Source organism: Hemibagrus wyckioides, linkage group LG06 (assembly GCF_019097595.1).
Source record: "Hemibagrus wyckioides isolate EC202008001 linkage group LG06, SWU_Hwy_1.0, whole genome shotgun sequence".
NCBI classification, from domain to species: domain Eukaryota; kingdom Metazoa; phylum Chordata; class Actinopteri; order Siluriformes; family Bagridae; genus Hemibagrus; species Hemibagrus wyckioides.
Genome location: NC_080715.1, coordinates 41,305,706 through 41,377,794, shown reverse-complemented (window position 1 = coordinate 41,377,794; position 72,089 = coordinate 41,305,706). Strand labels below are relative to the sequence as shown.

General features: G+C 39.1%; 3 protein-coding genes across 3 annotated transcripts in view; all 3 read left to right on the top strand.

The window, feature by feature from the left end:
• Positions 1–13,982: 13,982 nt before the first annotated feature.
• Positions 13,983–19,289, top strand: LOC131354126 (tripartite motif-containing protein 16-like). The gene is made up of 7 exons (XM_058391425.1): positions 13,983–14,634; positions 15,321–15,416; positions 15,552–15,794; positions 15,980–16,169; positions 16,374–16,430; positions 16,717–16,773; positions 18,346–19,289. The coding sequence occupies exons 1-7, from the start codon at positions 14,044–14,046 to the stop codon at positions 18,894–18,896; spliced, it is 1,785 nt and encodes a 594-aa protein (XP_058247408.1). The 5' UTR covers positions 13,983–14,043; the 3' UTR covers positions 18,897–19,289.
• Positions 19,290–24,000: 4,711 nt separating this feature from the next.
• LOC131353869 (tripartite motif-containing protein 16-like) lies at positions 24,001–49,560 on the top strand. Its single transcript, XM_058390942.1, has 6 exons — positions 24,001–24,594; positions 25,147–25,242; positions 25,378–25,620; positions 25,799–25,985; positions 46,234–46,290; positions 49,073–49,560. The coding sequence occupies exons 1-6, from the start codon at positions 24,001–24,003 to the stop codon at positions 49,558–49,560; spliced, it is 1,665 nt and encodes a 554-aa protein (XP_058246925.1).
• Positions 49,561–70,559: 20,999 nt separating this feature from the next.
• LOC131354128 (tripartite motif-containing protein 16-like) overlaps positions 70,560–72,089 on the top strand; it is a 3,757-nt gene continuing 2,227 nt past the window's right edge. Inside the window, exons 1-2 of the mRNA XM_058391426.1 lie at positions 70,560–71,221; positions 71,689–71,784. Of these exons, the coding sequence (XP_058247409.1) occupies positions 70,628–71,221; positions 71,689–71,784 (690 nt within the window). The 5' untranslated portion in view covers positions 70,560–70,627. The remainder of the gene's footprint in view (positions 71,222–71,688; positions 71,785–72,089) is intronic.

The following is a 72,089-nucleotide window of genomic DNA, read 5'->3' as shown; positions in this document are numbered from 1 at the left end:
CTACATACATTTCTGATCTACATACATTTCTGATCTACATACATTTCTGATCTACATACACTTCTGATCTACATACATTTCTGATCTACATACATTTCTGATCTACATACATTTCTGATCAATACACACTTCTGATCTACATACATTTCTGATCTATACACACTTCTGATCTACATACATTTCTGATCTACATACACTTCTGATCTACATACATTTCTGATCTACATACATTTCTGATCTACATACATTTCTGATCTACATACACTTCTGATCTACATACATTTCTGATTTACATACATTTCTGATCTACATACATTTCTGATCAATACACACTTCTGATCTACATACATTTCTGATCAATACACACTTCTGATCTACATACATTTCTGATCAATACACACTTCTGATCTACATACATTTCTGATCAATACACACTTCTGATCTACATACATTTCTGATCTACATACACTTCTGATCTACATACATTTCTGATCAATACACACTTCTGATCTACATACATTTCTGATCAATACACACTTCTGATCTACATACATTTCTGATCAATACACACTTCTGATCTACATACATTTCTGATCTACATACACTTCTGATCTACATACATTTCTGATCAATACACACTTCTGATCTACATACATTTCTGATCTACATACATTTCTGATCTACATACATTTCTGATCTACATACATTTCTGATCAATACACACTTCTGATCTACATACATTTCTGATCTACATACACTTCTGATCTACATACATTTCTGATCTACATACACTTCTGATCTACATACACTTCTGATCTACATACATTTCTGATCTACATACATTTCTGATCTATACAAACTTCTGATCTACATACATTTCTGATCTACATACACTTCTGATCTACATACATTTCTGATCAATACACACTTCTGATCTACATACATTTCTGATCAATACACACTTCTGACATACACTTCTGATCTACATACACTTCTGATCTACATACATTTCTGATCTACATACACTTCTGATCTACTCACACTTCTGATCTACATACACTTCTGATCTACATACATTTCTGATCTACATACATTTCTGATCTATACACACTTCTGATCTACATACACTTCTGATCTACATACATTTCTGATCTACATACATTTCTGATCTACATACACTTCTGATCTACATACATTTCTGATCTACATACATTTCTGATCTACATACATTTCTGATCTACATACATTTCTGATCTATACACACTTCTGATCTACATACATTTCTGATCTACATACATTTCTGATCTACATACACTTCTGATCTACATACATTTCTGATCTACATACACTTCTGATCTACATACATTTCTGATTTACATACATTTCTGATCTACATACATTTCTGATCAATACACACTTCTGATCTACATACATTTCTGATCAATACACACTTCTGATCTACATACATTTCTGATCTACATACATTTCTGATCTATACACACTTCTGATCTACATACATTTCTGATCTACATACATTTCTGATCTACATACATTTCTGATCAATACACACTTCTGACATACACTTCTGATCTACATACATTTCTGATCTATACACACTTCTGATCTACATACATTTCTGATCTACATACACTTCTGATCTACATACATTTCTGATCAATACACACTTCTGATCTACATACATTTCTGATCTACATACATTTCTGATCTACATACATTTCTGATCTATACACACTTCTGATCTACATACATTTCTGATCTACATACATTTCTGATCAATACACACTTCTGATCTACATACATTTCTGATCTACATACATTTCTGATCTACATACATTTCTGATCTATACACACTTCTGATCTACATACATTTCTGATCTACATACATTTCTGATCAATACACACTTCTGATCTACATACATTTCTGATCTACATACATTTCTGATCTATACACACTTCTGATCTACATACATTTCTGATCTACATACATTTCTGATCTATACACACTTCTGACATACACTTCTGATCTACATACATTTCTGATCTATACACACTTCTGATCTACATACATTTCTGATCTATACACACTTCTGATCTACATACATTTCTGATCAATACACACTTCTGATCTACATACATTTCTGATCTACATACATTTCTGATCTATACACACTTCTGATCTACATACACTTCTGATCTACATACACTTCTGATCTACATACATTTCTGATCTACATACATTTCTGATCTATACACACTTCTGATCTACATACACTTCTGATCTACATACATTTCTGATCTACATACACTTCTGATCTACATACACTTCTGATCTACATACATTTCTGATCTACATACATTTCTGATCAATACACACTTCTGATCTACATACATTTCTGATCTACATACATTTCTGATCAATACACACTTCTGATCTACATACATTTCTGATCTACATACATTTCTGATCAATACACACTTCTGATCTACTCACACTTCTGATCTACATACACTTCTGATCTACATACATTTCTGATCTACATACATTTCTGATCAATACACACTTCTGATCTACATACATTTCTGATCTACATACATTTCTGATCAATACACACTTCTGATCTACATACATTTCTGATCTACATACATTTCTGATCTATACACACTTCTGATCTACATACACTTCTGATCTACATACATTTCTGATCTACATACATTTCTGATCTATACACACTTCTGATCTACATACATTTCTGATCTATACACACTTCTGATCTACTCACACTTCTGATCTACATACACTTCTGATCTACATACATTTCTGATCTACATACATTTCTGATCTACATACATTTCTGATCAATACACACTTCTGATCTACATACATTTCTGATCTATACACACTTCTGATCTACATACACTTCTGATCTATACACACTTCTGATCTACATACATTTCTGATCTATACACACTTCTGATCTACATACATTTCTGATCTACATACATTTCTGATCAATACACACTTCTGATCTACATACATTTCTGATCTATACACACTTCTGATCTACATACATTTCTGATCTATACACACTTCTGATCTACATACATTTCTGATCTACATACATTTCTGATCAATACACACTTCTGATCTACTCACACTTCTGATCTACATACATTTCTGATCAATACACATTTCTGATCTACATACATTTCTGATCAATACACACTTCTGATCTACATACATTTCTGATCTACATACATTTCTGATCTACATACACTTCTGATCTACATACATTTCTGATCTATACACACTTCTGATCTACATACATTTCTGATCTACATACATTTCTGATCTACATACACTTCTGATCTACATACACTTCTGATCTACATACATTTCTGATCTACATACATTTCTGATCTATACACACTTCTGATCTACATACATTTCTGATCTACATACATTTCTGATCTATACACATTTCTGATCTACATACATTTCTGATCTATACACACTTCTGATCTACATACATTTCTGATCTACATACATTTCTGATCTACATACACTTCTGATCTACATACATTTCTGATCTACATACATTTCTGATCTACATACATTTCTGATCAATACACACTTCTGATCTACTCACACTTCTGATCTACATACATTTCTGATCTACATACATTTCTGATCTATACACACTTCTGATCTACATACACTTCTGATCTACATACATTTCTGATCTATACACACTTCTGACATACACTTCTGATCTACATACACTTCTGACATACACTTCTGATCTACATACATTTCTGATCTACATACACTTCTGATCTACATACATTTCTGATCTACATACACTTCTGATCTACATACATTTCTGATCTACATACATTTCTGATCTACATACACTTCTGATCTACATACATTTCTGATCTACATACACTTCTGATCTACATACACTTCTGATCTACATACATTTCTGATCTACATACACTTCTGATCTACATACATTTCTGATCTACATACACTTCTGATCTACATACATTTCTGATCTACATACATTTCTGATCAATACACACTTCTGATCTACTCACACTTCTGATCTACATACACTTCTGATCTACATACATTTCTGATCTACATACATTTCTGATCTACATACATTTCTGATCTATACACACTTCTGATCTACTCACACTTCTGATCTACATACACTTCTGATCTACATACATTTCTGATCTACATACATTTCTGATCTATACACACTTCTGATCTACATACATTTCTGATCTACATACATTTCTGATCTATACACACTTCTGATCTACATACATTTCTGATCTACATACATTTCTGATCTACATACATTTCTGATCTACATACACTTCTGATCTACATACATTTCTGATCTACATACATTTCTGATCTATACACACTTCTGATCTACATACATTTCTGATCTACATACATTTCTGATCTACATACATTTCTGATCTATACACACTTCTGATCTACATACATTTCTGATCTACATACATTTCTGATCTACATACACTTCTGATCTACATACATTTCTGATCAATACACACTTCTGATCTACATACATTTCTGATCAATACACACTTCTGATCTACATACATTTCTGATCTACATACATTTCTGATCTACATACACTTCTGATCTACATACATTTCTGATCTATACACACTTCTGATCTACATACATTTCTGATCTACATACATTTCTGATCTACATACACTTCTGATCTACATACATTTCTGATCTATACACACTTCTGATCTACATACATTTCTGATCTACATACATTTCTGATCTACATACATTTCTGATCAATACACACTTCTGATCTACATACATTTCTGATCTACATACACTTCTGATCTACATACATTTCTGATCAATACACACTTCTGATCTACATACATTTCTGATCTACATACATTTCTGATCTACATACATTTCTGATCAATACACACTTCTGATCTACATACATTTCTGATCAATACACACTTCTGATCTACATACATTTCTGATCTACATACATTTCTGATCAATACACACTTCTGATCTACATACACTTCTGATCTACATACATTTCTGATCTACATACACTTCTGATCTACATACATTTCTGATCTACATACATTTCTGATCTACATACATTTCTGATCTACATACACTTCTGATCTACATACATTTCTGATCTACATACATTTCTGATCAATACACACTTCTGATCTACATACATTTCTGATCTACATACACTTCTGACATACACTTCTGATCTACATACATTTCTGATCTACATACACTTCTGATCTACATACATTTCTGATCAATACACACTTCTGATCTACATACATTTCTGATCAATACACACTTCTGACATACACTTCTGATCTACATACATTTCTGATCTACATACACTTCTGATCTACATACATTTCTGATCTATACACACTTCTGATCTACATACATTTCTGATCTACATACATTTCTGATCTACATACATTTCTGATCAATACACACTTCTGATCTACATACATTTCTGATCTACATACATTTCTGATCTACATACATTTCTGATCAATACACACTTCTGATCTACATACATTTCTGATCTACATACATTTCTGATCAATACACACTTCTGACATACACTTCTGATCTACATACATTTCTGATCTATACACACTTCTGATCTACATACATTTCTGATCTATACACACTTCTGATCTACATACATTTCTGATCTACATACATTTCTGATCTACATACATTTCTGATCAATACACACTTCTGATCTACATACATTTCTGATCTACATACATTTCTGATCTATACACACTTCTGATCTACATACATTTCTGATCTACATACATTTCTGATCTACATACATTTCTGATCTATACACACTTCTGATCTACATACATTTCTGATCTATACACACTTCTGATCTACATACATTTCTGATCTACATACATTTCTGATCTACATACATTTCTGATCAATACACACTTCTGATCTACATACATTTCTGATCTACATACATTTCTGATCAATACACACTTCTGACATACACTTCTGATCTACATACATTTCTGATCTATACACACTTCTGATCTACATACATTTCTGATCTATACACACTTCTGATCTACATACATTTCTGATCTACATACATTTCTGATCTACATACATTTCTGATCAATACACACTTCTGATCTACATACATTTCTGATCTACATACATTTCTGATCTACATACATTTCTGATCTATACACACTTCTGATCTACATACATTTCTGATCTATACACACTTCTGATCTACATACATTTCTGATCAATACACACTTCTGATCTACATACATTTCTGATCTACATACATTTCTGATCTATACACACTTCTGATCTACTCACACTTCTGATCTACATACACTTCTGATCTACATACATTTCTGATCTACATACATTTCTGATCTACATACATTTCTGATCAATACACACTTCTGATCTACATACATTTCTGATCTATACACACCTCTGATCTACATACATTTCTGATCTATACACACTTCTGATCTACATACATTTCTGATCTACATACATTTCTGATCTACATACATTTCTGATCTATACACACTTCTGATCTACATACATTTCTGATCTACATACACTTCTGATCTACATACACTTCTGATCTACATACATTTCTGATCTATACACACTTCTGATCTACATACATTTCTGATCTACATACATTTCTGATCTACATACATTTCTGATCTATACACACTTCTGATCTACATACATTTCTGATCTACATACATTTCTGATCTACATACATTTCTGATCTATACACACTTCTGATCTAGATACATTTCTGATCTACATACATTTCTGATCTACATACATTTCTGATCAATACACACTTCTGATCTACTCACACTTCTGATCTATACACACTTCTGATCTACATACATTTCTGATCTACATACATTTCTGATCTATACACACTTCTGATCTACATACACTTCTGATCTACATACACTTCTGATCTACATACATTTCTGATCTACATACATTTCTGATCTATACACACTTCTGATCTACATACATTTCTGATCTACATACATTTCTGATCTACATACATTTCTGATCTATACACACTTCTGATCTACATACATTTCTGATCTACATACATTTCTGATCTACATACATTTCTGATCAATACACACTTCTGATCTACTCACACTTCTGATCTACATACACTTCTGATCTATACACACCTCTGATCTACATACATTTCTGATCTACATACACTTCTGATCTACATACATTTCTGATCTACATACATTTCTGATCTACATACATTTCTGATCAATACACACTTCTGATCTACTCACACTTCTGATCTACATACACTTCTGATCTATACACACCTCTGATCTACATACATTTCTGATCTACATACATTTCTGATCTACATACATTTCTGATCAATACACACTTCTGATCTACTCACACTTCTGATCTACATACATTTCTGATCTATACACACCTCTGATCTACATACATTTCTGATCTACATACACTTCTGATCTACATACATTTCTGATCTACATACATTTCTGATCTATACACACTTCTGATCTACATACATTTCTGATCTACATACATTTCTGATCTACATACATTTCTGATCTACATACATTTCTGATCAATACACACTTCTGATCTACATACATTTCTGATCAATACACACTTCTGATCTACATACATTTCTGATCTACATACATTTCTGATCAATACACACTTCTGATCTACATACACTTCTGATCTACATACATTTCTGATCTACATACATTTCTGATCTACATACATTTCTGATCTACATACATTTCTGACATACACTTCTGATCTACATACATTTCTGATCTACATACACTTCTGATCTACATACATTTCTGATCTACATACATTTCTGATCTACATACATTTCTGACATACACTTCTGATCTACATACATTTCTGATCTACATACACTTCTGATCTACATACATTTCTGATCTACATACACTTCTGATCTACATACACTTCTGACATACACTTCTGATCTACATACACTTCTGATCTACATACATTTCTGATCTACATACACTTCTGATCTACATACATTTCTGATCTACATACATTTCTGATCTACATACACTTCTGATCTACATACACTTCTGATCTACATACACTTCTGATCTACATACACTTCTGATCTACATACACTTCTGACATACACTTCTGATCTACATACACTTCTGACATACACTTCTGATCTACATACATTTCTGATCTACATACACTTCTGATCTACATACACTTCTGATCTATACACACTTCTGATCTACATACATTTCTGATCTACATACATTTCTGATCAATACACACTTCTGATCTACATACATTTCTGATCAATACACACTTCTGACATACACTTCTGATCTACATACATTTCTGATCAATACACACTTCTGATCTACATACATTTCTGATCTATACACACTTCTGATCTACATACATTTCTGATCTACATACACTTCTGATCTACATACATTTCTGATCAATACACACTTCTGATCTACATACATTTCTGATCAATACACACTTCTGACATACATTTCTGATCTACATACACTTCTGATCTACATACATTTCTGATCTACATACATTTCTGATCTATACACACTTCTGATCTACATACACTTCTGATCTACATATATTTCTGATCTATACACACTTCTGATCTACATACATTTCTGATCTACATACATTTCTGATCTACATACATTTCTGATCTATACACACTTCTGATCTACATACATTTCTGATCTACATACATTTCTGATCTACATACATTTCTGATCAATACACACTTCTGATCTACATACACTTCTGATCTACATACATTTCTGATCTACATACATTTCTGATCTACTCACACTTCTGATCTACTCACACTTCTGATCTACATACATTTCTGATCTACATACATTTCTGATCTACATACATTTCTGATCTATACACACTTCTGATCTACATACATTTCTGATCTACATACATTTCTGATCTATACACACTTCTGATCTACATACATTTCTGATCTACATACATTTCTGATCTATACACACTTCTGATCTACATACATTTCTGATCTACATACATTTCTGATCTATACACACTTCTGATCTACATACATTTCTGATCTACATACATTTCTGATCTATACACACTTCTGATCTACATACATTTCTGATCTACATACATTTCTGATCTATACACACTTCTGATCTACATACATTTCTGATCTACATACATTTCTGATCTATACACACTTCTGATCTACATACATTTCTGATCTATACACACTTCTGATCTACATACATTTCTGATCTACATACATTTCTGATCTATACACACTTCTGATCTACATACATTTCTGATCTACATACATTTCTGATCAATACACACTTCTGATCTACATACACTTCTGATCTACATACATTTCTGATCTATACACACTTCTGATCTACATACATTTCTGATCTATACACACTTCTGATCTACATACATTTCTGATCTACATACATTTCTGATCTATACACACTTCTGATCTACATACATTTCTGATCTACATACATTTCTGATCAATACACACTTCTGATCTACATACACTTCTGATCTACATACATTTCTGATCTACATACACTTCTGATCTACATACATTTCTGATCTACATACATTTCTGATCTACATACACTTCTGATCTACATACATTTCTGATCTACATACATTTCTGATCAATACACACTTCTGATCTACATACATTTCTGATCTACATACACTTCTGACATACACTTCTGATCTACATACATTTCTGATCTACATACATTTCTGATCTACATACATTTCTGATCTACATACACTTCTGATCTACATACATTTCTGATTTACATACATTTCTGATCTACATACATTTCTGATCAATACACACTTCTGATCTACATACATTTCTGATCTACATACATTTCTGATCTACATACACTTCTGATCTACATACATTTCTGATCTACATACATTTCTGATCTACATACATTTCTGATCAATACACACTTCTGATCTACATACATTTCTGATATACATACATTTCTGATCAATACACACTTCTGATCTACATACATTTCTGATCAATACACACTTCTGATCTACATACATTTCTGATCTACATACACTTCTGATCTACATACATTTCTGATCTACATACATTTCTGATCTACATACATTTCTGATCAATACACACTTCTGACATACACTTCTGATCTACATACATTTCTGATCAATACACACTTCTGATCTACATACATTTCTGATCAATACACACTTCTGATCTACATACATTTCTGATCTACATACATTTCTGATCTACATACATTTCTGATCAATACACACTTCTGATCTACATACATTTCTGATCTACACACACTTCTGATCTACATACATTTCTGATCAATACACACTTCTGATCTACATACATTTCTGATCTACATACATTTCTGATCAATACACACTTCTGATCTACATACATTTCTGATCTACATACATTTCTGATCAATACACACTTCTGATCTACATACATTTCTGATCTACATACATTTCTGATCAATACACACTTCTGATCTACATACATTTCTGATCTACATACATTTCTGATCTACATACATTTCTGATCAATACACACTTCTGATCTACATACACTTCTGATCTACATACATTTCTGATCTACACACACTTCTGATCTACATACATTTCTGATCAATACACACTTCTGATCTACATACATTTCTGATCTACATACATTTCTGATCAATACACACTTCTGATCTACACACACTTCTGATCTACATACATTTCTGATCAATACACACTTCTGATCTACATACATTTCTGATCTACATACATTTCTGATCAATACACACTTCTGATCTACATACATTTCTGATCTACATACATTTCTGATCAATACACACTTCTGATCTACATACATTTCTGATCTACATACATTTCTGATCAATACACACTTCTGATCTACATACACTTCTGATCTACATACATTTCTGATCTACATACATTTCTGATCAATACACACTTCTGATCTACATACATTTCTGATCTACATACATTTCTGATCAATACACATTTCTGATCTACATACATTTCTGATCAATACACATTTCTGATCTACATACACTTCTGATCTACATACATTTCTGATCTACATACATTTCTGATCAATACACATTTCTGATCTACATACATTTCTGATCTATACACACTTCTGACATACACTTCTGATCTACATACATTTCTGATCTACATACATTTCTGATCTACATACATTTCTGATCTACATACATATCTGATCAATACACACTTCTGATCTACATACATTTCTGATCTACATACATTTCTGATCTACATACATTTCTGATCTACATACACTTCTGATCTACATACATTTCTGATCTACATACATTTCTGATCTATACACACTTCTGATCTACATACATTTCTGATCTACATACATTTCTGATCTACATACACTTCTGATCTACATACATTTCTGATCTACATACATTTCTGATCAATACACACTTCTGATCTACATACATTTCTGATCTATACACACTTCTGATCTACATACACTTCTGATCTACATACATTTCTGATCTACATACATTTCTGATTTACAGACATGACGATTTTCACAATTGTTTCATTTTATGGGTTCTAACATCAGACGATTTTCTTTCTGTCTCCATAGTAAAAGAAGTTCAGATTTTACTCTCAGAGCCAAAGAGCAGAGAAGAGTTTCTGAAATGTTCTGAAATCTACAACACACACACAATCACTCTGGGACACCAACTTTACCCCATGTCAAACCCTTAGTTCCTACCAAAACACATATTTTTTGTGTTTAGGGAACTGGTATGAGCAGCTGCACACAACCACACCTGGCAGCGTCTCAATGTGAGGCAAAAACACATCTGAAAATTCTGACCTCACAGTCAACTTCTCTGACTCCCTCTGTACCCTCAAAGGGTTCTTGGAAATTTGTGAAAGGTACATGGGAAGTAAGCCAAGTATTTTATCTCCTGGTGCAAATGCATGTAGTCAAGAGGAATAAAAATAAATTAAAACTTTAATCTTTGAATTTTATTCTGAATTTGTATATTCCTGCAAAGCTGCTTTATGACAATGTACATTGTTAAACGCACTATACAAATAAAAAACTGAATTTAATGGAATAATCGAGCATCCAGCCAGGAATGTTGTTGCACCTATAGGAAATGCTCCTGTGCTTATTGCCTCAATGTTTTGAATTTTTCCATCAGGTCAGGAACATACTGAGTTTTATTTCTGCTGGTAAGTGGTCCCTGCTCCAAATTTTTGCTTCAAACAGGGCATGGGGCTTGCTTACTTACAATAATTCAAGTGGAGAAAACCCTGTGGAGGATTGCGATTTGATCAAATCCTCACTCACTGGACAATATCCATGCCAATTTTTTTTTAAAGGTGACATTAATTAATGGTAATGAGTGCAATGGCACATTTGGTATGGCCTATGGATTCCCCAGCTGACTTTCGTGACATGCCACCCACCACCTGTGTATATTGCTTACACACACACATTCACATCCAATTTCTCCAGGAAATAAAGGTATACAACATCTACTTTTCCAGACATAGAAAATAATGACATTTAAAGGTTTAGTGTTTTATCCTGCCCCAAATAAGTATGGGATTATGACAAGCTGCAATGAACAAGAGTTCTTTGTGGTTATCCTGTTCTAACAAACGCATCATCTCTTCGTGAGTTAAGTGTACTGATTGGCAGTTTAGTGCAAAATTAGACTGAATTTGCTGACCATCAGTTACTTCCACTTGGTCGAAGGTTTGCCTCTGGGTCTCTCCTAAGGGAAATTCCATATAGGAATTGCTGCCAAGGATGGATGGGGAACACATGGCACCACCTCTATAGCCAGTGGTGAGCAGATTTGACACCACATCTCGATGGTGCAGGACCCATCCACAAACCTTTTCCTAAATAATGCCTTAAGCCCTTGCCAGTTCATACCAAGATGGGTGAGGCAAGGACTAACTGTCGCTACTCTTTACGTTTTAGCTTTCGTAATGTAAATGTCACTGGCATCAGCAAATATTTGTGAACATCCCCATGTACACATTTCACCTTCATTGATTCTACATTTCCTAATGCCCCACATTGAATCAGACTATTGGACAGTGGTCTGGTTACACCCAAAGTCTAACAATGTCTGATTTGTACACCCTAGTTTACTCACCGACATGCAGTAATATTCTGCTCATTTGTGGGAGGCCTGCTGTACATCAGCTTCATTTCTGCTGCAGATGTTAGAGTGATGATGTAGCATCAACAGGTAGAGTCCATGGACCCAAACTGCCTTGTGTCAACATTTAAGGCTGTAAACATTTTATGGCACATGTGGGACACACTTTCAATACCAACTGAGCATTTTAATGCTACAGAACATCTGTGTATTATTGTTCTCTCTCATCTCTTATTATTAAAATCGATTGTTTTGTGGTAAGGTGAGTGTTAAATTCATGTTTATCATAAAACTCTTCAGACCAGTCATTGAACATGTTTGTACCCATCTATGACAGGGTGAAATGACACTTAGTGTGCATGAGAGAGAGAGAGAGAGAGAGAGAGAGAGAGAGAGAGAGAGAGAGAGAGAGTGAGAGAGAGAATGCACTTTGCCCTTTTATTGTCCCTCCCTTTCTCTCACTGTCTGTTTAACACACAGAAACAGGAAGCTACTCCTCATTTCAGAGAATACAAAACTGAGAGCCTGCCTCTCTCTCTCTCTCTCTCTCTCTCTCTCTCATTGTGTAAGTTTAGTTAAATGGCTGAGGCCAGTATTTCAGTAGCTCAGGATCAGTTCATCTGTTCAGTGTGTCTGTATCTCCTGAAGGATCCGGTGACTATCCCCTGTGGTCACAGTTTCTGTAAGGTGTGTATTAATGGCTGCTGGGATCAGGAGGATCAGAGTGGAGTTTATAGCTGTCCTCAGTGCAGAGACACTTTCATTCCAAGGCCTGTTCTACGCAGAAACAACATGCTGGCTGAAGTGGTGGAGAAACTGAAGAAGACTGAAGTTCAAGCTGCTTCTCCTGCTCACTGTTACACTGGACCTGGAGATGTGGAGTGTGATTTCTGCACTGGGAGAAAACACAAAGCCATCAAGTCCTGTCTGATGTGTCTGGCCTCCTTTTGTGAAACTCACCTGAAACCTCACTATGAAGTTCCTGGATTGAAAAAACACAAGTTAGTCGAAGCCTCTGGAAATCTACAAGAGAAGATCTGCTCTGAACATGAGAAAGTGCTGGAGATCTACTGTCGTACTGACCAAAGCTTCATCTGTTATCTGTGTATGACGGATGAACACAAAAGCCACGACACCGTCTCATTGAAAACAGAAAGAACTGAAAAAGAGGTGATAAATTCAAGTCTCTATCAAGAATCATTTCATACAATTTATATTTCTAATGTAAAGTGGCTGAAGGTTTTCACTCCAAGCAGGAGCCACACCTTATTCCAGTTCTTTAATCATTTGATCTCTGTCTTTAAAAAAGTAATCAGTTTTATAAGTACTGACTCCTGATTTGGTGGAATCATATAAAAGGAGTCAATGAACATTTCTTTTTTTTTTTTTTTTATCTTTCATTAATTTAAACCCTTAGTTCACAGCCTCTAACAATTTATCTCTGATAAGAACCACTGGTCCATAAGCAGAGCATATCACTACATGTAGTAATATAATGAATTTTAAAATAAGATATCAGCTTTATGATTAAAAGTTTAGCCTTTAAGTGTAAAATAAGTGCAGAATTATTTTATGAACAATATTTAAAATGTGAAGGGTTATTGAGTTATTGTGGTTTGGATTAAACCATAGCTTTGGATATATAGAGAATAATAGAAATGATTGCTGTTATTTGTGATGTACCTCAGTGGTCCCCTATGAACTTTGGAACACCCAACATCCAGTCTTTTACACTATAATAAAGTGCTCCGTAGAACCAGAGTGAACTTTATCCCTTTATCTGCAGTTAATGTTCACCAACTGAGCTCATAAACTCATAATGGATAAACAGTGAGATGTATTTTATTTGTCCTCAGAGTGAGTTAAAGGAGGATCAGATGAAATTCCAGCAGAGAATCCAGGAGAAGCAGAAGAAGGTGCAGGAGCTGAAACAGACTGTGAACACTATAAAGGTGAGCAGTGAGCAGAGACAGAGCTGCTCCTAGAAACACACACAACATGGACAACCAGTCATTTAGAGTCCCAGTAAGAGAGGGAATGATAGATGAGATTTAAATGTAACTTCATTTTTTAATGTCTCCTAACAGCTCAGTGCACAGACAGCAGTAGATGACAGTGAGACGATCTTTACTGAGATGATCAGCTCCGTGGAGAAAAAGCGCTCGGAGGTGACGGAGCTGATCAGAGCTCAGGAGAAGGCTGAACTGAGTCGAGCTGAACGACTCCTGGAGCAACTGGAGCAGGAGATTGCTGATCTTCAGAAGAGAGACACTGAGATGGAGCAGCTTTCACACATACATGATCACATCCAGTTTCTCCAGGAAATAAAGGTACACTACATTTACATTTCCAGGTGGAATATGCAGGTTACTGTTTAAAAAATAGGTGGGGTGTCAAACCTTTTTTGATATGGAAGCAATCTGTTATAAAATTCTATCTGAAATCTTTAAAGTAATATTAACGTTAAATAATATTAATTTGTTCTCCTAAGTTTATGTGTAATTGCTGTATGCAGGCTTTAGTCTCTGGCCGTCACTCTCCGTCATTTGAAAGACCAAATTTTCAGTCTGATCTCTGTGAGGACTCATCCAGCATCACTGTCCATCAACATCTCTCATTTGATGGAGTGAGGAAATCTCTCTCGGATCTGAAAAAGAGACTGGAGGAAATCTTCCATGAGGAATTCATCAAAATCCCTGGACATGGTAAGAGGAACTGTTCTTCCTGGAGATGAAGAACAGCTCATGTCAATGAGTTTGTGTCAGAGCTGAGAAACTCTGCACTTTTCATGACTGAAGTGTGACACCTGATCTATAAACACATTTGATATACATACAGTTCAGATCTATACCAGATCAGTCTGGTTTTATGGGTTTTAACATCAGAACATTTTGTTTCTGTCTCCACAGTTGAAGACGTTCATATTTTACTCTCAGAGCGAAAGAGCAGAGAAGAGTTTCTAAAATGTACGTACACAACACACACACACACATTATCAAAGGTATCAGACTTCCTTCCTGATCACCAAAACACTGTACAGTTTTAAAATTTAAAGCTCATCTGATTTGAGTCTTGATGATGAACTGATGATGTGAATGGGTTTGTGTTAGAGCTGAGAAACTCTGCACTCTGGAGCTTCAGCACTGAAATGTGACACCTGATCCACACAACCTTTCTGATCTACACACGTGTGCTTTACACAAATGTTTGATTTTCATGGGTTTTTACAATTTTTTCCACCTGTCTCAACAGTTGAGGACATTCAGATGTTACTTTTAGAGCCAAACAGCAGAGAAGAGTTTCTAAATTGTATGTCTACAACACACACATGCACACACACATACAGAGGATAAAATAAGTTTTGAAGACGTCATCATGTTTCTCAGTAAATATATTTCTAAATGTGCTACTGACATGAAGTTTTCACCAGATGTTGGTAACATCCCATGCAATCCACACATGCAAAGAAATCAAATAGATGTAGGTGTTCATAAATTAAGTTATGTGTAATAACGTGAAATGACACAGGGAAAAAGTATTGAACACATGAAGAAAGGGAGGTGCAAAGAGGTATGGAAATCCAAGACACAAATCAATCAGTAATTAGAAAGCAATCCTACCCCTTGTCAGAGCAAATTAATATTACCTGGATCAGTCCCAACTGATGGCTTATAAAAAGGTTTCAATAACAAGATGTCACACAAGTAACATCTCATGATGGGTAAAGAGCTCTCTGAAGACCTTTGCAACTTTATTGTTACTGATTGCAGAAGGATTTCAAAACATTTGAAGGTTCCAGTAAGCACTATTGGGGCCATAATTCGGAAGTGGAAAGGACATCGTTTCAAGATTTCTGAGTAGTGAAAGAATTATCAGAAGAGTTGTCCAAGAGCCAAGGACCACTTGTGGCGAGCTTCAGGAACACCTGGAATTAGCAGGTGTTTCAAAGAACACAATAAGTAATGCACTCAACCGCCATGTTCTGTATGCATGCTCACCATACAAGGCTTCAATGCTGACGAAAAAGGATGCTGAATCTCATTTGAAGTTTGCTGCACAACATTTGGACAAGCTTGGGAGAATATAGTCTGGTCAGATCAGACTAAAATTGAACTCTTTGGATGCTATCATACACACCATATTTGGTTGACAAATGGCACTGCAAATCACCCTAAAAACACCATTCTAACAATGAAGTTTGGAGGTGGGAACATCATGGATGTTTCTGAGCATACGGTTCTGGCAAACTTCATATAATTGAAGGAAGGATGAATGGAAAAATGTAATGAGACATTGCTGATACAAATCTGCTGCCATCTAACAGGATGATGAACATGAAATGAAGGTGGACATTTCAGCAAGACAATGATCCCAAACACATAGCCAAGAAAACTCTCAGTTGATTTCAGAGAAAGAAAATAAAGCTGCTAGAATGGCCCAGCCAATCTCCTGACTTGAATCCAATTGAAAATCTATGGAAAGAACTAAAGATTCATAGAAGAGGCCCACGGAAACATCAAGATTTGAAGAGCCATGCATGCAACTAGTTTCTTCATACAGGAGGCATCTTAAAGTTGTCATTACCAACAAAGGCTTTTGTACGAAGTATTAAATACATTTCATTAAGCGTGTTTAATACTTTTTTCCTGTGTCATTTCACATTATTACAAATAACAATATTACAAATTTATGATCATCTATGGTTTGATTGCTTTGCATGTGTGGATTGCATAGGATGTTACCAACATCTGGTGAAAATCTAATGTCAATAGCACATTTAGAAATATATTTACTGAGAAAAATGATATGCTCAATACTTATTTTACCCGATATATCTCCTGTGATTGAAATGTAACATGTTCACATTTTTCATGTGTTTAGATTTCTGTGATCTGACTCTGGATCCCAACACAGTACATTATAACCTCATTCTGTCTGAGAAGAACAGAGCGGTGAAGAGCAGTGAGAGAAAGCAGCGATACTCTGATTGTCCAGAGAGATTTGACTACTACAGTCAGGTGTTGAGTAAGGAGAGTGTGTGTGGACGCTGTTACTGGGAGGTGGAGTGGAGCAGTCAGAGATGTGTGCTAATATCAGTCACATATAAAGACATCAGCAGGAAAGGTCGGGGTATTGAGTGCTGGTTTGGAGGCAACAATCAGTCCTGGAGTCTGCGATGTTCTTCTTCTTCTCTTACTTTCTATCACAACAACATTAAGACTGATCTCAGAGTTCCATCATCCTCCAGAATAGGAGTTTATGTGGATCACAGTGCAGGAACTCTGTCCTTCTACAGCGTCTCTGCCACCATGAAGCTCCTCCACAGAGTCCACACCACATTCACTCAGCCTCTATACGCTGGATTCTGGCTCTACTGGGATGTTTTCTGTAAATCAAAATCATCTGTGAGGTTGTGTAAGTCTAAAAAATAAAGGGTTTATGGTGTTAAATGGTCAGTAATTTGTCTCTAAATAAACTCCATGCACTCTTCCTCTTTTGTGAAAAAATGTTAACATTAAATAATTAAAAACACTGAATACTAAAACATTGCATTTCGTCGAATTCTAGGATCATCATTTACATGTAAAGGAAATTCTATATTAAAATCTGAATGTATAGTGTGATTATATATACAGCTCTGGATAAAAAATGAGACCACTGCAAAATATTTTTTATATACTGCAAAAGATTTTTTTTTTTTTTGTAACAGGTGCATGTATTGGTGAGATGAAGAGTTTTGTTTCATTTTTTGTGAACTGCTGACAATATTTCTCCTAAATTCAAAATATAACTATTGTTATTTAGAGAGTATATTTAAAGGAAATGACATCACATCAAAATCACCCAAGATCATGCAGTATTTGCAGCGCTTTAATAACTCAAATAAAATAAAATGCAGATAATTTGTAAACAAATTGTGTTAATGCTTTGGCTAAATAACATCAAGAAATCAGTATTTGGTGGAATAATCCCGATTTGCATGCGTTTTGGCTCCATGCTCTCCACCAGTTTCTCACATTGCTTTTGGGTAACTTTATACCACTCTTTTTGCATAAAAGCAAACAGCTCAGCTTGATGGTTTGTGACCAACCATCTTCCTCTTGATGACATACTGTAAATCTGGAGATTGGGCAATGGTCTCTTATTTTTATTTTATATATACATACACTACTCACAAGTAGAAGCATGCAGTGGTGATTTCCTCATCTCAAACAATGAAACAAAAGCCAACAACAGTGGTGGGTATACCACAACAAAAAATGTCAATGTCATGTGACAAATTATTGACAACGACGTCTCATGCTGTTCACGAGTCGACTTATTGTCTGCTGAGGCATGGCATTCCACTCTTCTTGAAGGGCGGCCCTCAGATCATTGAGGTTCTGGGATGCAGGGTTATGAGCCTCTACACGGCGACTCGGCTGATCCCACAGGATTTCTACAGGATTCAGGTCTGGAGAAAGTGCAGGCCACTCCATTTGAGGTACCCCAGCCTCCAGCAGCCGTTCCATAATGATGTGACCTCGATGAGCTGGAGCATTGTCGTCCATGAAGATGAAATTAGGCCTGTGTTGTTCATGCAGGGGCACAATGACTGGATTAATGATGTTATTCAGGTAGTATTGGCTTGTCACTGTACCATTCACAAGATGTAGGGCAGTTCTGTATTGAGTAGACACGCCTGCCCAGACTGTAACACCACCACCACCAATGGCTTGTCTGGTGACAACAGCAGCTGATGCATAGTGCTCTCCTTGACGTCTCCAACATCGTTGGCGGGCATCATTTCAGCGTGAATGGACTTTCATCAGAGAACAGCACTGAGGCCCACTGGTCCCTCGTCCAGTGTAAATACTCCCTGGCCTGGTGGTGTGGTCAGGTACCCTTGCAGGTTGTCTAGCACGCAGACCGCACTGATGTAAATGGTTTCGAATGGTCTGACGTGACACTTGGGTGCCTCTCACCTCCCTTAAATGTGCTTGGAGTTGAGTGGCATTCATCATCCGGGTCCACAGGGCACTGTTCACAATGAAGCGGTCATCAACATGGGATGTGGCCAAAGGACATCCACTTTGATGCCTGTATCTCTGTCGCAACCTGCTGATGACACTCTGTGACACTCTAAGCTCAGTGGCCACTTCCCTCTCAGAACATCCTGTTTGAAGCAAGGTACTGTTGATCAATTGTTAGGTGTGGTCTTGGTCTCATGATGTCAAAATGTGAACAGCATGATGAAGAGGACTGTTTAAACACCAATTCTAACTGAACCAGAAAATTTATTGGTCGATTCATGGATCAAACACCAGTTGTGAATTTTGCACCTTGTTAGAGAACAGCAAGTTCTGCAAAAAGTACTGAAACACTGAACAGTTGGACATGTGCATTCAGAAGTGTAGAGAAGGTCAAATTAAGTTCACCTGTAAAGGTACATTTTAGGTGCATCCTGAAATTTCACCCGAAAGCCCAATATCCTTAACTTTTTGTGAGTAGTGTATATATATACATACATATATGTATATGTATATGAACTCTCTACTAATTTCTGAAATTAGTGTAGCAGAATGTCTAAAGGTTCTATAAAGCTTGTATCCTGTATTTACTTAAAAGGGCATCTATTTCACATTAGTCCAGCTTCTACTTGTCTAAAGGAAAAGTTAGTGGATGCCTGGAGTGTGGCAAGTTATGCAGTGTCTCGTTCCCTTCAGGGAACCAGGTTACATATGTAGCCTGGTGTAGCTCCCTTTCGAAGGAACTTGCCACTGCATCAGGGCTGATGCTATGGGGATACCAATGCCACCACACACTACAAGGTTGTGACAAGGCATGAATAAGACAGGAACAGAGCACCATTAGCCCTGTAAGACCCAGGATCCAGGAGTCAGGTCCAGATACATGTTATAGAACTTGATATGGGTGTGCGGAGAGGACCAACCTGCCACAGCACAAATTATTCTGGAGGGGAATGCCCCTAGCCAAAGAGCTGGACAAGGCAATACACCTAGTGGAGTGAGCCTTAATTCCTAGATGTAAAGCCACACAGCATGCCACAAAGGCCTAGGAGATGCCCAACACAGTGCCACTGCCTGCTTGGTGACTGGATTGCTTTAGTTGTGGCTGCCAAAGCAGATGCAAAGGGAAAACTTAGGGAGACTTAGAGCAGCCCCTCCAGACCATGGAGAGGGCCCAAGGGGGTGGAAGTGGTCTGCAGGAAAGTCTCAGCCAACTAGCACCACACAGAAAGCGAGAGGCCAGAGAATAGGCACATGACTCGAAACAATGGCTGCCACGTATATCTCAATGTAAAGGGTGATAGGACCTCAAAGAGCTGTGTCTGCAGGAACTCTAGCACTGTAACAGGGCAGTGGATTAGATCCTAACAATGCCCATTATGCCAGAGGTGAAAGTTGGTTGGGAGACCAGTGTCTAGGAGCTGATTCTCTTTAGGAGCAAGCTGAAGAGGTTCCAAATCTCAGAGAGGGGGTGCCTGAGAGAGGAGGTTCCTTCTGACAGGAATCTCCCAAGGAGTGCAGTCCAGAAGGAATAAGCACACACTTCCCTGGGTTGAGTCTACGGCCCTAATGTGAGCAAGCATGGCATCTCAATGCCATGCTGCCACGTCCCTTGACTGAGCCAAGATGACCCAATATGGATAACTGAGTACATGGATGCCCTTGGGTGCACTGTTATTTTATTTTCGGATATGTTATATTGTTTTGAACTTGTTTTATCACACTAGTGTGGTAATTAAAAAGTTGCTTAATGCTTTAAGCTTTATCCATATGATGGAAAATACAAATTTGACACAGCAAAGATACTTGTTTACAGTGGATTCTAATCAAGTGATTAGATTAATTATTTGAATCCATACTGTTATTTGTTTTTATGCTATGCCACGGTGTCCTTTATGACAAATCTTTTTATACAAATGTTAGACCAATATGTCCAGTCTGCATAGGAAAATCAATTATACCAGCAAAATCAAAACTGGGGTCAAAATTATAAAGCAATAGATACTTTGTGTTTGTAGGCTCAGTTTATTTTATTAAGTAATATTTGTTTACAGACAGTAACAGGCAGAGAAAGGTCAAATTAATTAGCTGACTGTAAGATCCAGGAAATGGTCACATGATGAGCGGACAGACAACTCGTGGCCCAAAGACTCGGGAGATGAAGTAATCATTTCTGTTTCTGCCGCAGACTGCATAGCCGAAGCCTACGAGACTGACACGTGATGAACAAATGACTAGGGAGATGAACTAATGAAGTTCCCTGTACAGAACAGATAGGATGTTGAGCATGCCCGGTCAATACAAAATGAATGAACTGCTCTCTGAGCAGCAACTGACCTCCTGAGAGTGAAGAGAAAGCCACTGAAACACAAAACGTCTGAAAGAAGCTGTGCTAAAACCGTGGAAAAGCATCAAAAAAAGAAAAATATAACAGTTGTCAGTGACTTGCAGGTGTGATGCCGTTATTGTAAAACAAGGGATACACAAAATATTAAGTGTCAGTTATCTGTTCCTATACTTTCGCTTCCAAAACATTGGCTGTTCTAATACCAAAAGAGCCACGTTCTAAGTTGTTTAACACATGTAAATGTAAATGAAATCAGGAAATGAAAGCTGAAGTTCTGATCTATCGTCTCTTTTGATCCCAAATGTCGTCAATGCAGAGCAAAAATAAAAGACTATGCTGTTTTAGGACTTTCAGAGGGCTCTTTAAGCTCCTTTGAATCCCTGTGTATTGGATCCTCTACTTTTTCTTGTGAACCTGTGGCTTTATTTCTTTAAATCTTTATTTCTTTATAATATAATCAGGATAAATGCATGCAATTTCACATCCTTAAATGTTTTTTATAATTATGTGATGCCCTACGTCAAAAAAGACTTTTATTTTGCAACATGAACATAATTCTTAGTCTCCCTGTCTTTTTTTATTTTATCATTTTATTCTGAAATGTATTTCACCTACTAATGATGATAAGCATATATCCATTAACAGTGTGTGAAAATTAGTATAAATCATTGACCTAAAATCCCTCTTTGAATGATGTGACTTGTAGGAATAAAAAGAATTCCTCCAGTAAGAACTAGCTTTTTTTTTTAAAGATTTTCTGCTGGACGTTCATATACCTAACATTTACAAACTCTTGATCATGACTGTATCATTTTTATTGTAATTTTTTTTTAAAGTAACGTGATTTTCATTGATATTTGGCTGTCATTTCATTTCCTTCTGATTCTCCCAAACCTGGTTTCATAAGCAAATGCATCATTCTGTGGAAAGTATCATCAGCATTAGACTAATTTAAACTTTTCCTTTTGCTCATCAAAATCTCTATAAACACTGCGCTAGTCAAAAACCAATTCTTTTTCATTTTAACTTCCATTACCGTCATGTGCACTGCATGCTCCTCCTCTTTCTCTCTCTAGTTCTTTCCCCTCACACACACACACACACACACACACACACACACAGAAGCAGAAAGCCACTCCTCTTTCCAGAGAAAACAAAACTCTGGGTGTATACAAGAAAATGGCTGAGGCCAGTATTTCAGTAGATCAGGATCAGTTCATCTGTCCAGTGTGTCTGGATCTCTTGAAGGATCCGGTGACTATCCCCTGTGGTCACAGTTTCTGTAAGGTGTGTATTAATGGCTGCTGGGATCAGGAGGATCAGAGTGGAGTTTATAGCTGTCCTCAGTGCAGAGACACTTTCACTCCAAGGCCTGTTCTACGCAGAAACAACATGCTGGCTGAAGTGGTGGAGAAACTGAAGAAGAAGACTGAAGTCCAAGCTGCTTCTCCTGCTCACTGTTACACTGGACCTGGAGATGTGGAGTGTGATTTCTGCACCGGGAGAAAACACAAAGCCGTCAAGTCCTGTCTGATGTGTCTGGCCTCCTTTTGTGAAACTCATCTGAAACCTCACTATGAAGTTCCTGCTTTAAAAAAGCACAAGTTAGGCAAAGCTTGTGGAAATCCACAAGAGCAGATCTGCTCTGAACATGATAAAGTGCTGGAGATCTACTGTCGTACTGACCAAAGCTTCATCTGTTATCTGTGTACGATGGATAAACACAAAAGCCACAACACCGTCTCAGTTAAAGCTTACAGAACTGAGAAAGAGGTGAAAAAGTCTAATCTAACCAAGTCTAATCTATTCAGAGTCATGTAGTGGTGTTATGAATTTTAAAATAAGATGTTAGCTTTAGAATTAAATATTAGCCTTGAAGTGTAAAATAAATTACACAGTACAGAATTATTTTGTAAACAATGTGTTCAGGTTCCAGTGACCATCATCAGGATTCAGGCAGTATTATATTCTGACAATAAAGCCAGTGACATTGTTTTTCAAATGATAATATGTGTAAAAAAAGATTGTTTTTACTGTTGTATGGGATGTAACCCAATGGTTCCAAAACCTACTCCTGGAATACTAAAATAATATTAAATCACATATAATAAAATATGAACTTTAAAGCACCCAGTTGTTATTTGTGATGTACCTCAGTGGTCCCCTAAGAACTTTGGAACACCCAACATCCAGTGTTATACACTTTAATTAAGTGCTTCATAGAACCAGAGTGAATTTTAACCCTCTATCTGCTGTTACTGTTCATCCACTGAGATCATAAACTCATAATGGATAAACAGTGAGATGTATTTCATTTGTCCTCAGAGTGAGTTAAAGGAGGAGCAGATGAAATTCCAGCAGAGAATCCAGGAGAAGCAGAAGAAGGTGCAGGAGCTGAAACAGACTGTGAACACTATAAAGGTGAGCAGTGAGCAGAGACAGAGCTGCTCCTAGAAACACACACAACATGGACAACCAGGCATTTAGAGTCCCAGTAAGAGAGGGAATGATAGATGAGATTTAAATGTAACTTCATTTTTTAATGTCTCCTAACAGATCAGTGCACAGACAGCAGTAGATGACAGTGAGACGATCTTTACTGAGATGATCAGCTCCATGGAGAAAAAGCGCTCGGAGGTGACGGAGCTGATCAGAGCTCAGGAGAAGGCTGAACTGAGTCGAGCTGAACGACTCCTGGAGCAACTGGAGCAGGAGATTGCTGATCTTCAGAGGAGAGTCACTGAGATGGAGCAGCCTTCACACACACATGATCACATCCACTTCCTCCAGGAAATAAAGGTACACTACATTTACATTTCCAGGTGAAATGCACAGGTCATGGGTTATCTACTAGATGAATAATGACACTTAGATTGCTAAAATTCCACTTTTCTGATATGGAATCTGTTGTAAGATTCTACCTAAAAATGTTACAGTCAATTGTTCTCTTAACTTTATGTGTAATTGATGTACGCAGACTTTTGTCTCTGGTTGTCGCTCTCCACCAACCGATAGACCAAATTTTCAGTCAGATCTCTGTGACGACTCATCCTGCATCACTGTCAATCATCTCTCATTTGATGGAATGAGGAAATCTCTGTCTAGTCTGAAAAAGAGACTGATGGACATCTTCCAGGAGGAATTCATCAAAATCCCTGAACATGGTAAGAGGAGCTGTTACTGCTGGAGTGAGAAGGCCTTTACTCTTTCAGTGACAGAGTGATGTTGAGCTGTCAGTCTTCATTCCTGATCACCAAAACACTGTACAGTTTAGAGTTTTAACACTCGCCTGACTCCAACAAAGTGGAGATTGTTTGCATCTCTTGTATGCATCACTTCTATTTGGAAATATATTAGCTAGTTTAGCATTAGTGAAGCGAGCTCTGTAAAACACTACATTGTATTAAAGCATGTCTACCACTGATAGATAAAGAATGGATTAAACTAAGAATGTTTTTCCACTGGTCATCAGATATGTCAATATCCAAATCCTGCTTCCAGGTTTGCTTGAAGGAGTCAACTGAAGATGAGGTTGATAAGACAATTTTACCATAGTTGATGGATATAAGCCATCTCTGACCAGGGTAAAGGGTGAAAATTAAATTCTGATTCACGGGGCTGATTTGGAAAATGGGGAAATAACTTTTGAATAAAGTTAAAGGAAATGATACAAATGGCTGTTAGGAAGATTGAAATTAACTGATAAAAAAGAGAAAGAGGAGAAGATTTCTTTTTCATCCAAGTTGTTCAAAGTAGAAAGACACTTTCTTGCCCAAATATTGAAGACACTGTCTGAAAGGGACGGAGGAAATAAGAGATTATCTGATATTGGCATGGAAATCGAGGTGCAAACCAAATTGCTTTCCGAATTGAAGCCAAATCTTAAAGGTGTTGATAACTACTGGATTATGTAACCTCAAGAGGAAGCTAAGAACAAATGGGGAAGTGGAAGAAGATATCAATAGGTATAACCAGGGTGGGCTAGAGGCCCAACATCTGAGGCCAACCCAGTAAAGTAATTTGGTAATGTTACAGGCCCAGAAGTAATATCAAAAGTTTGGTAGCACATTTAATTGCTTGTCTAGATTAGTAAAATAGGATTTATTAATACAGAATGGACATGCTGAAAAAGATACAAGACTTTTTGCAGGATAACCATCTAAATAAGATTTGCAAGGCCTATTAAAGATGGGGAGAGGGAGCTCCATCTGGCAAAATCTAATTTACTTTTGTCCAAAAGTTCTTAATAAACCTGTCTTTAAATGAGTTGCCTATAAATATGCCTAGATATTGGAACCCATCCAGAGCTAACAAAGGGGAATGAGGAGAGAGATAGAGATTTAGCCAGTTGATTTATGTAAAACAACTCGCTTTTTTGAAAGTTTAACTTACCATGATAGGCAACAAACTGGTCCAGAATGCATAGCATTGGGTGAGGGGCATACAATAACAGATGGCCAGATGGCCAAAGGTTCAACAGCTATATTAAATAACAAGAGAGAGTGGACACCCTTGACATGTCCCCTGTTGTGGCAAAAAGTTTGCTGAATGAACACCGTTAGTGTGCACTGAGGCAGACAGGAGAGTTAACAGCATAGAGGAGTTGAATCCAAGAACTGAATATGGGGTTGTACCCAAATTTACCTGTGGCAAAGAACAGATATTCCCACTCCACCCTACTGAACGTTTTCTCCACATCCAATAAAATTGCAAGTTTGGGGGTAGAAAATAATGTTGGGTAATAATCTTCTACTGTTAAAGAAAGAGTACCTCCCAAATGTAAAGCGTGTTTGATCCAGGGAAATGATGGATGTTATGATATCTTGGAGGCAAAGAGAGAGGACTTTGGCTAGAATCTTACAATCTACATTTAACTTGCCTACCAAGTTTCACAGCTACTAAGATCCAGCCCTGAAAATCTGCATTGAAACTTACAAAGCACTGAATATATTTCAATATGAATAAAAAAAAATAAATACCACGAATTCAGTATAAAATCAAAAGAAAATTAAGAGTAAGAGCAGTGTTCAAGCTAAATTGTTATACAAAATGGATTAAAATGCCACAATGCCTTCAAATGCTGATCGACTTTTTGCTGTGGAGCTTGCAGTCATTGATAGACATACATGAAGCCCAGCTAGTCCAACTTCCTCCACACCTGGCTCTGATGTAAGTCCCAGAAGCTGTGCAAAAGGATCCAGCTGTTATAATGGCTCATTCAACTTGGGCCCACACCTTCCACTGCTTCAACACCCACCTATCACCACACAGCCCCCTCATGGTAGAGCCCCAGATGAGCCTAGAGCTAAACTTGATACATATGATGGAAAAGATGACTGGGACTCCTTTACCATTCAATTTGAGAGCAGAGCTGCCAATCTTTAGAAGATTACTGTCTACTGAAAGAACAGCTATGTTTTCAATTTGGCCAAAAAGAGCCTCCCCACCACAGTGTGGAAGAGAGTCTAAAGAAACTGTTTCAGAGTTTGCTGAGGAAGGTCACAGGCTGGTCATTTTAGCTTATCCTGGAGTTAACATCAGGCTGAAAATTGCTGCTGGTGCTTTTCTTAAAGGGCTGCACAACCAGAATGTGGCATATGAGGTTATGAACTGTGACCCTGTATTACTGAATAAGGCACAGCGGCTGGTTTCATCCTATGAACACAACCTCAAAACCATACTTGGACAAGACATTGTTCAGAGGAGAAGGACATGCCGAGTACCCTGGGCTGATCAAGACATGGACTCTTACAAGGAGCCACAGGCCTTGCAATCATGTAGAGTTGCAAGCATTCATTGATAAAGTTGATAAGTTTCAACTGGCCATAGACCATTTACCTCCTCCCTCTTCTGTTGCTCTCCCTTTTACAGTAAGACCCACCCAACAGGCAAATTCCAGCTTGGCAGTACACTCAGAAAGAGGACCTGCAGCTAAGGCTTCTTTTAAGTCAAAATCAAACAGCAAAATACTGTGACCAAAATAGAGCCCCAAGTCAAAATTGCCCGTAACATGCAGCTACCACCCTCGCTGGGCCACTTGCAGTTTGCGCATAATCCTAACTGCTCCATGGAGGATGCCATCACCACAACCCTCCACCTGGCCCTCACCCACCTGTACAATAAGGACTCATATGTACAAATGCTGTTCATAGACTTCAGTTCAGCATTCAACACAATCATCCCTCAGCACCTGATTGAGAAACTGATCCTGCTGGGCTTAAACACCTCTCTCTGCAATTGGATCCTGTACTTCCTGACTGGGAGACCTCAGTCAGCCTGTATCAAGGACAGCATCTCCAACACCACCACACTGAGCACTGGGGCCCCTCAGGGCTGTGTGCTCAGCCCACTGCTGTTCACTCTGCTGACTCATGACTGTGCAGCAATGCACAGCTCCAACCACATCATTAAGTTTGCCGATGACAGGCTGTGTCATCAGCAAGAATGACGAGTCAGCATACAGGGAGGTGGTGCAACAATTAACAGCCAACAACCTGTCAGTGAACTTTGACAAGACCAAAGAGATGGTTTTTGACTTTAGGGGAGCATGGAGTAACCATTCTCTAGTGAACATCGCCTGATCCTCTGTGGAGATCGTCAAGAGCACCAAATTCCTTGGTGTACATCTGGCAGAGAACTTCACCTGGCCACTCAACACCAGCTCCATCAGCAAGAAAGCCCAGCAGTGTCTCTACTTCCTGCAGAGGCTGAGGAAAACCCATCTCCCTCCCCCCATCTTGACCATGTTCTACAAAGGGACCATTGAGAGTGTCCTGAGCATCTGCATCACTGCCTGGTTTAGGAATTTCACCATCTCGGATCACAAGAGCCTGCAGCAGATAGTGAGGACACCTGAAAAGATCTCTTTCACCTCTATCATGAACATTTACAACACATGCTGCATCCGCAAAGCCACCAGCATTGTGGACAAGCCCACACACCCCTCACAGACACTCTTCTCCCTCCTGCAGTCTGGAAAGAGGTACCAAAGCATTCAGGCCTACACAAAGCATACACACACACACACACACACAGACAAAGGCACATAAAGAAAAACATAATAATAATAATAATAATAATAATAATAATAATAATAATAATAATAATAATAATACCTTTCTAGACACTCAAGGTCAACATACAAATTCAAACAAGTAAAAAACATTCTGAGAACTTGGTTACCTGCTGTAATTAATGAACACGGAAAACAAAATAAAGCTTTCAATTCAATTCAATGTATTTGTATAGCTCTTTTAACAATGGACATTGTCTCAAAGCAGCTTTACAGAAGTATATAAACATAAAAAAATATATAGAAAGTTTGAAGTTAAGTTACTATTTTATCCCTATTTTATCCTTAATGAGCAAGCCTGAGGCAAAAGTGGCAAGGAAAAACTCCCTGAGATGAAATGAGGAAGACTTGGACAGTAAATAATGTAAATGTAATAATGATGGTGTGATAATCTCCAAGTGGTTCTATCCACAACAGTCCCCTGTCTCACAAGCTGCCCATGCAGATCTATCCACAGAATCATTGAGCACCATCAAGACTCCAACCAGGGGTAAAGTGTCAGGATGGATCAGGCAGGTCCGGAAAGAAGAAATGGTCATGCTCGGAATTCAGAACAGTGATAGCTTGGGAGTGGGACGGAGGGATTGACAGAGAAAGAGAGAGTAAGAGAGAGCGAGAGATTAGGTATGCTTTTGATCATGTAATGTTTATAGACAATGTAGATTATGTGTAAAGTGCAGGCAAGACTACCTATGACAGCATAACTAAAAGGTGGAGCCAGAAGGTGACAGACATGAAGGCTTCCCGGGACATAAAGCGTCCAACCACTTCACAGTCAGCAAACCTGAGCAACTTGTGAGTGTGGTAAGGTGACATCATCCAAACATCCCAGTACACCAAACACTCTATGCCCATTAACCTTCCAGATCTGCTCCTTTACCTAAGATAAACTATACATTGAAAGCTTGACTAGACAAATGTGTCTTTAGTCTGGACTTAAACATTGAGACTGTGTCTGAAACCCAAAAACTAATTGGAAAGCTGTTTCATAACTGTGGGGTTTTGTAAGAAAAAGCACTGCCCCCTGCTGTAGCCTTTGTTACTTAAGATACTACCAAATAGCCTGTATCTATTGATCGAAGTAGGTGAGGTGGATCATAAATAACCAAAAGATCGCTCAGGTACTGTGGCGCGAGACCCTTTAGTGCTTTATAGGTCAGTAACAGTATTTTATAATCAATGTGAAATTTGACTGGGAGCCAATGTAGAGTGGCTAAGATAGGAGTGATGTGTTCATATCTTCTGGTTCTAGTTAGGACTCTAGCTGCTGCATTCTGGACTAACTAGAGGTTGTTTATGCACCTAGTGGAACATCCAGACAGTAAGGCATTACAATAATCCAAATGAGAGGTAACAAAAGCATGAACTAGATTTTAGATTTTAGATCATGTAGTGACATCATATTTCTTATCTTGGCAATATTTCTAAGATGAAAGAAGGCTACACGAGTGATATTATCTACATGAACTTTAAATGAAAGACCAGAGTCAATAATCACACCAAGGTCTTTTACTGCTGGACAGGATGAAATAGAAAGACCATCTAGAGTTACTCTTTAATCAGAAAACTTACTTCTGGCTGCATGTGGTCCTAGTACAAGTAACTCTGTCTTGTCAGAGTTAAGCAGGAGGAACTTAGTAAGCATCCACTATCTAATGTCCTTTACACATTCTTTAATCTTAATAAGCCATTGTCTCTCATCTGACTTAGCTGAAACATATAGCTGTGTGTCATCGGCATGACAGTGGAAGCTAATGCCATGTTTATGATGGAACCTTGTGGAACACTGAATATAACCTAGCATAGAGATGTTATGGACTGCAAGTTCCCTGCCTGAACACCAGAGGGTGGTCTGACAGGGTTTGTTTATACCTGTACCATGTGTCTTTGTTTATGTTTTGTGTTCTCACGTGTTTGCCCCACCCAATCCTTAGCCCATTCCTGCCTCTGCACACCTGTCCCTCGTGTTTCAATGATTATTATTTATACGGGTTCTGTTGTGTGTGTTTTTTGCTGAGTCCTTGTCATTAATGTGTGCCTCTTCTGTTCTCTGGATTTTATTTTGTGTTGAGTTTTCCCCAGTGTTTCCGTTAGTGATGGTGAAATGAAGCTTTGTGAAGCACCGGGGCTTTCCCCTCAACTGTATCGTAAAATGGTTTATTACTCGAAGCTTTTCAACACAGTGCACAGTAGTGACATCTTGTGGTCAAAACATTTAATAGCTGCCCTTGGGCCCCTGAAGAACATAATCTGTTGTGGTCCCTGTGTGTCCCCAGTGTTCAAAGTGGGTTTACTCTAATAACTGTTTGAGACAGCAAAACAGAAAGCTTCTCCCCCCAAAAAAGAACAATTAACTGTGATAGGCAAGTAAAAAATTTAAATTAAAATGCTGACACAGGCAAGAAACACACAGTAAGCGTTTTAAACATTAGATTACAGCACAGTGAAATTCTTTCTTCACATATCCCATCCTTGGGTGGTTGGGGGCAGTGCACAGGGTCAGCCATGATATAGCATCCCTGGAGCAGTGAGGGTCAAGGGCCCTCAAGAGCCCAGCAGTCACAACTTGGCGGTGCTTGAACCCCCAACTCTTCCACTCAACAACCCAGAGCCTTAACCACTTAACATTTGCAGGATTTTGCAAGCCCAGTCCCATGTTTCCGTGTCTTTTTTTGTATATTTTCAGGGTATTGAAAACTAAAACTAAAGATAATGATAAATAATAGGACATTTATCCTTAATAATAATTTAAGGAACAATAGTTACCTGATGTGGCCACTGTGGGGCAGTGAAACAACATGATAAATTGAAATGGTCACTGTGCCAATTATGGGTTTGGGAAGTGTGGACAGCTGGTGTAATTTGGGAACTTGGGAAAACACACACAATCGCTAACTATGTCCTTGGGAGCCCAAAGTATCAGAACACAATAGCTCAGCTGTTGCACACACCAATGAAATGCTAGGGAGAGAGATGAGGCTTACAGACCTCTATAATATTAAAGATAGTGGTGCTTCCTGAGCAGTGGAGATTGGTAAGGAACTGAATAGCAAGGTGGGTTCAAGGATTATGGGGTGTTGGCAGCAGGAGTAGCTTCCTGGCTCACAGGGCTCTGGGGACCTTGGCTTTGGTGTGGGCCGTGCTGAAGATTACCACACAGTGAAAGTAATTGAACATACAAGGCCACCAGTATTTAGCCTGTAGAATGTGGTAAGTTCTCCAGGAGTCTGGATGGCCAATGGTGACTGAGGTGCAGACCTAGGAGATTAGAATGGTTTACAGGTGGTTATGTACAAAATGCTTGTTGGGAGGACAGGAGGGAGGGAATAAGTCTCAGAGGGTGTGTGCCATGTCTTGGTCAAGTTGCCACTGGATGAGCCCTACAAGACTTCCTTTGAATTAATGGGTAAAAAAGAATTGGGATCAACAAGTCTGTATGGGGTTCAGGCATTTGGCAAGTATCAAGTACTCAAGGTTTTTGCTGTTTGAATATAGCAACTGGGTGTTACACCCCCTCAAGTTAGTGTCATCATTCGTCCCGCAACATTTTGACCACCCGCAGCTTTCAGGTTGCTGGCATCGTAGTTGTGCTCAGCCTGAAACAGTTTCTTAAAAAGAAGGCAACTGAATGCAGACTGGGCTGTTCTCCAGAATGCCGGGAAAGGACGCCCCCTACATATCCACCTCTATGATAAAGGGCTTGTATCTGTCTGTGTTCTTAAGTATGAGAGCTATTGTGAAAGCTTTTTATGCTGAGCTGTGGCTTGGTCGACTGCTTGTTCCAGGGCTGCTTGTTTTGGGCTGTTGTGCAGTAAATTGTGATGGAAAGTGCAGTGGTACTGGGGGCCCAGATGAAGAGTTAATATATGTTAAGATGGTATGATGGCCTTTATGGTCTGTGGGAAGGGTATAGACATAGGAATAGACATACAAATTAATAACATCAGAAGGTTTTTTTTAAATCCTGCCCCAAATGAGCATGGGATTATGATAAGCTGCACTAAACAAGAGTTCCTTCTTATGAAGCAGTTGTTAGAACAGGTTATCCTGTTCTAACAACTGCTTCATCTCTTCCTGAGTTAAGTGTCCTGCTTCACTCAATATTAACAATCCTTAAAAATTGACTGGGGGTTTAGTGCAAAATTAGACATAATTTTGCAACTATCAGTTACTCCCATTTGGTTGACAGTTTGCCTCAGGGTCTCTCCAAAGGGAAATCCAACATTCGATGCTAAGTGTGGTGGAGGAAGACATGGCACTATCAACCCAACCAATGCTATGCACATTTGACACGACATCTCAATAGTGCAGGACACATCCACAATGATTGTACATTTCCCAATGTTGAGCTGTTCCTGTTGGAGTGAGTAAGTCTTTACTCTTTCAGTGACAGAGTGATGTTGAGGTGTCAGACTTTGTTCCTGATCACCAAAACACTGTAGAGTCTAGAGTTTTAACACTCACCTGACTTGAGTCTTAAGGGTAAACTGATGATGTGAATGAGTTTGTGTGACATTTCTGATCTACATACATTTCTGATAATTGTCACAATTGTTTGATTTTATGGGTTTTAACATCAGACGATTTTATTTCTGTGTCCACAGTTGAAGAAGTTTGTATTTTACTCTCAGAGCCAAAGAGAAGAAAAGAGTTTCTGAAATATATGTCTATAACACACACACACACACACACTTAACCAAAGACACAGACACAAAGAAACACACAAATAAATGCATATATTCATAGACAAATATACACACAAACATCCAAAAACACACACACACATTCCACCTCAATATATCCTGTGATTAATATCTAACATGTTCACATTTTTCATGTGTTTAGATTTCAGTAATCTGACTCTGGATCCCAACACAGTACATTATAACCTCATTCTGTCTGAGAAGAACAGAGCGGTGAAGAGCAGTGAGACAAAGCAGAGATACTCTGATCATCCAGAGAGATTTGACTCCTACAGTCAGGTGTTGAGTAAGGAGAGTGTGTGTGGACGCTGTTACTGGGAGGTGGAGTGGAGCAGTGAGGGATTTGTGTACATATCAGTTTCATATAAAGACATCAGAAGGAAAGGACTGGGTAATGAGTGTTGGTTTGGATACAACAATAAGTCCTGGAGTCTGCAATGTTCTTCTTCTTCTCTTATTTTCTGGCACAACAACATAAAGACTGATCTCAGAGTTCCATCATCCTCCAGAATAGGAGTGTATGTGGATCACAGTGCAGGAACTCTGTCCCTCTACATTGTCTCTAACACAATGACGCTCCACACCACATTCACTCAGCCTCTATACGCTGGATTCTGACTCTCCTGAGATATTCTGTATAAATCAGCACCAGCTGTGAGGTTGTGTTATCTAAAAAATAATGTGGTGTTTTATGGTCAGTAATGTGTTGCTAAATAAACTCCATAAACTTTTTCTCATTGAGCCTCAATTGTGGGAAAATGTTAACATTAAATAAATAAAAAACTGAACATAAAAACATTATAGTTAAATCTTTTACAGACTTTAATAAACCTCTAAAATGTGTAAGTATAGCTTAGATATATTTAATTATTAATAACCTGTTTTATTGCTAAGAGACATATGGGCTGTTTGTACATTGTATTATAGCAGGGTAGGAAGTAACCATCTGTAATCATTACTTCTGTAATCCAATAGGATGGGGGAATTGATAACACAGTAGATACACTACTTATTTGGTACACAGGATGCAAGATTGTCAAGAATCTCTCCATGTATCCTAACTGTCCACCTTATCTGTCCTCTGATATGAAAATGAAAATTAAACTAGCATCCAAAGTCTTGTCGTACATTGCTGAGAGGAAATGCGCGGTTTAAAGTCAACTTGTTTTCATGCTACACAGAATGGTCATGAAAATACGATTATCCTGACCTGAGCTAATTTACTGAATCAACCAACTCAAATCTCCATTCTTTCTTTTCATCCATGATGACATTAAAGTCATCTGTTGCTGCTACTGGCGTTTTATCACTGACTGTACCGCAACTGCGATACCTTTTCATTACACCTTTCAGTGAGATAGTGTTAGAGTGTGCACACGATGTTCCTGGATGCAGACGCGCATCGACACGAGCAGACTCTCTGTGTCCTGCTCGGTCCTGCTCCTCCGTGGCGATGAAATGTTACTGTACACAGTAACATTTCCTGACTGTACACATTCTGAGGACTTGGTTATCTGCTATAATTAATGAACACGGAAACCAAAATAAAGCTTTCCAGGATTTTTCAGGCACATTCCCATGTTTTCATGTTTTCAAGTCTTCAGGGCATTGCCTCTCCATGAATACAATCACAAGAACATTTTTTTTCACAAAACTTCAACCACATATAGCTGACGCAGTACATAGTGAAATGAAACCCCACTTCTCCAGGACCCTGGTGCTACATAAACAACATACAACATATAATTACAAACAGAAACAACACCACAGAGCTAGGACAGAAGTTTGTCCTAGCTACATGAAGTGCAATGTGTGCAACTAGGTGCAAACAGAGCAAAGACAAGACAGTGCAAAAACAGGAAGTACAAAAAAAACAACAACACAAGACAGGACATATAGCGCCGAAGAAGAACGTGCAATGGAACAAAATGAAATGATGTGCAATATTAAGAACTGTGTATACCAGGTGTCTGATGACATATATGATTGTAACATACATATAGTGGCATGACAAAGTGGTTTGTGCCAAAAATGCAGTAGCAGCGGTTAAAGTAGCGTTACTAAGAAATAAACATTATAGCAGCAGGTGAAATATTTTAACATATGATGTTATGGACTGTTATACTTTTAACAGTGATGCAGCTGCTCCTCTGTAGAACACAGTCACTATGAGGTCAAGGGAAATGGGCTTTCCTCAGTCTCCGCAGGAAGTAGAGGTGCTGCTGGGCTTTCTCGCTGATGGAGCTGGTGTTGAGTAACCAGGTAAAGTTCTCTGCCAGATGAACATGGGAGTTTGGTGCTCTTGACAATCTCCACAGAGGATTCGTCGATGAACAGCGAAAAATGGCCTCTCTGTAATTTCCTAAAGTCAACAACCATCTCCTTAGTCTTGTTGACATTCAGAGACAGGTTGTTGGCTTTACACCAGGCTGTTAGTTGTTGCACCTGATGTACGCTGACTCCTCGTTCTTGCTGATGAGACCCATCACGGTCTTGTCATCGGCGAATGTGATGATGTGGTTGGAGCTGTGCATTGCAGCACAGTTGTGAGTCAGCAGAGTGAAGTGAAGAGCAGTGGACTGAGCACACATCCCTGAGGGGCCCCAGTGCTCAGTGTGACGTGTCCAGATCCGGACTGACTGAGTTCTCCCAGTCAGGATGTCCAGGATCCAGTTGCAAAAGGAGGTGTTCAGGCCCAGCAGGCTCAGCTTCTCAATTAGGTGCTGAGGAATGATTGTATTGAATGCTGAACTGAAGTCTATGAACAGCATTCATACATATAAGTCCTTATTGTCCAGGTGAGTGAGGGCCAGATGGAGGGTTGTGGTGATGGCATCGTCTGTGGAGCGGTTAGGATGATATGCAAACTGCAAGGGGTCCAGTGAGGGTGGTAGCTGGCTCTTGATGTGCTTCATGACGAGCCTCTCAAAGCATTTCATCATGATTGGTGTGAATGCGACGGGGTGGTAGTCATTGAGGCAAGAAACCATAGACTTCTTTGGCACAGGAACAATGGTCATTATCTTGAGGCATGTAGGAACAACGGCACTGCTCAGGGAAATGTTGAAGATGTCTGGGAAGAAATCCGTTAGCTGTTTTGCACATTCCCTGTGCACTCTGCCAGGAATGTTGTCTGGTCCAGCAGACCTCTGTGGGTAGACTCTGCACAGAGCACCAGGTTGTTAGGAGGAGGAATGGTCTTCCTTGTCGCTACATTGTTTTGTGCCTCGAACCGAGTGTAGAAGTCATTCAGAGCATCTGGGAAGGAGGCATCACTGTCACAGACAGGTGATGTGACGTCATCGATGCACTTGCCGATGTAGCTGGTTACTGATGCTGTGTACTCCTCCAAGTTGATAGAGTCACTGTTGGTTGCAGCCTCCCTGAACATATTCCAGTCAGTGCACTCAAAACAGTCCTGAAGAGCAGAGGTGGCTCCTGCTGGCCAGGTTGTAACCTGTTTCAGAACCGGTTTAGAGCATCTGTTGATTGGTCTGCATGCTGGAATTAGCATAACAGAGTAGCCAAGGTCTGCCAAGGTGGGGGCGGGGCTCCGCACAATAGGTGTCGGGAATGTTTGTGTAAACAAGATCCAACGTGTTCGCCCCTCTTGTCGCAAAGTCCACATGCCGATGTAATTTAGGGGGCACTGTTTTGAGATTTGCATGATTGAAATTTCCGGTGATAATAAACAGCCCATCAGGGTGAGCATTCAGCATAGAGCCTCCTTAGCATTAGCGCTGGGGGGATTGTATCCATGTGGTAAATAAAATGGCCTGTATTTAACTGTCACAAACTCCACTAGCAATGAACAGTAACTAGAAACAAGCACAGAGTTCTTGCACCATTCTCTGTTGATGTAAACACACACACCACCACCTCGAGTCTTACTGCACAGAGCTGCATTTCTCTCTGCACGAAGCGCATTGAGCCTGGCTAGCTGAATGGCAGCATCCGGAACTCTGCCACTGAGCCATGTCTCCATGAAAACAAAGATGCAGCAGTCTCTGAACTCTCACTGTGTGGTTTGCTGCAGTCAGATATAGTCCAGCAAGCAAACGTTGGACAGAATAATGGACGGGAGAGCCAGCTGGCTAGGGTTTGTTTTTAGCCTAGCATGGACACCCACCTGTTTTCCGTGCTTCCGCTTCCTAGAGCACCACTTGCGACGTCCTCTTTCCCGGCCACCAGCATCAGGTGATGCTGAGGACTGAAGGCCTGGTCTTTGCAACAAGCCAAGGTTGCGAAGTTTTCCAAGTACTCCATTAAGCAGGTTAGTAATTGCATGATTTCTGCACTGTAGTATCGTCTGGTGGTTGTATGCATGAACACCACTGGTTTTCGTGTCCATGCACCTTGAGATTCGGGCTAAAAAAACAAATAGCACCATTTTGGATCTGGAGTGGCTACTGCATGCTACTGCGTGCTACATCTTGAAACCACATATTTTTGAATATAAAGGTGATGTTTGTCTTTGATAATAATTTGATAAAAGAACCCACCATATGTCACTGCAAGAGACTTTGGCATTGGAGTGGGCTGCTTAGGAGGTTACCACAAGGTGAAAGTTATTGAACATGCAAGGCCACCAGCGTTTAGCATGTAGAACGTGGTAGGTTCTTCACAGGGCTGGGTGGCCAATGGTGACTGAGGTATAGATTCAAGAGATTAGCATGATTCTCAGGTGGCTGTGAACAAAATCTTGTTGGGTGGACAGGAGGGAGGCACTAAGTGTCTGGGGTGTGTGTACTATGTCTTGGTCAAGTTGCCACTAGATGCCCCCTATAAGTCTGGTGTTTGACTGAATGGATACAACAGAATAGAAAACCAAAGCCCTGTCTGGGATTCATGTATTTGGCAACTTTCAGGTACTGAAGGTTTTTGTTGTCAGTTCCTTAAAAGAAGGCAACTGGATGTATACTGGGCTGTTCTCCAAAATGCTGGGAGAGGATGGCCCCTACACATCCACCTCCATGATGAAGGGCTTGGATCTGTCCGGGTTCTTAAGTATGGGAGCTTTTGTGAAAGCCTTCTTAAGATGGGCTTTGGCATGGTGGCTGCTTATCCCAGGTGAAATGGTTTGGGCTGTTGTGCAAGAAAAATGTGATGGAAAGTGCAGTGGTGCTGAGGGCCCAGATAAAGTGCTGATATAACCCCAGAAATCAATGCAAATCCTTGATGGTCTGTGGGTAGGGGTAGTCCACTGTGGCCATTACTTTAGACTGGTCAGTGGCCACTCTATCAAGGCTGATGATGCACCTCAGAAGCAAAATTCTTCTCCACCTTCTCCACAAATACACATTGATGGATGGCTGTTATCTACCCCCATTGGTACCCTGTGGTTGGTGGTAACCATGTTCTTTATTGCATGTGGGCAGTTACTCTGAGCCATATAAGATGAACAGCTGCTCCATTCTGACATCATCTTCTGATATTTCATGCAGTAGCAATTATTTGTGAAAGTAAAATGATAGTGAGCTGGCCAATTTTAATTAATAGTCTCAATACTCTCTCCATTTACAAGGATTTGAGGACATTTGGCATGAAAAAGTTTGCGATATACACAAAATTATGTATGGAAAGGGCACAAAGTCTTGTGTAAGTCATCAAAACATATGCAACGGCTAGGTTTTTCTTTAACCAAACTTTGTTTCAGTAACAAAAGGGAGGAAAAAATCTTTTATTTACTTTGGTTTAACTTTGTGATTCTGGTCTGTGAAACCTGGAATTGTTCACTGACTGTGAAATGCAACTCTTTGTGCTATCCTACATACACACCCATGAAGCCACTAGTCATGTCATTTACATTACATTTACATTCATGGCATTTGGCAGACGCCCTTATCCAGAGCAACTTACAGAAGTGATTTCAGAGAAAACAAAACTCTGAGTGCAGTGAGCTCTTGTTAAATGCGCGACACTGTTAGAGTGTGAGTTAAAGGAAATGGCCAAAGCTAATATTTCAGTAGATCAGGATCAGTTTATCTGTCCAGTTTGTCTTGATCTCCTGAAGGATCCAGTGGCTATCCCTCTTGGTCATAGTTTCTGTAAGGTGTGTATTAATGGCTGCTGGGATTAGGAGTTTATAGCTCTTTAGGAACTAGTTTAGCTTTATAGAGTTTATAATCCCCAATAATTACACAAGATCCATGACATTTTTTTTAAATGGGACATGTAACAATGGTAATGGGTGCAATGGCACATTTGGTATGGCCTATGGATTGACCAGCTGACTGCTGACTTTCATGACATGCCACCCACCTCCCCAGCCAGTGATGTGCACATTTGACACCACATCTCAATAGTGCAAGACCCATCCACAAACCTTTACCTCAATTATGCCTTAAGCCCTTGCTAGGTCATCCCAAGAATTAATGGATGGGTGAGGTGAGGACTAACCATCGCGTACCTTTATGGTTTATCCTTCAGAACGTAATTAACAGTAGCACGAGCAAATATTTGTAAACATTCCCATGCACACATCTAACATATACTGACTGTACAAATTCCCAATGCCCCATATTAAATCAGATGTTTTTAGATAGTGGTCTGATTTGTACACCCTTGTAAACTCACTGATATGCAGTACTATCCTACTCATTTGTGGGAGGACTGATGTACACCAGGGATCTGGATTGTTTTTTCTGCAACTATGAAGATTCTGGAATTACCAGGCTTCACTGCCAGGCCAACAGTGCTGCCAAGATTTTGCCCTGGTCCTTGTGGGTGCTGAAAATTACACTTGTGTAGAGATAGGGAGAGAAGGTGTTAGAGGCAACATCAGAGGTGAAAAAGAAACAACAGGGTGAAAATTGAGTTTGGGGGGCTGGCATTGGGGTCCTCACTGCACCTTGTTCTGTGGAGCTGGAACCAGGGGAGTAGGAAGGGGGAGAGGAGGAGAAAGAAAGATGTAAGAATGGACCAGGAACTATCACCAAGTTCTCCCCTGCAATCTCTAAGGATCAGTAAAGGGATGCTGACCAGTGACCCTGTATCTAGATTGCCATTCCTGTCAGAAGTCAAGAAAAAATATTGAGCTAATACACCCCACTCGATGGTCCTTTCTTTGTCCCACTCCTCTGCCATCATCCACCAGTAACAGGAGTCCCTCAGATGCTGCATGTAGATCAATCCAACCTCACAGAGCCACAGAGACTAAAAGCACGAGCAGCACTACTCAGAGGTTCAGCTCATACTCTACAAGATGCTCTTTGAGTATTTTTGTTGGAATGGTCAAGGTGTGGCCATGGCAGCAGCTGCTGGACTTCCCCAGATAGCAAGGGGATGAGTCACAACACATGTCCTTCTCCTGAATGACGGCTTAAAAGTGTCACTGCTGCTTGTGGTGCAGGTTAAGAAACCTTGGTGAAAGGTGGCAAGGGACCTGATTATTGTGACTAATTGTATAGTTTCCATGGTTGCATCTAAGTCTTCCTCAATCCAGAGTACCTTTACACTGTAGAAAACCTAAGTATAATGGTATGGAGACTCAAGAGGGCTGCAAAATTATAACTGAGCTCCTGGCTCCCTTTTGATGAGGCTGCACTAAAACTCGCCAAAATCGAAGGTTTCAATCTGTCACACGTCTTCCTGTGTGTGTGTGTCGCAAGCTCTGCCAAGCTGTCTCACTCTAACTAGCAAGTTACAGGAGTCTCTGAAAGAACACAAGAGAATAGAGACACAAATGAATAGATGTACAATAATAAGATACAGATGACAATCTTTGTGGATGCCATACCTTCCACTGCACTATAAAAGTGTTGCACAAGATGGACCAAGGAATTACACCAAGGAATTACAATTTCATTAACCACCACCACATTTGGCCAACTGAAATAACACTGCATTATATTTTCTTTAATAGCTGTGCATACCACATATACACATCGAAGGATGGCTATTACTAACCCCCTTTAAGTTTCCCACTGCTCTGTTCTTGGCATAGGTTGCCAGCTTGAAAGAGATGGCAATCAATGTTCAGGTTGGAACCTTGGTTCATGGTAACCATAGGCTTCGCTGAATATGAGCAGTAACTCTGAGCCCTCTCAGATGAACAACTGCTCCATTCTGACATCCTCTTCTGATATTTCATACAATATCTATTATTTGTGAAAATAAAATGACAGTGAGCTGGCAAATTTAAATTGTCATTTACAAAGACCTGAGGACATGTGGCATGGAAAGGTTTGCAATATACACAAAATTATGTATGGAAAGGGCTCATGGCCAGATTCTTGTGTGATACACCAAAACATATGCAACAATTAACTTTTTCTTTAAGTATGACTTCATCATGCAAAAGACCAACTGCATGGAAACTGGCAGGAGACAGCAAACTTTGTTTCAGTATCATGAAGAAGGAAAAAAGCTTCTTTTTTTTTTTACTTTGGTTGAACTTTGTGATTCCAGTTTGTGAAATTTAGAATTCTTCACTGACAGTGAAACTCAACTATTTGCGCTTTCCTACATACACACCCATGAAGCCACTAGTCATATCATTTACATTACATTTACATTCATGGCATTTGGCAGACGCCCTTATCCAGAGCAACTTACAGAAGTGATTTCAAGAAAACGAAAAGCTGAGTGTTGTGATCTCTTTGTAAGTGTGTGACGCTGTTAGTGTGTAAGTTCAAGAAAATGGCCAAAGCCAGTATTTCAGTAGATCAATTTCAGTTCAGCTGTCCAGTGTGTCTGGATCTCCTGAAGGATCCGGTGACTACCCCCTGTGGTCACAGTTTCTGTAAGGTGTGTATTAATGGCTGCTGGGATCAGGAGGATCAGAGTGGAGTTTATAGCTGTCCTCAGTGCAGAGACACTTTCATTCCAAGGCCTGTTCTACTCAGAAACAACATGATGGCTGAAGTGGTGGAGAAACTGAAGAAGAAGACTGAAGTCCAAGCTGCTTCTCCTGCTCACTGTTACACTGGACCTGGAGATGTGGAGTGTGATTTCTGCACTGGGAGAAAATGCAAAGCCATCAAGTCCAGAGAACCACCTTCTTGGGGGTGATTTGGAATTTCACCACAATGTGGGCATGTCTATCTCCTGCTCGGGTGGCTTCCATACTGTCAGCAGTAAATGCTATTTGGCTAGACCGAAGCCTCTCTGTCGCTGTGGTGCAGAGAGTCCTCGGCCTCATGGCGGCAGCAGCCAATGTGATCCCTATGGGTCTGCTTCACTTGAGGCCGTTCCAGTTCTGGCTCAAGGGTGCAGGCTTTCATCCCCACAGGCATCCCCTTGATGCTGTCAGGATTGAGTGCCGTGGGCTTCGTACCCTACTTATGTGGAGAAGATCCCAGTTTCTGGCCTTGGGTCCCAACAAGGGTAATCTGGTCTCCAAGCAGCGCTTGGCACACTGGGTGGTAGAGGATTACCTTGGCCTATGTGCGCATGGTATTGCTTCGCCTCTGTGGGTAAGGCTCACTCCAGTAGAGGTGTCACCTTATCCAGTGCCCTGGCTAGGGGTGTGCCCCTCCAGGAGATTTGTGCTGTGGCAGGCTGGACTTCTCTGCACACCTTTGTAAGGTTTTATATCCTGGACCTGGACCCCACTCCTGGGTCTCGGGTCTTTCAGGGCTAATGGGTATTCTGTTTCTGTTCTGCTCGTGCTCTCTCTATGCCCCTGGGATAGATATTGACCGGTGTGTGGCGGTGTGGGTATTGACGTTCCCATAGTGTCAGTCATGACACAGCGTTAAGTTCCCTACAACAGGTTTCGTATGTAGCTCAGATCCCTGAGAAGGGAACGAGACACTGTGGTGCTGGCCACACCCCAAGTATCCTTTCGTGCTTCCTTCAGACAAAACATAAGCTGAATGGATGTGATGTATATGCCCTTATATGGACATGCTGACTTGTATTTCTCTGTCACGTGTCCTATCCGAACCAGTGAATTGGCGTGTGTGCACATGGAGGTTCAGACACACTTCCTCAACAAAGTGTTCCCATAGTGTCAGTCATGACGCAGCGTCTCATTCTCTTCTCAGTGAACCTGTTGTAGTTTTGCTTTATTAATAATAGAAATGAGATAAAGGAATAAATTCTTTTTGCGGTTATTTGTGTTTCATCCAGTGGTTCCCAAACACAGTCCTGGAATATTAAAATATATTTCTATGTTTAACTTCTGTGAACTTTAAAAAAACCAACATCCTGTCTTTTACACTATAAGAAAGTGCTCCATAGAACCAGAATGAATTTTAACCCTTTATCTGATATTAATGTTCACCCACTGTTGAACTCATGAACTCATAATGAATAAACAGTGAGATGTATTTTATTTGTCCTCAGAGTGAGTTAAAGGAGGATCAGATGAAATTCCAGCAGAGAATCCAGGAGAAGCAGAAGAAGGTGCAGGAGCTGAAACAGACTGTGAACACTATAAAGGTGAGCAGTGAGCAGAGACAGAGCTGCTCCTAGAAACACACACAACATGGACAACCAGTCATTTAGAGTCCCAGTAAGAGAGGGAATGATAGATGAGATTTAAATCATCTGTGTGTGTGTGTGTGTGTGTGTGTGTGTGTGTGTGTGTGTGTCCTAACAGCTCAGTGCACAGACAGCAGTAGATGACAGTGAGATGATCTTTACTGAGAGGATCAGCTCCATGGAGAAAAAGCGCTCGGAGGTGACGGAGCTGATCAGAGCTCAGGAGAAGGCTGAACTGAGTCGAGCTAAACGACGACTAAAGCAAATAGAGCAGGAGATTGCTGATCTTCAGAGGAGAGTCAATGCACTGGAGCAGCTTTCACACACACATGATCACATCCAGTTTCTCCAGGAAATGAAGGTACACAGCATTTTCGAATCTAAAAGAAATTTTTGGATTTGTACTCCTAAGTATATGTCTAATTGCTGTATGCAGGCTTTTGTCTCTGGTCATCCGTCTCCCCCATTTGATAGACCAAATTTTCAATCTGATCTCTGTGAGGACTCATCCAGCATCACTTTCAATCAAAATCTCTCATTTGATCGAGTGAGGAAATCTCTCTCTGATCTGAAAAAGAGACTGAATAAGTAATAATAAATAAATAATAATAATAAATAATAATTTATTTAATAAATAAATCTGAATAAGTTTGTGTCAGAGCTGAGAAACTTCAATACTGCTTTTCACTACAGAAGTGTGACACCTGAACTACACACACTTCTGATAAACACACACTGCAGATCTAGACAATTGTTTGATTTTATGGGTTTTAACATCAGAACATTTTATTTCTGTTTCCACAGTTGAAGAAGTTCAGATTTTACTCTCAGAGCCAAAGAGAAGAAAAATGTTTCTAAAATATTCATCTACAACACACATACACACACAAACACAAATATCATCAAAATCCCTGAACTTGGAAAGAGGAGCTGTTCCTGCTGGAGTGCGTAAGTCTTCGTTCCTGATCACCAACACACTGTACAGTGTAGAGTTTTAACACTCGTCTGATTCAAGTCTTGATGATGAAATGATGATGTGAATGAGTTTGTGTTAAAGCTGAGAAACTCTGCACTCAGAGTGCACACAGCTTCATCACTGAAGTGTGACACCTAAACTACACACACTTCTGATCTACACACATGATAGTTTTCACAATTGTTTGATTTAAAGGGTTTTAACATCAGAACATTTCGTTTTTGTCTCCACAGTTGAAGAAGTTCAGATTTTACCCTCAGAGCCAAAGAGAAGAGAAGAGTTTCTGAAATGTACGTCTACAAAACACACACACACACAAAGAAATACACAAATACATGCACATATTCTTAGACAAACATAAACACTAACAGACGTTAAAAAAGAAACACTCACACAGTCACTCTCCACATCAATATATCCTGTGATTAATATCTAACTTTTTCACATTTTTCATGTCTTTAGATTTCTGTGATCTGACTCTGGATCCCAACACAGTAAATTATAACCTCATTCTGTCTGAGAAGAACAGAGCGGTGAAGAGCAGTGAGAGAAAGCAGCGATACTCTGATCATCCAGAGAGATTTGACTCCTACATGCAGGTCTTGAGTAAGGAGAGTGTGTGTGGACGCTGTTACTGGGAGGTGGAGTGGAGCAGTGAGGGATGTGTTCATTTCTGTCTCATATAAAGACATCAGAAGGAAAGGATGGGGTAATCAATGTTGGTTTGGACGCAACAATCAGTCCTGGAGTCTGGAGTGTTCTTTTTCTTCTCTCACTTTCTATCACAACAACATTAAGACTGATCTCAGAGTTCCATCATCCTCCAGAATAGGAGTTTATGTGGATCACAGTGCAGGAACTCTGTCCTTCTACAGCGTCTCTGCCACCATGAAGCTCCTCCACAGAGTCCACACCACATTCACTCAGCCTCTATACGCTGGGTTCTGGCTCGACTGCATTTTGTCAGGATCATCTGAGAGATTGTGTGATCCAAAAAAATAATGTGTTTGTGGTGTTTTATGGTCAGTTATGTGCCACTAAACAAACTCTATGTACTTTTCCTCATTGATCCTCAATTGTGGAAAAATCTGTTAACATTAAATCATTAAAAACACTGAACATTAAAACACTGCATTCTAGGATCATCTATGAAGGAAATGAAATTGGTCATATTGCTAATGATGTATATAAAATCTCTACTGATTTCTGAAATTAGTGTAGCAGAATGTCTAAATGTTCTATAAAGTCTGTATTTATTGGGGTTTGTGTCTGGAAATATAATAATTTGTAAAAAAAAAAAAAAAAAAAAAAAAAAAAATTGTAATAATGCTTTAGTTAGAATTTGTATAGATTTTACTAAACTTTTAAAATATGCATATGTAGCTCAGAAATATGAAATTATTAATAACCTGTTTTAGTGCTAAGAGACATATGGGTTGTTTTCAAGGAAAGAGCTTATGGTGCCAGTTAGCTTTTTTTCTACATATAATAAATACATTTGTACACAGTAACGTTCCCTGACTGTACACATTCTGAGAACTTGGTTACCTGCCGTAATTAATGAACACGGAAAACAAAATAAAGCTTTTTAGGATTTTTTAGGCTCATTCACATGTTTTCCCTGTACTTCTTTTATGTATGTCCTCAGGGCATTGCCTCTCCATGAATACAATCACAAGAAAAAACTTTACACAAAACTCCAAATCTTCATGAATATAAAGACGAGATGTTCATCCTTAAAAATAATTGCAGGAACTGTGGTTAACTGCCATGGCCACCATGGGGCAGTGAAAGAGTGTCATATTTTGAAATGGTCATTGCACCAAATATGGGTTTGTGTAGTGTGGATGTTGGGTATATCTTAGGATCTTGGTGAAAACACACACAATCACTAACTATGTCATTGGATGCCCAAAGGAACAGAACACATGGTTAATCAATAGCTCAGCTGTTGCAAAAACTAATGAAAGTCAAGGGAGATGAATGAGGCTTAGAAATTTAGAGAAATCTATAACACTAAAGAGACTGGTGCTATCTTAGGAGTGGAGAAATTCAGTAAGGAACTAAATAGCAATATTGGACTAAGGATTTTGGGGTGTGGGCAGCAGGAGTAGCTTCCCAGTTCGCAGGGCTCTGGGAACTTTGGCTTTGGAGCTGTTGGTGAACTTCTACACTGCCATCATCGAATCTATCCTCACTTCCTCCATCACATTCTGGTTTGCGGCAGCTACAGCCAGGGACAAGGCCAAGCTGCAGCGTGTCATCCACTCTGCTGAGAAGTTGATCGGCTGCAGTCTCCCATCTCTCCAGGAGCTGTATGTCTCCAGGACCTCCAGCCTCTCTTAGTCCCTCCCCTCTGGCAAGACGCTCCGGTCCATCAGGACCAGGATCTCATGCCACAAGAACAGTTTCTTCCCCACTGAAGTCAGCCTGCTGAACCGTGCCCCACTTACCCCCAGATGACCCCCCCCCCCCTCAAAAACTTATGGACAGTCACTTTCACATTCTAAATTGCATTACTTTTCTCTGTAACCCTTCTGTATACAATATTTATTTCATTCTAGATTGGTGTACATACTTCATATCTGTATATATGTTTGGACAGTCACTTTCATTTCACTCCTGGAGCAACTGGAGCAGGAGATTGCTGATCTTCAGAGGAGAGTCACTGAGCTGGAGCAGCTTTCACACACACATGATCACATCCACTTCCTCCAGGTAACACTCACTGTCTGATCTACAGAGTCAGCTGTTCCTCACACACTCTCTAAAACACCTCTCATTAAAGCAGCAGTAAATGTCCCTGCCTGACATCATTAGAGTGTCTTCAATTTCATTTGTTCTATTTAGGCTTTATTTTCTGGATATCAGTCTCCTATATTAAACAGACCAGATTTTGACCCATCCAGCATCATTGTCCCTCAACATCTGTCATTTGATGGAGTGAGGAATTCTCTCTCAGGTCTGAAGAAGAGACTCACACACACACACATTTCACATGAATATACAGTATTCTGTGAATTAAACCTAACATGTTAAAATTGTTCAGTTTGTTTTTCTCTTTTATTTTAGATTTCTGTGATCTGACTCTGGATCCCAACACGACACATCCTCACCTCATTCTGTCTGAGAAGAACAGAGTGGTGAGATACAGCAAGAGAAAGCAGCAGTACTCTGATCATCCAGAGAGATTTGACTCCTGGTTTCAGGTGCTGAGTAAGGAGAGTGTGTGTGGACGCTGTTACTGGGAGGTGGAGTGGAGCGGTGTTGCTGATGTGTCCATATCACTCTCATATAAAGACATCAGAAGGAAAGGACAGGGTATTGAGTGTGTGTTTGGACGCAACAATCAGTCCTGGAGTCTGCGATGTTCTTCTTCTTCTCTCACTTTCCATCACAACAACATTAAGACTGATCTCAGAGTTCCATCATCCTCCAGAATAGGAGTTTATGTGGATCACAGTGCAGGAACTCTGTCCTTCTACAGCGTCTCTGACACCATGAAGCTCCTCCACAGAGTCCACACCACATTCACTAAGCCTCTATTTAGCTGGATTTAGGCTCTCCTGGTGGTCTGGTTCTTCATCTGTGATCCAGAATGATGTGTGTAGAGTTTTGTGTAAAATTCCTGCACATTACCACATTGTTACTCCATCATCTGTCTTACTAGGACACAATCCAGCTGCACAAAAAACAGTCATTTTTATTTCTTAATTAAAACAGAAAAGTTATTTCATAGTAATTTAAAAAAGAAATGTTAAAAATTATTTGTCAGAAAAGAAACTAGTAAAATAATAATAATAATAATAATAATAATAATAATAATAATAAAAACAAATGATCAGATGATATCTCGTGACCTTAGCACTGTAAAGTTCTATCTGTTTGTTTCATATGAAGCATCCTCTCATTAAATCCCTAATAAACAGTACTAAAGTCAGTACAGTACAACATTTTAAACCTGTTAGGATCACACTCTAGAAAAATAAAAGATCAACTTTTTAATTCATTTGTTTTTTCTGCTTGGGTTCTGGATGTAAAATATACCTTCACTTTGTAAAGTCTGAAGTTGTTTCCTGAAATTTCACTGTAAAGAGTTTAACAATATTTAAACTACATTAAATCATACAGTATAAGAATAATTAAAGCTGTCTGTGTTGTGTTCATCCCATATTCAGCCTGGATGATGATTGGCTGGTACACTGTAAAGAAAAAAAAAAAATCAGGCCTCTTCAACTTCAAATTTTCTAGTAACCTGCTGCACCTAAAATTTTTAGTTGGCTCAGTTTAAGTTATGTAAAATATTTTCTTTAGTTGTACTGATAAGCTCTTAATGTTGACTAAAATTGCAATACAATATTGCATCAACTAAAGGTTGAGGGGTCAAACATATTTAAAATTTGATAATCTCCAATGTACAAATTGTTCACCTTTATGAATTTGACAAAATCAAATAAATTTCATACACTGCAAAATGTATGGTAAATTATTAACCCTCTACTGCATGAATTATTATATTTACATCAAAAAAACCTTTTTCGATTTTTATTGCTTAAATTAGTTAAAGAAATAAAAATATACAAAAAATAAAAAAAATTTTTTTTAGGGGGTAGTTTATAAATTGTTGCCATATGGCAACAATGTGCAGTGGTGGAAAGTATCATAATGTCTTGTTTGTCTTAGAAAACACACCTTTTATAGACAAAAGATTATACATATCTTAATTTTATTTAATGAAATTCATGACTCAATTTTAGATCAACAAAAATTAGTGTTGTTTTAACTGTTAATCACAATGTATGGTATTTATAATATGATTATAGCACAGGTATGTCCACCCAGAAAGATGGTGAAATTTGTCACAATTCTAAAAGACATTGGACAAGTATAACCAATTTGTATTTTCATTGTGGATCTTTTTATGTCCTACATTTTAATCCTACTGTCATTCTAACCCTCCATGTTATTTCCTAATTTAATCCTATTTCAGCCCTTGTGAAATTCCAAGAAGTAGTTCTGCTCACTTGTGATGCAGAGGTAGACAGAACACTTTGAGCACTTGGTCCTCGCAATGCCTTTGCATCCAAGCACCTTACATCTTCCTTTCTCAATTTCTTGTAAGGGCCTGTGGTCAGTGTTGCTGGAACACGTGTTGTGGATCCAATGGTACCACATCTTGGAGTGGATCTTGGTGTGGTAGTTAGCAATTAGAGAATCAAGAAGATCCACTCCTCCCATGCTTTTTTTTTTTTTTTTTGTCTCTGCACATGTCACAGAATTTGCTCCAACAAAGGTACTCAGAAGTGTGACAGAGTGGCTGTTGAACCATGTGACAGCGCTCAGGTTCACACCATCATGAGTGGTAATCTTCTCCTGATGTGTGCCTTGTCCTTTCTTCTTCATGTTTTGGTCATTCATGAATGTACCTCCTGCAAGACGGTTTTGTCTGACTGTTCCTATGCTGTGGATCTTCTTTTTTTCAAGGAGTACTTGAAGATCCATGTTGCAGAATCAGTTGTCATAGATGATCTTGTATGGCATGTTGCAGGGTACAATAGAGGTCAGCTTCAACACAATGTTACCACTTGCACCAATGTCAGGGTATCCATTAGGTGGCTGAATTGGCCCTGTGTAGACATCAAAGTTATATACAATGCCATTCTGTTCTGCCAAAATGAACGCCTTGTACCCCCAGCGTTTCGGCTTCATTGGGACATACTGCTTCAGCTGGTTCTTGCCTTTGAAGGGGATCATCATGCCTTTCCATGACTTTCCTGTGTAGGCTATTTTCATTTCATGAATCGCACCCCAGTTCAGTTATCACATGTTGTTGCCATATGGCAACGATTACATTTTAGCATTTATCAGAATACTCAAAACATATAAACTAGTTTAACTGATAAAACACAAATGTAAACTAACCTCAGATAATGTTTTAATTTTTTACTTTAAGCAGTTTTGTGTAAATATTGAAATATTCATCAAATTTTGAGAGCCCTCTGATGACGACCTTCACCATGCCATGTGACTGCAGAAAAGGAAGTGCAAACAGCACTTCCTAGTCATGTGACATGGTATTTTTGGGTTAAAACCACCTTTTTCCAGTTAGATAGAAAAAAGTAGTTTTGAGTTATAATCTATCAAAATAATAATTAATTAAATCATTAATAGTTTCCATATGGCAACACCATGCAGTAAAGGGTTAAATGATTTTTAATAAGATCTAAGAGCAAACATTGTAGAACTGCACAAAAGTACTGCATACGACAGAACTGTGCAAAATGGAGTAAAAGACATACAATGTGGAATACATTGTGAAAGCCTGAGTGCAATTAGCCTACTCTGTATGTATATTTTTACATACATTTATTTTACAGAATTCTAATTTGAACTCATTTGAATTCTGTTTACAAAACATCATTAAATAGATCATTACTGCATTGTACAAGACTATGCAATAATATCACCTAGTGCAAACTGGTTGAAATGCAAAAAAGTGCATGATTCACAAAGCTTACTAATTTCACTTCACCATAAAAATGTATTACAGGTTCACTTGTTAATCAAATGCCTTTGCTTTAGATCAGAAGAAATTTGGTTCCTCACAGTACCGTTTAAAAGACATTAAAATAAAGGGTTCATTAACAGATTTCTACTCATTTAAATTAACATATTTCTGGTTTATGTTGAAAATTCAACAACTCAAAGTTGTGCCTTGGGACTCTCCAAGTTAAGAGAGCTTTAAGAGCATAAAGCAGACCAAAGAGGAGAAGGAAGGGTTATATGGAGTCTCTAAGATTGTCCATAACTACTTCTTCTTCCAATACTACTGCCACACTGACCACCATCGAATTTGATCCTGAGTGAGCAGTGCAGTCATTTACCACTTCAAGGATTCCCATGCCCTTTGTGCATGACCTCAATGCATCAGCATCCTGTAAAACAATGGACAACAGTAAACAATTTCATAAAGAAACAGAAACAACTGAACTGAACTAAACTTTTGTATGTTTTTAGTTAGAGTTTGCAGCAGCAGTGCTATAGTAAAAATGTAAAGTGTTTTAAAGATTTTTAGTTCACAACAGCAGTGCTAGTAAAAGTTAAATAAACCTCAAAACAAATGACCAGAAATGTCTTTCTCATGTACAAGGAAAGAACAGACCTCCTATGTGAAATTACATCCATGGTCTACCAAGAAACACAGGTTATGGAGTGTCACCATGTGAGCCATGACATCATTTAGATACAAAAATTGTTTAACAATTAAAAAACAAAAAACATACATAGTACAATATCATTCCACAGACAGATAAGTAACAGACCAGGGCATCCAGTTTTTCAAGATGCAAGTTGACTACCCACTACTTGTGTTGCTTTGGCTCTGTACATTTTCAGCAACCCCCTGGTGTGATTGTCCAGGGATATCAGGAATGTTGACTTCAGGTCAACATTCAAATACAAATAAGCAAACAACAAATTATGCAGAGCAACTGATTAAGACATTCAGTTCTAGTGGTACATTAAAACTAAAGATTATTTACCTGTCCCTCAAAAAACAGCCCTGGTCATCATTAGTTAACTGTTGACACAAGTGGCTGGTCCTGCACAATTTCCTTTTTCTTCTCAAGGAGAATGTTAATGAAGTCTGTAGTTCTTCAGCAGAATATCTTTCTTATCTATAGAAAATTTTTTCTTATCTATAGAAAACAGCACTGCATTGCATTTTAGGGTCAACAATGAAACTTATTATTAATCCATTATCTACAGTATTGATTATACAGTAACTTTGAAGCTGAATAAACAGAAATGGCAATGGTTGTCAAAATGTGGTTAAATGAAGTTAACTGAAACAGATACAGTACCTTCTCAATGTTGTCCTTTATAATTTTCGTCAACCATACTAAATAGGTAAAGCAACCTACAACTCCTAACATAGTTAGGAAATTTGGGACAAAAATCTACCACCAGAGGACTTATAAGGGTTATAAACTGTATGGAAAAGCTTATTTTAAGCCTTATGTTAATATTATGTTGATGTGTTTTATGGGACTCACCATTCCCTTCGTGTAATGTCGGATGACCTATATATTATGTTTGCGTGAGATTAAAAGTTGCTTGAGCAGTTATAATAGTTCACTTGATGCAATTACTAAAGTTAAATGATTGAAATGTTGTGGTCATTGATGAGCCTCATTTTTCTCATTTGACTTTACTATAATGTTGAGCCAGCATATATGTTTTCATTTACACAACTTTTCTTAACCTAAATGCTTTACAGTGTAGAAAGAAGCTAATAAATCCAAGTTTACCTCTGAGTTTTAGACAAAAAGATCAGACCACAGGACACAATTTAATTGAACACAAACTGAATATTTGCTTCCTAAAATGCTGATTGTCAAATAAATTGTTTTGTAGCACTGTCATGAAGACTACAAAGGACTAAAGAGGTTTTCTGAAGTGTATTTATGAAATTAGCTGCAACCTAGCCATGGGGTCACAGTCCAGTGACTTCTGTGCCAGTCCCAAGCCCAGAAAAATAGAGAGGGTTGCGTCAGGAAGGCCATCCGGCGTAAAACATTGCCAAATTTAACCATGCGAATCATCAGTACTCTGAATTTCATACCGGATTGGTTGAGGCCCGGGTTAACAAAGACCAGCGTTGACCTACAGGGCGCTGGTGGAAATTGGGCTACTGTTGGTCGAAGAAGTAGAGGAGGGAGGAGAGTGCGTAGACAGAGAGAGAAGAGGAAAGGTAAGAGTGTAGGACTGAGAATAGGAACTCAATGTTGGTACTATGACAGGGAAAGGTAGAGAGCTGGCTGATATGATGGACAGAAGGAAGGTGGATATACTGTGTGTACAGGAGACCAGGTGGAAGGGGAGCAAGGCTCGTAGTATAGGAGCAGGATTTTATTATGGTGTGGATAGTAAGAGAAATGGGGTAGGTGTGGTCCTGAAGGAGGAGTTTGTGAGAATGTTCTGGAGGTGATGAGAGTGTCAGACAGGGTGATGAGTCTGAAGTTGGAGATTGAAGGGGTGATGTTGAATGTTGTTAGTGGTTGTGCCCCACAGGTAGGTTGTGAGTTAGAGGAGAAAGAGAGATTTTGGAGTGAATTAGATGAGGTGGTAGAGACTATTACCACGGGGGAGAGAGTGGTGATAGGAGCAGATTTTAATGGACATGTTGGTGAGGGGAACACAGGTGATGAGGAGGTGATGGACAAGTTTGGAGTTAAGGAAAGGAACCTTGAAGGACAGATGGTAGTGCACTTTGCTAAGAGGATGGACATGGGTGTGGTTAACACTTATTTTCAGAAGAGGGAGGAGCATAGAGTGACTTACAAGAGTGGAGGTAGGAGCACACAGGTAGACTACATCCTATGTAGAAGAGGCAATCTGAAAGAGATTAGTGACTGTAAAATGGTAGTAGATCTACTAGCGAATCTGATGGTCTGTAAACAGAGGTCAAAGATAGAGATGGAGAAGAAAACCAAGTGGTGGAAGCTGAAAAAGGAGGAATGTTGTGAGGAATTTAGACAGAAGTTGAGGCAGGCTCTGGGTGGTCAGGTAGTGCTGCCAGATGACTGGGAAACTACAGCAGAAGTGATCAGGGAGACAGGAAGAAAGGTGCTGGGTGTGTCATCTGGAAGGAGGAAAGAAGATAAGGAGACTTGGTGGTGGAATGAGGAAGTTCAGGATGGTATTCAGAGGAAGAGGTTAGCCAAGAAGAAGTGGGACATGGACAGGACTGAAGAGAATAGACAGGAATACAAGGAGTTACAGCACAGAGTGAAGAGGGAGGTGTCTAAGGCCAAGCAGAAGGAGTATGATGAGTTGTACACTAGGTTAGACACTAGAGATGGAGAGAAGGACTTGTACAGGTTAGCTAGGCAGAGGGATCGAGATGGGAAGGATGTGCAGCAAGTTAGAGTTATTAAGGATAGAGATGGAAAGGTGCTCACAAGTGAGGAGAGTGTACAGAGAAGAAGGAAGGAGTACTTTGAAGAGCTGATGAATGAGGAAACTGAGAGGGAAGAAAGAGTAGAAGGGGTGAACTCTGTGGAACAGGAAGTAGATAAGATTAGAAAGGATGAAGTCAGGAAGGCTTTGGAGAGGATGAAAAGTGGAAAGGCAGTTGGTCCTGACGACATCCCGGTGGAGGTCTGGAAGGGTCTAGGAGAGGCAGCAGTGGAATTTTTAAGTAGATTGTTTAACAGGGTTTTAGAGAGTGAGAAGATGCCTGAGGAATGGAGAAGAAGTGTATTAGTGCCGATCTTTAAGAATAAGGGTGATGTGCAGAGTTGCAGCAACTACAGGGGGATAAAGTTGATGAGCCATACAATGAAGCTCTGGGAAAGAGTAGTGGAAGCTAGGTTAAGGAAGGTAGTGGAAATTTGTGAGCAGCAGTATGGCTTCATGCCCAGAAAGAGCACAACAGATGCAATTTTTGCTCTGAGAATGTTGATGGAGAAGTATAGGGATGGTCAGAGAGAGCTGCACTGTGTGTTTGTAGACTTGGAGAAAGCGTATGACAGGGTGCCAAGGGAAGAGCTGTGGTACTGTATGAGGAAGTCAGGAGTAGCAGAGAAGTATGTCAGAGTGGTGCAGGACATGTATGAGAGGAGCAGGACAGTAGTGAGGTGTGCTGTAGGTCAGACAGAGGAGTTCAGAGTGGAGGTGGGACTGCATCAGGGATCGGCTCTGAGCCCCTTCCTGTTTGCTATGGTGATGGACCAGTTGTCAGAGGAGGTCAGACAGGAGTCTCCTTGGACAATGATGTCTGCAGATGACATTGTGATCTGTAGTGAGAGCAGGGAGCAGGTGCAGGAAAACCTGGAGAGGTGGAGATTTGTGCTGGAGAGAAGAGGAATGAAAGTCAGTTGTAGTAAGACTGAGTACATGTGTGTGAATGACAGGGAGGGAAGTGGAACAGTAAGATTACAGGGTGAAGAGGTGAAGAAGGTACAGGAGTTTAAGTACATGGGGTCAACAGTCCAGAGTAATGGAGAGTGTGGGAATGAGGTAAAGAAGCGAGTGCAGGCAGGTTGGAATGGGTGGAGAAAGGTGTCGGGAGTTCTGTGTGATAGAAAAATATCAGCAAGGATCAAGGGGAAGGAGTACAGGACAGTGGTGAGACCGGCCATGCCGTACGGTTTAGCAACAGTATCACTGAGACAGAGACAGGAGTCAGAGCTGGAGGTAGCAGAGCTGAAGATGTTGAGGTTCTCTTTGGGAGTGACACGGTTGGACAGGATTAGGAATGAGTACATCAGAGGGACAGCTCATGTTGGACGTTTGGGGAAGAAAGTTAGGGAGGACAGATTAAGATGGTTTGGACATGTCTAGAGGAGGGAGAGTGAGTATATCGGTAGGAGAATGTTGGACATGGAGCTGCCAGGAAGGAGGCAAAGAGGAAGGCCAAAGAGGAGGTATATGGAGGGAATAAATGAGGATATGAAGATAGTGGGTGCAAGTGTTAAGGATGCAGAAGATAGGGATAGGTGGAGAGAGGTGATTCTCTGTGGAGACCCCTGAAGGGAAAAGCCCAAAGAAGATTTATGAAATTAGCTGCATTAAGAATATTGCTCTATTGTGATTCTGGTGATTGCAGTGAAATTATTTTAAAAACCTGTTTAGGGTCAGTGTAGCATTAAACTCCAGCACTTCACTTTCTGAAAACCAGGCAGCGCTCACACACCACTTTTACATTTCTTCCTTCTCATAAAACGCAAATGATCCACCACCACGCTTCGGGTTCCATTGCTCTAAAGTTACTGGATACTTGAATGGGTTTTGTGAGTTTTATCTACAAATTCATCTACAGATTAATTTCCATCTAAATAATATGTTAATGAGCAAGAAATCTTCATCTTGCATCATGTAAGGAATAAAACAGGAAGAGGCATGAAGGTCCAGCAAAATAATGAGGTGGCGTGATGTGGCCCAACAATATGCACTTTTAGTGATATCTCTCAGCAGTTAACAATGCAACATAAATGAAATAAGGTAATAAAGATTCATTTATTCAGAATCATATTTGCATTTATCACTAAATTACAAACTTTTAAAATATTTAAGCAGAACAAATGACACTGAAGTTCAGGTTACAGTGAAATATTTCTGCTTTATTGCCATCGTTATCATCATGAACACAATGCAGTAGAGGTTTTATTTCTCACAGTGAGACACAGTCCTGCTGGAAATCCTGTCATGTGACTTTTAGTGAAGAAGATCGCTCAGGTTGTGTTTTTGCCACTGATGGTGTTCTACACTGTAAAACCGAGCAAATAACAAAAAACAACAAACAAATAACGTGTCCAAATAACAACTCTGATGTGTTTGTCTATTTACAGTTCTATCTGATGTGTTGATTTTCACACATTATAACTTACAGAGAGAGAGAGAGAGAGAGAGAGAGAGAGAGCAGAAGTTCACATGATTACATGACAGAGTTCGATTATAAACTTCAGGACGGAAAATGTATATATATATAAAATGTATAAAATATACGCTCCAATTCGAAGCCATTTAACTCTTAGCAATCTATTTCGTGCTTGAATCCATGGGCAGGTCTATTGCGTTTTGCCTCTTTGTAAGCTGTTCGAAATTCTGTAGAAGTCGTTTCAATCTGTTCAGCCTGTGCATTAACAACTCTGTATAATTATATATTGACTGGCTCTTCTGGCTTTCTGCTACCCAGGGGTGATTCTAGGATTTTCATTTAAGGGGGGCTTAGCCCCCAATGAGGGTATAATAGTAAAAATAAATAAATAAAAAAATTAAAAAGGTTTGACTAACAGGGTAGGATGGTAAACTCATTGCAGCATTCCACTGTTTTGCATAGATGTGTATAACATTTGAGTACTGAACAAGCCAAATATGAGTCTTCCTGATCACACACACACATACACACACACACACACTTGTCCTCTGATCCTCGCTCTGTGACGCCGCGGTCTGCGGATTGAAGAACGCGCTGAAAGACGGGGAAGAGCCGAAGTTTGCCACGGTTTTCATATGAAATTTAAAGGGGACTGAGGCGATCACCAATTTGTGTAGATTTTATGGAGAATCGCAGAACTTTAGGAGGGCTGAGTAGAAATGTTAGGGGGGCTAAAGTCCCCCTAAAAATGGCCTAGAGATGCCCATGCTGCTACCATATGCTTTCTGCTACCATATGCAATTTAGTACGACTGTGCTCAATATCATTTATCTGATCAGTGGAAGTTTCTGTCACCGACGACGTGGTTGTGTCCTCCGTTACTGACTGGTGTAATTTGCTTTGATTCTGTCTCCCGCTATCTTGATCCAGGTGTGCAGTTCCATCTTCTCAGGATCTCTTTTGATCAGGCATACCCTCAGCTTTTCTCGTGGATTTTAAAAAAATGAACGTGTTTGACGGTGTCTTTGACATTTTTAAAATATCATATTTATTTAGGTAGACCAATAAAACGTTCTTTTTTCCACTGCTCACTGCGCGTGAAACAATAATCACCAACCAATGAGAGTGACTGTAAACTTAAGAAAGCTGATTGGTCAAAAACATATGTTGAGGACCAATAGCTAAACGTTACCTGCATAAACCCACTCAGACTTGCTCACTGTGTTTCACTCACTCATTCACACACGCGCGTGCACAGGTCACCAGGCACAAGTTAATGCCGGATCGATAGAAAAACTTGCGAAACTTGCTGAAGTTAATGCTGGTTCTGATAGAAAGGTGTCGAATACACAGTGCATCACAGTTTGTTGCATATTGGAACTTCATAGCCACAGACCAGTCAGCTTGCCCATGCTGACTCCTGTGCACCACCGAAAGTGGCAACAACGGGCACGTGAGCATCAGAACTGGACAATGGAGCAAAAAAAAAGAAAACAACAAATAAAACAACATCACTTTTTCCAGAGCAGCCTCTTCTCTCAAAGTTGGTTGCGGGTTTTTGGTCCCAAACAATTCTTCTGGCAGTAGTGGCAGAAATCTTTCTTGGTCTACCTGACCAAGAGAACCTCTAATTTTCCACTTCTTTATCAGAGTTTGACCGGTACTGACTGGTGTTTATGACTGGAGTATTGAGATATCTTTTTATATCCTTTTCCAGCTATATAAAGTTCAACTACCTTATTACGCAGGTCCATTGGCAGTTCTTTTTTCTTCCCCATGGTGCAGTATCCAGCCAAGTCAGTGCATCAATTTATGCAGAGACACTAATTACAATTACAATGAGTCACAGGGTGGAAACTTCCCTTTAACAGGGAAGCGTTCCCTCTAACGCTAGCGCTGTTAGCTGCCGCTGCTCACCGGAGGCTCGCTTATTCTACTATTCTTATTATTCTTTTATTGTTTTTTAACGTGGCTTTGGACTATTATGTCCTATTTAATTTGTTGAAGATCTTCCTTAGTGCCTTTGCTGGATTACCTGTTTGTTGGTTCCTCCTTATCGCTGCCACTGCCAGAAAGCTTATGCTGGTGCATGTTTATTTCATGCCGGTTCATGTTTATTTCCTGAAACAATGTGGATCAATAAGCCGTTTGTGCGGACCGTGCTCATCTGGACTGCATTGTCTCTCATATTTCATACATTGACAGCAGTAATTCAATATTCTGCTGCTGAGCTCCTGCAACTACGGTTCCACCTGTCAGAGCTGCCACCGGCTTTACAACTTCACTTGGACATCGTTCGTCACCCTCATCGGAAATACATCCACCGTCCATCTCTTGATGGACTGTAAACTTGACTTTTTGTGTTTGACTGAAACTTGGCAACAGCCTAATGACTTTTCACAACTGAATGAATCTACTCCTCCTGGGTTTGTTTACATCTGTCAACCCCACCCCTCTGGAAGGGGGGGGGGGTCTCACGATAATCTATCGCAAGAAGTGGAAAGTCTCGTCTGTGTCAGTACCGGTGTTTCCCTCATTTAAAACCATAGTATCTAGACTGACAGGACCAACTTGTTACACTATCATTGTTGCTGCTATATATCGCCCACCTAAGCCAAACACTGACTTTCTAAATGAATTTGCCCCGTTTCTTAGTCATTTAAGTGCATTCTCTCCTAATATATTATTGTTGGGAGATTTTAATACACATATGGACAGTACCACCAATGTTCTCACCAGGGACTTTTTATCTTGTCTGGATTGTTTTGGTCTCCAGCAATTCATAGATTTCCCGACTCATTCAAAAGGACATATTTTGGACTTGATTTGCTGTTTTGGCCTTGTGCCTCATGACTGTTCCTCAGTTGATCTTCTGTTCTCTGATCAAGTGCTGATATCTTTCAGTATCAGATTTACTTTAAAACAGTTCAGTTTCTTTCTGCAATATTAAAAACATTGATTTATCTCTTCTTTCTAATGGGATCAACAGCCTGCCTGGAACTGAGGATTTACTCACCACTGATGACTTCATCTTCCACTACAACAATGGTCTTAATAGCCTGCTCAATGCTCTTGCTCCTCTGAAAACCCGGACTGTCTCTTTTACCCATACTGCACCATGGTACACACCTGAGCTTCATCAGCTGAAAGCTAAAGGTCGTCAATTGTAACGTCTTCACTTAAGAACTGGACTTACTGTTCATAAACAAATGTATCATAACCGTCTGCTTCAATATAAGGACACTATTTCTACTGCAAAATCTATCTACCATTCTAATTTGATTAAGTCAGGTGCAGGTAATACAAGAGCACTTTTCTCAACCTTTAACAGGTTACTATGGCCGCTGGATCTCTCCCACCTCACCTTTACTCAACTGCTCAATGTGATCATTTTATGACATATTTTAGGGCTAAAATTGACAATATTCATCATCAACTGACCTCTCTGAACACCTTTTCATCTTCTTCTTTGTTTCCCATTTCTCTTCTTACACCCTCTGCTTCTTCATTATCTAGATTTAAACTGCCACCTATTGCTGAAGTATCGCAGATTATTCATGAATCCAAACCTTCAACTGGTCAGTTAAATCCTCTCCCAACCTATTTAGTAAAAACCTGCTTGCCTTCTTTATCCACTTTAATAACTGACATTATACATTCTGGTCATGTTCCATCATCCCTTAAAATTGCTGCTATAACACCTATACTTAAAAAACCTGGTGCAGACCCCAATAACCTTAATAATTTTCATCCTATCTTGAATTTACCATTTTTATCCAAAATACTAGAAAAAATAGTTGCAGGTCAGATTTATGAACACTTATTTACCAACAACCTGTTTGAAGAATTCCAGTCTGGTTTTTGTCTATCTCATAGTACTGAGACTGCGCTTATAAAAATCACAAACGGTCTTCTAATGGCAGCCGATTCTGGTATTTTAACAATTCTTATTTTCCTGGATCTGAGTGCAGCTTTCTCCCACAACATTCTCCTTGAATGGCTTGCCTCTCTTGGCATGTCTGGCATATGTCACGACTTGTTTAAATCATATCTTTCCCACCATTCAGAGTTTGTTCAGCTTAAAATTTTTTAGATCTCAGTCATTTCCTGTTACTAGAGTTGTTCCCCAAGGTTCCGTGCTAGGCCCTCATTTATTTATCATCTATCTCCTTCCTCTTGGCAATATCTTTCGTAAACACAATATAAATTTTCATTCTTATGTGGATGATACACAGCTCTACCTGTCCACAAAGCCTACTTCCACGCTTCCTTCCGCTGTTCTTTCGGCCTGTTTAAACTAAATTAAATCTTGTTTTTATTGCAACTTTCTTCAAATGAACAGCAATAAAAAGAGGTCCTTCTCATTGGCTCTAAGTCCACTTTAGCCACAGTTGACAGATTTTCATTAAATATTGACAATTCCATTGTTTTTCCTTCCCCTCAGGTAAAGAATTTGGGTGTCATCCTTGATAGAACAGTTTCCTTAGAGGCTCATGTTAATAATGTTACTCAGTCTGCTTACTTTCACCTCCGCAATATTAATCGCCTCCGCCCAATCTTGACACAGCACAGTACTGCCATTTTAGTCCATGCCCTTGTTACATCACGTTTGTATTACTGTAACTCCCTTCTTTTTGGTTTACCTTCAAAATTTTTTTCAGAAACTTCAACTGGTACAGAACTCTGCAGCTTGCATTATTACACAAACTCCTTCGATTAATCATGCCAGTTCTTCACCAGCTTCACTGGCTTCCTGTGAAGTGTCGTATTGATTATAAAATTCTGCTATTCACTTTCAAGGCTCTTCATAACCTTGCTCCACCACATCTGTCTGACCTTCTCCAATTATATACACCTTCCTATACACTCAGATCCTCTTCTGCTAACCAGCTCACCACACCAGCAGCTTGACTGTCCACCATAAGGGCTTAGAGCATTCAGTTGCTCTGCACCCCACCTTTGGAACAGTCTTCCTGCTGACATCAGAGGTACAACTTTGACAACCTTTAAATCCAGACTCAAAACTTTAGTTTAGTGTTTAGAACTGCATTTTATATCTGAACTTGTTCATTATTTTCTTTTATTACTTTATTTTTAAAATCTTTTATTCTATTACTCTGTTGTGTATTTGTATGTTTTACATAATGCTGTGTGTTTTAAATGTATTTCTTGTAAGGTGACCTTGAGAGCTTGTAAGGTGCCCACAAATAAAATGTATCATTATTATTATTATTATTATTATTATTATTATTATTATTATTATTATTATTATTTCTTAACTTGGCTGTAGCTGTAGTTAATGAACACGGGAACCAAAATAAAGCTTTCTAGGATTTTTCAGGTTCATTCCCATATTTTCATGTCAGGTTTTCGGGGCATTGCCTCTCCATGAATACACTCACAAGAACAAACTTTACACAAAACTCCAAATGTTTATGAACATATAGATGAGATGTTCATCCTTAATAATAATTGTAGGAACTGTAGTTACCTGCTATGGCCACCACGGGGCAGTGAAAGAGCATCATATTTTGAAATGGTCACTGCACGAAATATGGGTTTGTGTATCCTTGAGTCTGGTGTAATTTGGGAACTTAGGAAAACACACACACAATCACTAACTATGTCAATGGAAGCCCAGTATTGGAAGCCCAATGGAAGTAACAGAACATGTGGTTAAACAATAGATCAGCTGTTGCAAACACTAGTGGAAGGCTAGGGAGAGGGATGAAGTTTAGGGACTTAGAGAAATCTACAATAGTCAAGATAGTGGTGCTGCCTGAGGAGTGGAGAAGTTCAGTAAGGAACTGAATAGTAAGGTTTTTGGGGTGTGTGCAGCGAGAGTAGCTTCCAGGCTCACAGCGATCTGGGGAACTTGATCAGAATGGTTCTACTCTACTGTAAAATATAAAATTACTAATAACTAATAATAGGTTGTTTTCATGTGACATGTGGCTGTCCATTCTGATTCTCCCAAGCACCTCTGTCTGAAGAGTACCACAGTGCGGAGTGTTTTAAACAGAAAATACTCCTATTATCTGTGGTGTATAACAATTTGGGATGTCCTAAAAAAGGAAGAAACCAGTGATGTTGTCACGCCTCGTCCTGATCCTGATCACCTGAGGTAGCCTTCTCCCGAGTTTGAGTCTCACTTCCGGGTTCCCACACTGACATATAAGCACGGCGCACACAGCTCTCCACATGGAGTATCATTTCCACTTTAGCTAAAACGTGCCAAGCCTTGATTCATTGTTGCAGTGGATTTATTGTGGATGACCTTGACTGTTTTCTGGATTATCGCTTTTGTTTTGTTCCTTTGGTTATGGTTTCTTGATTGTGTGTTGTTTTCCAGGTTTCTGACCCTTGTTATGTTTCCTGACTATGCTTTCTGCCTGGTGTGTTTGTTTAATAAAAGCTTATGGATCCTACACAGTCCGCCTCCGGCGAATCATTACAGCATATTTCACCTCCTGACGATCCAGTGGAATTAGGAGCCATCATCGTGTGTCAAGGTGCCATAATCCGGGCGTATCAAGACCAAGCTGAGGCGCTACAAGCTACTAGCCAACAACCGCAGCAGCCACCACTAGACATGCCGCCTCCCCCCGCTGCACCACTGTGAATGTTACAGTATAATTACTTTGCACACTAGCCTGAGCTCTACAAGAGCGGAAACCACTAAATGTGCCTTCATGTTGTCTCTCCTCACTGGGAGAGCATTAGAGCATCAGTGGTCTGGGATGCGGACCCACAGGTGAGGTCCTCTATTATTTATTTCATGGGCCTAATTCAGGAGGTATTTAAAAATCCAGCTGGCGGAAAGGAGGTCTCTGTTCAGCTGTTGGAATTACGTCAGGACTCCGAACCAGCTGCTGATTATGCTGTGAAATTCCATACCCTTGCTGCCCTGAGCGGTTGGAACAACACAGCTTTACTAGCCGTGTTCTGAGAGGACCACACGCCGGTTCACCAATACCAAGCTCTCTGATTATAACGCTATGGCTATCCGGCTAGACAACCTCAGGCACCAAAGCCGGCCCCAAGCTTATTCCCGTCCAGATTTCTTGAATCCCAGAGAGGACCAAGCTTGGTGGGCCCTGTTCTTTTACGCGATTTCAGTTTTCTGTTACATATCACCCTGTTCTGGCTGCCCAGGTATACACCATACTGCTCAGCTGATAAGGAACAAGTTCTGGTGGCCTACCCTCGCCCAGGACGTCGAGCGATCTCGAGCCATCTGCCTCCTGAGGGTTTATTAGAACCACTACCTATTCCCCAACATCCCTGGTCCCATAACTCCACTGACTTTCTCACAGATTTGCCACAGTCAAATGGGTTCAACACTGTCATGGTTGTCATAGAAATCTTTTCTAAATCATGTAAACTTATTCCTCTCAAAGGGTCACCCACCGCCATGGAAACAGCTAACACCTTGTTTCAGCATGTGTGTCAATCACCCTTCGATTGGGGATCAATGTAATTCTAAGCTCGGGCTATTACCCTTAATCTAATGGACAGGCAGAACAGCTCAACCAAGAGATTGGGAGGTTTCTCAGATCATACTGCAGTTGAGAACAACATCGTTGGAGTGAGTTCCTCCCTTGGCCCAAATATGCCCAAAATTCTATTATTCACTCCTCCACTGGCCTTACACCGTTCCAGTGTGTTCGTGATTATCAGCCACCATTGTTTCCATGGTCTGGGGATCCCTCTGATATCCCAGCTGTTGACAAGTGGGTGCAGCACAGTCAGGAGGTATGGGAGCGAGCACATGTTCAGCTACAAAGGGCAGTGAGGAGACAACGTATCCAGGCCAATTGACACCAACGTCAGCACCCCCCTTACCAGGTGGGACAAAAATTGAACCCCTCCCCCTTTGGACATAGATGGGGCCCCCGCCTACCAAGTGCGTTCCCCTCCTGGATTCACATCGCAGCAGAAAGCGACTTCAGTATCTGGTAGATTGGGAGGGGTATGACCCAGACGAATGTTCCTGGGTAGATGTAGCCGACATCCTTGACCCTTCCCATACAGAGGAGTTTCACCTCTCTCACCCTAACAAGGCTGCTTCCCATTCTTGGGAACGCCCATGCCAAAGAACACCAGGAGGTGTTCTTAGAGGGGGGGGGTTCAGTTTTGGTTTCTTGATTGTTTTCCAGTTTTCTGACCCTCATTATGTTTCCTGCGTGCAACTGAAGGCCAAAACCTTGTGAGACCTGTGAAGAAAAACCCAAAAACAACAGTCAGTGACATCAGCAACAACCTCCAGAGGGCAGTGGTGAAGGTCTCACAGTGCACCGTTTGAAAGAGCAGAAATATAAAGGGCCATACCACAAGATGTAATCATCTCATCGGCAGAAAGAATCAGGAGGCCATGATCCACAAAAGTCCTGGAACCAAGTTGAATGTCTACCAATGTGATAGAAAGGTGAAGGTGTGGAGAAAGAAAGGATCTGCTCATGATCCAAAATCAACAAGCTCTTCTGTGAACACAGTAGTGGTAGTGTCATGGCTTGGGCTTGCATGGCTGCTTATGGAACATTCTCAAAAATCTTTACTGATGATAGAACTCATAATAGTAGCAGCAGAATGAATTCAGGAGCCTACAGAAATATTCTGTGTGACAAATTAAAGAGAAATACAGGAGGAACATCATCATGCAGGAAGACAATGATGAAATTTAAATATCAGGAAATAAAAACTGAAGTTCTGATCTATCTTCTTTTTTGATCCTAAATGTCATCACTGTAGAGCAGAAATAAAACACTCTGCCTTGCTGTTTCAGGATTTTCTGAGGGCTCTGTAAGCTTCTTCCAATCCCTGTGGATCCTCTACTTTTTCTTGTCATTCTGTGGAATTGGGCCACGTTATTTCTTTACTCTATAATCAGGATAAATGCATGGAATTGCACATCCATGTATGTTTTTTATGGTTGTTAAAAACAACAAAACAAAGGTTGTGTTATGCATGTGAACATAATTCTTAGACTCTCCCTGTCTTTCTTCTTTCATCATTTTATTCTGAAATATTTCACCTTCTGTCTAGTGATGATAAGCACATATCCATAAATAGTGTGTAATAATTCATTGAAGACTCATTCAAGATCATTCACCTAACAACCCTCTTTAAATGATTTGATTCATGGAAATGAAAATAATTCCTGTAAAAACTTTTCTGATTTTCTGCTGCACTTCCATTTACCTAATATTTACAAACCCTTGATCATGGTTAATTTTTTTTATAATTTTATTGTGATTTTCCTTAATATATGGCTGTCATTTGTCTTACTACTGATTCTTTTATAATGAACTGAGTCACTCTGTCAAAAGTAACATCTCAGACACATTTGATCAATTTAAACTTTTACTCCCAACATGATGTTCATCCAAATCTCTATAAACACTGCGCAAGTCAAAAACCATTCATTCTTTGTTATTATAACTTCTATTATGGTATAATGCAGGGTCCTGTAATGTGTAATGTGGTGTAACACACTGTGCACTTTATGTGGCTAAGACACACTTCTAAGACAAACTTTTTTGTGTTTGATCTTTATGTTTATGTATGTTTATGTAGCACCAGGTCCTGGAGAAACGTTGTTTCATTTCACTATGTACTGCGTCAGCTATATGTGGTTGAAATGACAGTAAAGCTTCTTGAATCTTGAATCTTCAATCCTCCTCCTTCTCTCTCTGTCTAGACCTTTCGCTTTTTAAACAGAACTGTATTGAAAGAGGATTTTCGAGACACCATGGTACAAGCAAAGTACAGCAATTCTGTTACAAAGAAATGAGTCACTTATAATCCAGTACAATACATATACATATATACACACACATACATATACACCTATACCCACATATACACATACATACATATATGTACACACACATACATGCGCACATACACACATACATATACACGGATACATGTATATATACACACGTACACACACATGCGCACCCACATACTTAAATCACATAATGAAATACATTTTATATGTACATAATATTACACAGTAATGCGTTTCCACTTTATATATTTACCAAATGCCAAGGGAATTTGTTTTTTTTTTTTGTCTTTTCATCCATTTTTTTTTTTGTCTTCTTAATTCACATAAAATCTGTTTATAAACTGTCTCGGCAGGAATATGGCATTGATTAATGACCATTTTACATCTTGTTTTCCATATTTTATAATTAACTATACTTATAATTAACCAATAAAAGTCTTCTATGTTTTTTGTCATTTTTTTTTTCCAAATACTCCATACAATATTGTTTTCTCATTTATATTTATGTCAATTCCCAAATCTTTAACTTTCTGCCATATTTCTACGGATCTTGGACACTTTATCAGCAAATGTTCAACAGTTTCATCTTCGTTACAAACCCGTAAAGGACAAACTTTTGTTGTTACATAACAGCTCCACCTCACTACACACCTTACTGCTAGTCTACCTACGCTAATCAGCCAGGCTACATCACGAACATTTTCTGAAATATCCTTTGAATTTATATTTTTTATACATTTCTTACTCTCAGTGATGTCGAGATATTTATGTCTAAATATTCCTCCATGTTCGTATTTATTAATTTCTTCATATATGCTTTTATTTGACTGAGTGCTTTTACTAAGATTCCCTGATCCTACAGACACACCTTGTAATCTATTATCTCTTTTTATCATGTGTAAAATTGGACTTATCGCTATTACATAAAGTGCAGCACTTAGTGGACAGCCTTGTTTTACACCTCTGTTTACCTCAAATACATCAGTTAATTGACCATTGACATTTATTTGTACCCTTGACATTGTATATAATGTTTTAATCATGTTTATATATTTTTTAGGAAACCCATAATGGTCCATTACTTCCCATAAGTAATCCCGTGAAATGTAATCGAAAGCTTTCTTTTGATCTAATCCTACAATGAAGAAATCTTTATGACGTGTATTTATTATAAGTTCCCTCAATGTCCCGAGGTTGTCCCACATATATCGTCCTTTAATTGCGCATGTTTGTTCTACTTCAATTATTTCGTTCAGTATAGCATTCATACGGTTCATAAGAATCTTTGCAAGTATTTTATAATCTATATTCATTAAACTTATTTGTCTCCAGTTGTCTAGTTCATGTCCGTCTCCTTTTTTATACACCAGTGAAATTATAGTATGGTAAAAAAGTTCATCAAATTTCCCTTCCTGAATCCCTTCATTATACAAGTCAGTTAACATGTCTATTATATCCTTCATACAAATCTTATAGAACTCAGCAGGGAGTCCGTCAGGTCCTGGACTTTTCCCGTCATTTAATTGTGAAATCGCGTTTATGATTTCTTCTGGTTTTATAGAGTCTTCTAAATGTTGAAAATGGTCGTCTGTCAATTTAGGGCATTTTGCTAAGAAATTAGTTATCTTCTTCCTTTCTATTTCTATCTTAGTTGTTGCGTCCTTACACATATTCATTATTAAGTTCCGCTTTTCCCTTTCGTTCTCCACTATATTCCCTGCCCTATCTCTAATACCTTTAATATGTTTTTCCTCCCTGCGTTTCTTTAATTGTTTAATCACATGCGCTGGATTTCCTGTAAATTTTGTGTCAAGTCCTGCATGAACATGTACATTCAAAAATAACTCATCGTTCATATCAGTTAGTTCGGCCTTTATTTTAGACAATTGAACCTCATCGTTATCCTCCCTATTTTTTTTTGACTGTAGGACTATATACTTTTCAAGTAGTTTATTATAATACTCATTCTTTAATTGCTTCAATTGTTTACATTTGTATTTCAAGAATGTTGTGATTTGCTTCTTAAAAACACCCCATAGTTCAATGCTCGAATTTGTCAATACTTTAAGGTCTTTAATTCTCCTTATTTCTTTAGTTAAATCATGAACCATTTTGTTGTTTTTAAGGCTTGTTACATTCAAATTCCAATACCCTTTTTTCTCATAATTTTTTACGTGTACTTTGGCCACCACCGCTAAATGATCGGAATCTACCAAATATTCAGTGTACTTAGTTACACTCATTGTTTCAGAGATATATATCCTATCTATTGTAGACCTTTCCCCTCCCTCCCTCCCTTCCTCCCTTCCTTCCTCCCTCTATCAAACACACAAACACACACACACATATGCGCACGCACACATGCACACAAGCAGGAAGCCACTCCTCATTACAGAGAAAACGAAACTCAAAGTTTCTCTCTAGCGCTCTGTCATTGTGTGAGTTCAGGAAAATGGCTGAGGCCAGTATTTCAGTAGATCAGGATCAGTTCATCTGTCCAGTGTGTCTGGATCTCCTGAAGGATCCGGTGACTATCCCCTGTGGTCACAGTTTCTGTAAGGTGTGTATTAATGGCTGCTGGGATCAGGAGGATCAGAAGGGTGTCTACAGCTGTCCTCAGTGCAGAGACACTTTCACTCCAAGGCCTGTTCTACGCAGAAACAACATGCTGGCTGAAGTGGTGGAGAAACTGAAGAAGAAGACTGAAGTCCAAGCTGCTTCTCCTGCTCACTGTTACACTGGACCTGGAGATGTGGAGTGTGATTTCTGCCCCGGGAGAAAACACAAAGCCATCAAGTCCTGTTTGGTGTGTGTGGCTTCTCTTTGTGAAACTCACCTGAAACCTCATCTTGAAATACCTGTTTTGAAAAAACACAAGTTAGTTGAAGCTTCTGGAAATCTACAAGAGAAGATCTGCTCTGAACATGATAAAGTGCTGGAGATCTACTGTCGTACTGACCAAAGCTTCATCTGTTATCTGTGTACGATGGATAAACACAAAAGCCACGACACCGTCTCAGTTAAAGCTTACAGAACTGAGAAAGAGGTGAGAAAGTCTAATCTAACCAAGTCTAATCTATTCAGAGTCATGTAGTGGTGTTATGTAATTTAAAGATATTAGCTTTAGAACCAAAACATCAGACTTTAAGTCTAAAATAAGTTCATCATTGTAGAATTAGTTTGTGAACAATATTTAAAATGTATATAAACATAAGGTTTTGCTTTATTAATGATAAAAAAATCATTAAGTAATAAATTCTTGTTGCTGTTATTTGTGTTAAACCCAGTGGTTCCCAAACCTAGTCCTGGAACACTAAAATATATTTCAGTGTTTAACTTTGAACTTTAAAGAAAGTGAACTTTAAAAAACCCAAAATCCAGTCTTTTACACTATAATAAAGTGCTCCGTAACACCAGAGTGAACTTTAACCCTTTATCTGCTGTTACTGTTCATCCACTGAGATCATGACCTCATAATGGATAAACAGTGAGATGTATTTTATTTGTCCTCAGAGTGAGTTAAAGGAGGAGCAGATGAAATTCCAGCAGAGAATCCAGGAGAAGCAGAAGAAGGTGCAGGAGCTGAAACAGACTGTGAACACTATAAAGGTGAGCAGTGAGCAGAGACAGAGCTGCTCCTAGAAACACACACAACATGGACAACCAGTCATTTAGAGTCCCAGTAAGAGAGGGAATGATAGATGAGATTTATATCTTCTGTGTGTGTGTGTGTGTGTGTGTGTGTGTGTGTGTGTGTGTGTGTGTGTGTATGTGTGTATGTGTGTGTGTGTGTGTATGTGTGTGTGTGTGTGTGTGTGTGTGTGTGTGTGTGTGTGTGTATGTGTGTATGTGTGTGTGTGTGTGTGTGTGTGTGTGTGTGTGTGTGTGTGTGTGTGTATGTGTGTGTGTGTGTG

Excerpts from the sequence above, each read along its gene's own strand:
- LOC131354126 (XM_058391425.1), top strand. The coding sequence starts at position 14,044 with ATGGCTGAGGCCAGTATTTCAGTAGCTCAGGATCAGTTCATCTGTTCA. Across the intron at positions 16,170-16,373 it reads CATCAAAATCCCTGGACATG|TTGAAGACGTTCATATTTTA; the intron begins GTAAGAGGAACT and ends CTGTCTCCACAG. Across the intron at positions 16,431-16,716 it reads CAGAGAAGAGTTTCTAAAAT|TTGAGGACATTCAGATGTTA; the intron begins GTACGTACACAA and ends CTGTCTCAACAG.
- LOC131353869 (XM_058390942.1), top strand. The coding sequence starts at position 24,001 with ATGGCTGAGGCCAGTATTTCAGTAGATCAGGATCAGTTCATCTGTCCA. Across the intron at positions 24,595-25,146 it reads CTTACAGAACTGAGAAAGAG|AGTGAGTTAAAGGAGGAGCA; the intron begins GTGAAAAAGTCT and ends ATTTGTCCTCAG. Across the intron at positions 25,243-25,377 it reads AGACTGTGAACACTATAAAG|ATCAGTGCACAGACAGCAGT; the intron begins GTGAGCAGTGAG and ends GTCTCCTAACAG.